At 48.0% G+C, this 72089-nt stretch overlaps 1 protein-coding gene across 4 annotated transcripts; it reads left to right on the forward strand.

Annotated features, from left to right (window-relative positions):
• The first annotated feature begins 1005 nt into the window (after nt 1-1005).
• Nucleotides 1006-49704, forward strand: LOC144149948 (uncharacterized). Of its 4 annotated transcripts, XM_077681722.1 has the most exons (6): nt 1043-1192; nt 8113-8179; nt 31218-31315; nt 38219-38428; nt 45891-45989; nt 48490-49704. In XM_077681722.1, exons 3-6 carry the CDS (start codon nt 31220-31222, stop codon nt 48913-48915), a joined length of 831 nt encoding a protein of 276 aa, XP_077537848.1. In that variant the 5' UTR covers nt 1043-1192; nt 8113-8179; nt 31218-31219; the 3' UTR covers nt 48916-49704. The 4 variants fall into 4 exon arrangements, with proteins under 4 accessions (XP_077537834.1, XP_077537848.1, XP_077537840.1 ...); XM_077681708.1 differs by lacking the exon at nt 8113-8179 and having other exon boundaries at nt 1006-1192; XM_077681714.1 differs by lacking the exon at nt 1043-1192 and having other exon boundaries at nt 7772-8179.
• The last annotated feature ends 22385 nt before the right edge of the window (nt 49705-72089 follow it).

Consider the following 72089-nt stretch of genomic DNA (forward strand, 5'->3'; position numbering starts at 1 on the left):
CCCAATATTTCATTTGTTTATGGCAGATGATCTATAGCCAAATTGTTTCAAGTTTATCGTGAAATTGACATGTTTGTTATCCTGATGTGGCAATGTTTCGAATGACCCAAACCTACATTGTCTTCATGATCCTTTTAAAAGAGGCAAAAATCTTTTGCACCAATAGTACTGTCTCTAAATTGATGCGGTGCGGTTGTTTCTTTTGACGTTCTATACAACGCTGCGATAAAAATGTTCGGCTGAGTCGTGTCATTAAAAAGTTATCTTTATAATGATTATTTTATTAGCCAACCAGGATGTAAAAATAGGAGACACTTCAAGCTAACCAAAATGATTATTACTTTCCTTATCGCTGGAGAGTTCAGCATTCCTACTTTTATTCTTTGGTCTGAGAAACATGGTATACCCCGTATAGATTACACCGGGTTGTTGCTCTCTTCTTCAGCCCAAGGTTTTGCTTGGGCTGCTGCTTACTTTGTTTTCAAACAATGTTTCAACTTAAAAACCAGCTCTGGAAACCTTTTAAGCTCTGGACACCAAAGTTACACCTCGGATTTGAAACGCGCCGCATAGTACAGGGCTACGAAGTAGTTTGAACCGCCTGACAATCTTTCACTTGTGCCTTAATGTCGAACACGTGTTTTTTTTTTTTTTTTTTAAGTTTTCCGTCTTCGTATGAAAAGCTTCCGCCGCGGCTCAGTAACGCAACGCAATATCCAACCACGGCCGGACACACATCGAAAATACCAGATGGCGTGTGCACGCTGTATGTTAACAAGTCTTTGGAGAGCTCGCCACTAATAACCCGCCAGAGCAGTTACCTTTGCGATGCGCTACGCCGCACGCAACACTCGCTCTCCTCGCTGACATCATGTAGTTTGATAATGATTCCACGGGAAGCGTGACATCATTGGCCCGTTTATCGTGACGCGCTGATAGGGGGCCGCGGTTCTCCATTCAGAGACCTCGACCGCGCACAATCACCGCATTTTAGGTGACGAAGCCGCGGTACAGTCACTCGGCGGACAACTCGGCGAACGCTTGCGTGGGCTGCATACATACTCGAGGGCGGGGCCGGCCACGAGAGCTCACAACGCCAAGACGCTGGCACGCGACGCTGCCGCTGGGTCGTCTGCTTCACGGCCGTCTTCCGCCATGTCTTCGGGATCGTCCGAATGGGTGCGCGATAAACGTGAGTCTCGGGCCCGCTTCATCGCGTGTTCGGTACGTCTCTGTGAGAGTGGATATTGATATAGGCATCAGCTATGTCTACTCGGAAATTGGAATACGCGTACAAGACAGCGCCTCCTCCTTCAGCTTCTCTCTCTCTCTCTCTCTTAGGTGAGAGGAAACGGCAGCTGCCATTCAGTCTCAAGGGACTCGTTCTCTCACTTTCTTCGTAGTGGGAACTCATTGACTTTAGTTCAGTTCAATTGCATTGTAGTAACATGTTTCCATTGGAGCATGAATACAGCAGTGGGTCCCAAGGCTGATGCCCTAGGCGGGGACTTCCAATGGTGAGATACCGATTCCGATGGTAAGAAACTACGAGAAAAAATGTAAAAATGCAAAAAAATTATGCGGGTACCATAACCAGAAAAACATAGCAGTAGCAGCAACGCGTTTCTTTATCATCAGAAACCCTACTGCTACTGCTGCTGTTGCTGGTCCTACTGCTCCTACTACTACTACTACTACTACTACTACTACTACTACTACTACTACTACTGCTACTACTACTACTACTACTACTACTACTACTACTACTACTACTACTACTACGACTACTACTACTACTACTACTACTACTACTACTACTACTACTACTATTACTACTACTACTACTGCTACTACTACTACTACTATTACTACTACTATTACTACTACTACTGCTACTTACGCTGTTGATACAAGTCATTTTCTTTTCTTCCTGCCATATTAAAAACATCCTCTAAAAAATAGAGATTCTGGATGACATTTGGGCAGCATTGTTAAGGAAACAATGGGCACGGTTTGCTAAGTCCCGTAGTAAATCATTAAAAAGTGGTTGTAAAGTACACGTGAGAAAATATATTAACCAAGCTGAAGGTGCTACCGTTTCCTTCAACTCAGGTATGGTGCTTGCTAAATCGAAATACACGTTATCGCGTCCACTTACTGGTAGATAATCCTTGTGTAACTAAAAAAAAATGCGCTTGCTCGCACTTGCATTGTGCAGTAGGATGGAGAGTTGGGCGAGTTGGTAAAGCGACATTCAGTTTCCGTTTCAGTTCCGTTTTATTTGCATTTCCTTCGGATCACTGCGCAGTAGACCAAGTCATTTTGTCTTTTCATTACCCAGTCAGCTTACATCATTAGCTTATGAATCACATGACTATATATCAGCAGTAGCAGCCTGGTTGTGTCCATTGCAGGACGAAGGCCTTTCCCACAGCTTTCTAGCGACGTCTATCGAGTGCTAGCTGAGTCCAGCCTTTTTCCCCAAATTTTCGTTATTCATCCCTCCATCGAGTCCTTGGCCGGCCATATCGCGTTTACGCTCTATTAGCAGCAAGTATACGTTAAACAGATGGCCCACCTGTTCTCCCCCATCTGCATGACATGAACCGCCAATGCCCGTTTCTTTGCTTAATTTGATATTATGACCCATCCAATACCAGATAGCTCATGTAAAAGAACCGATAAACTAACTTTGCTCGAAAGAGTTCGAGCATTGAACGTACCACTGAATAATTCCCAGTGCCCATACCCAGAGATTCTTAGCACCTTTTGCAGAATTGCTTGCCTTCCTGCAGCCGCCTTGGGTAGGGCAATACAGCTTCTGTGGACTGAAGGTGTGGTTGTAAATTCATTTGGGAGGTTTGTGCAAATTTGCTAAGCCAAATCCTTGCCTGGTGAGGAAATGCTGTTTGTGTCCAAGGAAGCCTCACCTGGTATGGTTGCACCTCTCTGGTACAGCCTCCCGTGGTATCCAGCAATGTTGTGACCGCACCAGGCCTGGTGATGTTATGAAGGGCGGTGGCATCGTTCAAGTCTGCTGAGAATGTGTGGCACCCTCCATTGATATATACGCACAGTTTGTGACATCTAGAAATCATTGCGTTCTTCAACTTGAGGAAATATATATATATATATATATATATATATATATATATATGTGTGTGTGTGTGTGTGTGTGCGTGTGTATCAGCGCACTTTACGTTTGTTAACTGCCACGGAACCCTCGTTCGAACAGTTATTCCCCATTTCTGAATGTACTTTGTATGACCTTCAGAAGGTCATTTTTGGGTGAATTGGCGCTTTTCACGGCAGTGAGGCTACCACACGTGGGTACTATGAGAATTACAAGTTGGCGGAGGTGGATAGCCTGATTGATTGATTGATTGATTGATTGATTGATTGATTGATTGATTGATTGATTGATTGATTGATTGATTGATTGATTGATTGATTGATTGATTGATTGATTGATTGTGGGGTTTAACGCGACACAGTGGATGGCTGCGGATTAATTTTGACCACCGGAGGATCTTTAACGTGCGCTGAAATCTCGACCCAGGGGCGTTGTCGCTGTACGCCTCCATCAGAAAAGCAGCCACCGCGGCCGGGATCGAACTCGCGTCCTTAGGCACAACAGCACAACGCCTTGGGCCACCGTGGCGGCGGGTCAGGATGGTCTCATCAAGTCGACGTCAACCTAAAATAAACATCAACCTCACGCTATCAGCTGAGGTTGAGGTGAGGTCAGAAACTATGACCTGCTGAACGAGGTGAGGACGGAACTGATGACCTCAGCTGATGGCATTGATGTTGACAGTGGAGCTGGCGTTAAGAGGTATGAGATAAGCGCGCTTCCTCTACTGTATAGACAAAACTGTATAGACACTTGTGGAAGTATTAGTGCGCACCGGGCGAATAAAGCACATACTTGAAATGCTCTCCTTGAATCTGTGTCACAAGGCGAAATTCACACGCTGGAGCAGCACGGACAATTGGGCTTGTTGGTAGATGTTCCTCTCGGTGTTCAAAGCGCTCATAGCACAGGGACGACGAAAGAAAGGGAGACGACAGGCGAAAAGGAGCGCCATGCCGTCTCCCTTTCTTCTTTCGCCCTTGTGTTGTGAGCGCCTTGAATACCAAGATGATCACCCGCTGGAGTTTTTAACTAACGGCTTGCTACAAACTACAGGTGTTTTATGGCCGAACGCTGCGTACGTACTTATACTCTGCGGGAATCCGACAGACATACGCATCTGCTTTTCACTTAGCAATCACCTTGCCAGGTTAGACAATGCTGACGACGGCCATTTTGAATCCCAGGGGGAGGCCGAAATGTGCAAATAATAAAATACTAACGAAATAAGCTGTGAACCTTGCTCAATAGCCGATCTGTTTATTAAAGCCATGAAAATAAGCGAGAGATTATTGGCAAGTTTGCCTATGGAAGATCGCCTGTCAGCTGCATTTCGCCACACAGAAAAATAGGGCTGCACGAAAACATCCGTATACTTCCAATTCAGTTCTCAACAATTCTATAAAACCTATTCATTGGTGAAAGAAACGACTCTTGAGTCACATACGTTTGCCACATGGATGAGTTCCAATTCAGTTATCAGCCATTCTATGAAACCTATTCATTCTTGAAAACAACCACACCAGCTGAGTCACATGGCTAAAAATTATGCCCCTGAATTGTTGTATTACGGTGGTAATACACATAGCAGCTTATTGGCAGCTGTCCCCGCGGGCTACAACACAGCGCCGTAATACCTATACGAGTAAAGAGGGGGTGGGGGGTAGCTATTTCCCTCTGTGTGCGCTGGTTCTTCACTCGAGCGTCCCAATAAAAGGTCGCTCCGAACATCGGCCTCTCGAGTAACTCCCGGTCTCTCACTATCCTCGTTTTAGCGGCGCGATTAGCGCCTGGATTAACTAGACTAAAAATGATTTTTTAGAAGCATTACACCCTCTTCTCTGCGATTACTCCACCAGTATTTATTAATTTCTGGGTCATCTCCCCAGGTTTTCAGTTTACTTTCACTGCATTACCTGTAAACCCGGTTGGTTTCAGGAAGGCGGACATTTATTTCCCTCGCATGGATTTAAACGGATATTATCACCGTGCAACTAATGTGTCGAATCGTTTCTGTTTTCTTCAGTACAGACAACACATGTCTCATCATTTTCGTCACATGTTCTTACAAAGCTAATTGTTCTCAAACAACCTTCTCTAGCTTCAAAAATTCAGCTACTACCTTAAAGTGATCGTAGTGGTTTTTCTTCGTGATATCGCACTTATCTGCCCTGGTAGATTTCTAACGACACTTTATATTCGAGTTTTTCCCCTAGAGTTGTCCATTGCTGTCCAACTAGGATATTTCATTTTCCTTTGTCTTCTCCACAGTTCACAAATGGTGAATTAAAAGTTGTGGGAATCGTGGAGAACCGCGACCCGCGATCCCGAGCCGGCGCGCGCTTCGGGAGAGACGCTTGTGCGCTGAAACCGGTCCGGCGCTGCGCTGGTTCGTCGGCGTCCCCCGAGAGATGGCACCACCGATTTGTGCGGGCATAGGCGGGATAGGCGCGCGGTGGCGGGCAACGTTACTAACCTATCTAGTAACGTTGGTGGCGGGTGTATCCCACAAAGTGAAAGTTAAAAAAGCCGTCGTTACGAGCTGCGAACAGCCGCAATAAAATATCTGCTCAAAGCCAGCCCGCAATACAGACGGACGTTTATTGTGTACGTACCTATCGTTTCTTCCTATAGACAAGACTGCCCACTCGCACTGCGTTGTTGAACTCGTAATCGAAAACGACGCGCATGAGGCCTGCTGCTTAGTCACACGAGAGCTTCTCTTTGTGGCATGCTGGGGGAAATGTTTTAGGGGCGAAGCCCCTTAGGGGTCGGGCTGTCGGCGTCTCATGTCGTCGTCGAAACCGTCGTCTCATGTAGTGACGGTTTGCGCCGGGACACCGGGACACCGGGACACTCCGGGACACCGAAACACCGGGACACTCGTTTGCGCCTCGCGCAAGAACGCTTCGTGCTTCAAAGACACGAGACTTTTGCAGCAAAGCTGTATACCCCTACGCCCCAACGGTTTCACCTCAGTTGGCAAAAACGCCAAGGCGCCAAGAATTCACTTATACGCTGCATGCTTCGCCCCTCCCCAGATTACACGTTAGTCGGGATGGCCCGGGATTTTTTTTTTTTTTTTTTTTGGCAGCGTCCTTCTATCGCGGAGCGTGTTGTGCAGGTGGCGCGCATGCAAATGCCAGCTTATTGTAGATCTCTTCCGGAATACATTTAACTGACAGACGCTACGGGCACATTATGGAGCCGCTACATGCGCTGCTGGTGATGTGCCCTGACTTCCCCGAACGAGGCGTCCACATATGGAGCTCGATCGTAACTTTCTGTTCAGTTAATGGTTAGAATGACTTGCATTAGTGACATAGTTCCCAAGGCATTCGGCTGCTTCGCATCGTGCAGGCTACAGCAGCTTTTTTTCTGAAGGAGGCTAGAAATGAGAATACCTGTGCTCAGGATGTTAGGTCTATGTAACTTTTAGGTGAGCGTGGTTGGACAGCGAAGCCTAACCAGTACACGACCTCAAACACGATTGACTAGGGCAGTCAGAACCGGTGCAAGAAATGAAACACGATTGCTTGTAATCTGCGCTTTATTACACTTCTGAGTTAATTAGTTTAATGAAACTGAGTAGGTCTACAGCTTTATCCTAGCAGCAATACGTGGGGCTGTCTCTTTCACGGGTGCCTTATGATGATGTTTATATAGAATAGATTAGAAGTGGCGACCTCATTAAAACTACGACTGACAGCCATCCGTGATACCTGCTAAGATAAAACTTCCCACCGTTATGTAGTCGTTTGAGCAGCTCGATGACACATAATTTGTTTGGGTATAGTTATGATACAACATTAGCTACGGACGTTTCCTGAAACCATGCTCCTCCCGTTGAAGCCCATACATTGGCAGCAGGCGGGATTTGGCAATTGTTTCCAACTCCACGTTGAACTGCTTAACTAAGACAAGCAAGTAAAGCTCGTTGTAATAAAACGGTTGTCTTAGCGGCCAATTGTGATGTAATTTGTTTCGGGATTGTTCCGATAAAAGACGAATTACCGGCGCTTTCTGTAACGATATTCCTCCCGTAGAAGCCCTTGTGTTGGCAGAGGGGAATTCCAAACTGTTTAAAAGTCCACTATAAACTACGTAATTATGACAAGTAAATGAAACTCGTCGTAATGGTAAAGTCGTCTTAGCGGCCAATTGTGATATAATTTGTTTCTGTATCGTTCTGAAAAAAGAAAACTGCATTGCGGGTGTTTTCTGTAACGACATTTCTCCCGCAGAAGCCCGGGCGGGAACTCCGAATTGTTCACAACTCCACCCTAAACTACGTAACTAGGACAAGTAAATGAAGCTCGGCGTATTGATCGAGTCGTCTTATCGGCCCATTTCACCGCAACGTTTCCCAAGACGTCTTCGCCAGATTGGGACCTATACTGAAAATTTGCGAGAAAGTTGGCTTTGCCGCAAAGCGTTTTCTGTCGGCGTACCGGGTCGATCAGACGGGGGGCAGCGCGTACAGCTTCGCGTAAGGAGGATCATTGTTATACGTTCGACCGCAAGTGGCGTGTGATGGATGGGTAAGCTTTCTGACGGCAGCGAGCGTCATAATCGGTGCTCGCGTCGCACGGGGGTCGAGCTGGAACGCGCCTATAGCGGCGCTCTTCTCTGGCAGCGGCCCGATGCGTCACCGGCTCGACTCGCGCACGGCGGCTGTGACGCCGCAAGGTAGCGGAGTTCGCGCCGGGCGCGTTGGCAGGTCCACGCGGACGGCAAGAAAGCGCCGTTCGCCTTTCTTTATTGGCGTGGCGTCGTCCAGACCCTTGTTTCTCAGGCAACGCTCGCCGTCGAAGCTGTTGGCTGGATGACAGAGGAAACGGCCCTATCTCAAGCACCCTTCGTGCACGCGGGTCTTATTTCGATATTTATTTCCTCGACCGGCATCCTGTACCCGCGTGCGTCTTCCGGCGTGTGTGCGAACGGCGCCTGACCCGCACTGTGCACGACGGCCTGCCCAGGGGACGGAGTCGCTGCCTCCTGCCGCTCAAGTTTGACAGTCCTCGGGTCAATAATTCCCGTTAACTGGTGAGTCCCTCCAGAGCCTTACACACACGCGCGAGCACACAGCTTATCGACTAATGCCTAACGTAAAGGATATACTTTGGCTCGTGCTAGTTCTTTTATTTTTTTTTAATAATGAAAGACTGCCACGGGTGTATGTAGTCGTCATATACCAACACCGTCGGCACATTACCTTTGTAGTATTTTTTTTTCTCGGCTGTGTGACAGCCTTCCTTTGGCTTGTTGCCATACAAATGCTCGGACGTGATTCACGCAAACCTGTCGGTAGTGTCACTTTCTATGATTCAGCCTATAGCTGTGAAACACGATAGCCATTTCATACACGCACGTACAACTCCGAGAGATCATGTAACACAAAGGTACACCCTCCCCTCCTTGCGTAAACACGCAATCCCGCTGAAATTCGTCTCCGCTAGGAGTCGGTGGGAACGTATGCACCGGTAGCGTGGTTTTCTCGTTATACGACTCTACTTACGAGCCACTTCCTTGCTATTCCTTTAAAGTGCTCCCACTTGCTGTTCTTCGACAGCACCATGGCTCTTCCGGGCCTATCGTTATTTACCAGTGCTTTTCCAGTGCTCTCCGGTCCATGTAATTTCCTCACGTGACTCTTTCATCGCATGTAGGGTCCTCGATGAAAAAATGCGCAAGCCCATTTCATACCTGCGCTCAAGTGTTGTTTCTGAGCGTGGCTGCCTGGCATTGCTTCTTATTTCCCCCTATTGATATGAACGCATTTCCTACTATTGAAGAGGAAAAAAAAAACGCTTCGCAGAGGGTATTCTTAGTAGTAACTAAGAATTCCCTCTGCGAAGCGTTTTTTTTTTTTTTTGATGTCACCTGCAGATTCACTTACCCATAAGGGCGACCCTCAAATTGTCTCATTGCTACCGCCCACTTGTATTCCCATCCCTTCCCAAAGCACCGCCCTCACAAGCTCTCTAAGCCAGCTGTAAATAAATAGAGTGCACGTGCATCGTCTAACGCTCTTCCTGCATTTGGTAACTTAGTCCAGGGGCTTTAAATTAATACTGAATGGCCCACCCAGCGCGCCTTGATCAGGGGCTGCTTCGACGCGTTAAATACCAGATTTCGTTTCTATTATAGAAGGCTTGTTATACGAGAGTTGTTCGAAAGGCATGTTTCAAAAAGACAATAAATGCAGGTTGAACGTGTTTTTCCCCCCTATTACTGAAGAAAATATTGTTTTATTTCTCAACATGACATCCGTTGAGGTCTGCCCACTCGGCCTACCCTGCCTCTAATTTTGTCATCTCGCCACGAAATTGGGAATAGTCCCGTGCAGCAAAATACGCATTGGCAGCGACGATGGTGTCTTCACTGGACGAAGATTTTCGCCCGCAGCGCCATATTTTCGAGTTTACAAAGAAAGCTAAACCAAAGGGGGCCGAATCGAGAGAAGATTTGGGTAAGCATTTAGTTGAAAGCCAAATTTATGCAGTTAGCTGAAAGCTAAATTTATGCAGTTGTGCCGTTGCGATGGTCGACTTGTGGGACGGAGCACTGTCTTAGTGGAAGAACACTTTCGTGCGTGCCAGACTGGCCTGTGTTTTAAATATTTTTTTACTTTTTTTTTCAAACGGGCGCTAAAGTGTTTTGCCGTCACCATCCTAGCCAACAAAATGGCTGTGCCCTTCTTGAAGCTCTTGCACCTGACGCTGCCCACTGCTTTGATTGCAGCTCCGAGTCGAGGGTGTAGTGGTGGATCCACGTGTTGTCCACCGTTTGTGCGCCCACATATAAATTCGTTTATCCGAAAAAAAAATGCCTCCAGTAATACAGACCAGGAGAACTTCACCCACCTCGGCTTTGACCTGCGCAGCGGTCCACTTTTTAAAACGAAATTGCTTTATCACTGCACGGAACCTGGCACCTCCCATTTCCGCTACAACTACTGACATGCTCGCTGGAAACGTACACCGGACGTGAACCTCGCATTTCAAGGTCATATTTGACCTGCCGTAGACTGAGGAGTGACACTTGCCAACCATAACGCCACCACACACAGTGTGGTGCCATCTCATAGGAATTGTCCAAACTTATCGAAATACTGGTATATGCCGACGTTTCCCGCAAGAACGGTCATATTGTAAAGCCCGCAGGGTGGGCTATTAGCAGCTGCGCGGGCAGAAGGTGGATTCAAAAGGTCCAACTCCCCCATTTCCGAAAATGTTCCTCGCCGCCGCTGAGTGAGCAATGGTGGAGAGGAAAGGGTGCACTCGGGAAGAATCCAGGAGACGAGCGATGATCTGGAGGCCCTGTACTCTGCCGCTTTCCTTCACTTCACTTATTCCGTGGCTCGCGGACGGAGGTAGCTAAAGATGAGAGCTGAGGAGTCTGCCGCCGAGACACTCGTGAATGCTTTCAGAGCTGCTTAGCAAAGGAAATGGAGAAACATTCGAAAAAAAAATTTCCCCCTTTTCTGTCTTCTTAAGCATTCCGAAATGCCCATGTGTATGCAAAAGAGAAGAACCACTTCCCCGATGCCCTTATTGGCGTTCGTGACTGTTGGCCTTCGTTACTTTTCACGCACGCACGCACAACTTCGTTTTCATTTCAGTATGCACTGTACGCACCCGCACGCACTGTTAGGAGAGCAGCAAGTATTCTCCTGACGCTGCCGGGCCGAAGACGCCAAAATCCTAGCTGTTCTTACTATTGAAGAGGAGCATTTATCCCGCCTCTCCACCAATCCCCAAACCTGCTTCTAATACTGCACTATAAAACTAGCGAAGAGGAATCTGGGCGTTGTATAGATTGCGGCTATACCGCTCGTTTGGAGTGTTGCTAGTGGCGCAAGTATAGGACGCACGCTGGAAATGAAACGCGTGCACAGCTTCAATTTTTATTGCATTTTAGTTTTGGGCGATGCGTCACCGCGGCAGAGGTCTAGTGGTGAAGGAGGGACTTAGTCATGTACAGAACTGCGTACATAACAGAGATAATTTTGTCTGCTATAGCCAGGCATTTCACATTCTGGAATAAATGTACCACTGCTCAAAAAAAAAAAAAAAAACACCCAAGACGAGCACAACAACAGACGCTGTGCAACAACTTGAGTGCGAATAGCGCTCATAGACGATATATACCATACCGATATCCATACTTACGTGCTCAAGCCTCGGCTGCAACGAAGCTAGATGCAGTAAATTTAGTTCGGTGCTTAACACACCGACGCTACGCCCGAGAGCTATAAAATGAATTTTTATTATCTTTTAAAATGGGACCCGAAATCTCATGTACGCAAACGTGGATGTCGGTTTTAGAAACCTTAAAGCTGAAAAAACGTATTGTTTTTCTTCGTTTCATGTTTGCACCATACTTTCTAATGTTGTTAATGTATTATTAATACATTAGGTGATTTAAAAGAGCCGCGAAGCACAATAGAGGTCATAGGATCAACTGCAATTTATAAAGTGGTTTTACGTCCGTTACAGTTTCAGCACACTGGCTGCAAATAAGCATGCAAGGTAGGGGGAAGAACAACGACAAAAAAGGCCTTCATTGGTCCGTCGAACTTTCTCCAGCCGCCACGATGAATGTCGTAAATTCGCACGAAACAAAGGTGCCAACGCTCTTCAAGACTGGATGGTTTTCCAGTGTCGGCGTTATAAATTTCAAGTTGCCCTACTTCGGCTTCGTTGCAGCAAAAAATTTGTTGTGCCTGTCCTTTGGCGAGGGCAAGCTCGCGGGCTGCCAAAGTGTACTATTGTGTCGTGGGCTCAGATAGTGTAGTAAACAGAACATTCACCACAGGCTGCGCAATATAGTAGCCACGAATAAAAAATGCGTCGTCGTGGATGCAGAAATTAATAATACATGGGGCATTACAGCGCCGAAGTCAGTCAGGCGTATAAAAAGCATGTTGTATGCGACATAGTCAACCACCCAGGGCTCTTGAATGTGAACAGATAGTCGCCTACACGCCCGCCTCTTTTTTCTTTTTTTTCTTTTTTGCAATCGTGCTTATACCAGAAAAGCACTCGCAGCGGTCAAGACCGGCTGGAATCTCGCGCTCAGAAACAGAGTGACTTGGCAGTTTTAGGCTCATGCACCCACCCGCGCACGTCTTGGTGGGAACACTGGTTAATGCGGTCAAGCTGATACGCTCCGTGGAATCTCGTGTTTCGCACTTCCTGGAGCTGGGGCTGCAGAGTCGGACAAGCTAACCTTCGCACTACATTTTGAAGCACTTCGTCTGCTTCCAAAGCCTCACCCCTCTCGCTAGGTCTTTGTGTTTTGAGCGAGTCAAAGAAAAGAGCAAGAAGAGTGCGTATACGAACAAGAGGAAAGACATCGAGAAGGAATTAGCCTACTAACACGGTGGTTTCCCAACAGCGGACACGAAATACGAAAAGGGGAAGCTTATTCACCTCGCGTATTTTTACGCTCGGCGCTTCTTTCAATGCCAGCCGAGCAGCTGCAGCACGCAACATGCCGGTCACGATTCTCAGCGCGGGCAGCGCGAAACGACCGAGAACATCGCGGCTTTCGGACAATAAAGAATGCGTCTCTCCATCCGAGCTCAGGATACAAAGAATCAAGAAAAACGCCGGACGCGCCGCTTGCGCAGAGACCGTTAGCGCGATAATGAAAACCAGCAAAAGCTTCCTCCGTTAAGTTTTACCTACTCTGCCAAAAAAGAAAGAAAGAGAATAAAAAAAGCGCACAAAAGACAAGCAAATCGCTTCCTGCCTATTCGACCCTATCACGAAACACAAAAGACGGTGCCCGAACTAGCACATGAGCGAAATTCCGAAGCACGCGCATGAATGAGCAAAGTAAAGCGCCTCGCGCTCTGTCTGATATCCCGAAGATCCAGGAAGCACTTCCATAACCTCGACCGGGCCCTTCCGTTCTTCTGCAGCGAGGTAATTTACCTCTCGCAAACGATTAGAAAGAAAACACGTGCAACAAAGGCACCGCTTCGCGCTCTGTTGACTCTCCGCTAAGCGCACACCGTTAGTTCACGGGCACATCTCATCGGGGCGCTGACGTTCGCTCGGCAGAAACCTGCTCGGGAGGTCTGCAGTCGAGGGTTCTCCGAGAGTCCGCTCTCGTCGTCTGCTTATCCGTGTCGTCTGCACAAGTGACGCGTGCTCGGCTTGTTTTGTTCGGCGCTCGAAGCCAGTCTCGGTTTACGAGCCATTGTTCGAGCTGTCGTACGTCGCGCCGGCGGATGTCGATTAATCCAGCGCTCAAGAAATTCCGAATATGGTTTGTCGGTAAGTCGTGCATAATTTCCCATCTCGCTCGCTATCAGTGTGCATGGGACAGAACGTTGCCGTCGCTTATAGAAGGCGTGCTCAGAAGTCACTGTTAAAAGAAACCTTTTCAAAGCTCTTCTGACAGTGACTTCGGGCTTACGTTGCAATTTGCGCGACGTTGAGTGTCCATAGATAAGACTTGGCCATTCAGGTCGCTCCCTTAATTGCGGCTGTTCGCGGTGCTCGACGTTCCGCAATTCTCTGTGCGCATCGCAATGAAAAAGGAGTCAAAGTGTGATCGCTCAATGTGTTCGTAGCTGTGGCGTGACAGCGCCCCGCCTGTTTACTTAGTAGGTCGATCGTCCTTCAGGCCGTGGTTGCTTCTACACACCGGTGCTCTGTCAGTTGTGAGGGAACTGCCGTGAGTGCTGTCAACACAGACGCCAACATTAAAAATATTTTGGATTTATTCATTTGGAAAGAGCCATAAATACGATTTCCGGCGGAAAATCTACGGTGCTGTAAATATAGCGCCCAAACTATGTCTTCCATACCGTGGGAAAAAACAAACAAAAAATATTCAACCGAATCGCATGTGTCTAAGCAACGACACAAAAAAAGTGCGCGGCCATCTTGCTTTCTGTTGCGACCTTCACCTACATGTTCGGTTTAATTATAGACCTGCAAATTCTGCCGCCTCCTAGCTCACCGTGTTCGTTGTTTTCCCTTAGCCGTAACGAGAATGTGATCGAGCGGATGTACCGCATGCCACAAACGCAAACGCAGGCAGGAAGTGGCGGCGACGGCGTGATGCATGTGCCTTCGCTGAGGCTTACCTTCGCGATATACTTTCGCTCCCGCTGCTTTTCAGTGCTAAACTAATGCGTCAAGTACTGAGAGCGTCCAATGTACTTGAGCGACGTAACCCCTCTCCCCGCACCCCCCTCCCCACTAGATTTTAGTTTAAAAAGTAAATAAAAATAAATCGGGATTATGGTCTATTTAACTACGCGCAAAGCTACGGAAGCTACAAGGCGTGAAGCGGCACGCACACCCAAGAATGCGCAAAAGATTCTCTACGCGTGCCATTTGCTTCGTCCTGATTGGAGAGTAAGCAAGGCCGTATGGAAGGAAAGAAGGCCTGAACAGTTCATTCATTCCGAACAACAAATATCATGCGGCACCGTTCACGCTGGTCATCGCATCTGATAGTTGCTTTTATCTTGGAGGGCGACCGACGGGTGCTCGCTATCTCACTAAATAGCGCTACGTTTGTCATTCTGCATTTCGGGCTTTTTATCGATTTGGTGTTGGCAGCAGCCGTTGACACAGTTTCCGTGGAATACCATTGTTAACGGTGCATCTGCTGCCCGCATCCGCTTGAGCCGCCGCACCCGTTCCCGCTATCGGCGGACTTGCGTAGCTTTCCCAACGCTCTGCGGAATTAATTAAATGGTAGATAGATTTCTTCCGGACAGAAATCAATCCTTCACAATTGCTTAAGAAACGTTTTCATTCGCTCTACCGGATACACATATATACGCGATGAGAAGGATTCTACGTAAAGTAATGCCATTAATAGTGGATATATATAGCAGCATATTGTAGGCTTGTCGCTACGTCATTTAGAGCGCGAGGGATAAGGCGAAACTTCCCACAACTGAGGCCGGGTTCAGACTGTTGCCGCAACTGCCGTAATAACTTTAAAGAATGACGTCATTTCACGTCTCAGCCAACCGAACTGCGTGACACGCCGTTTTCTTACGTCCATAGATCACGATTATGGCTTTTGATTGTACGGTTTCACGCGCCGACGCAACGCAGGCGATGAGGCGCGCCGCAGTGGAGGGCTCCGGATTAATTTTGACCACCTGGGAATCTTTAACGCGCGCCGAAATCTCGTACACACGGGCGTTTTGGCTATTCGCCTCCATTAGAAAAGCGGCCGCCGCGGCCGGGAATCGAACCCGCGACCTCGTGCTCAGCAGCCCAACGCCTTAGCCACTGAGCCACCGCGACGGGTGATAATGGCTTTTGCGTCGGTAGTCTGAAAATAGCCTAAGACACGGTTAAAGCTTGCACCAATCCTTTATTTAACGTTGTATACAACGGCGACGTACGCTTGCCGTTGGACCTGTTTGAGTAACAGACTCTCGAGGCTTCTTTTAGACGTGGAATGTTTTTCGGAACCCCAGCTTCAGATTTATTTCCGGGCGTGGCCGACGTCACCGCCCGGACGTCACAGCAAGACGTTATCGTCAGTATAAAGGAGGTTGAATCTATAGGCCCAGTGTCTCCGAAATGGGAATCGTAGTTACGCGGCCACCATGACTCATTCGCTCCCACAGAAATAAAACTTTTAAGCGTTTCGTGCACAAGTTTTACGAACTGTCAAGCAGACGGAAGAATAAATCATTAATCGCGGTTTGTAGAATTTGCTTCAACTGGATCTGACAACGGTAAAAATGCAGCCCCTTTGCTAGGCAGATAGTGAGGTTTTCTGGTTTCAAGGAGAGAGAGAAATGCCCCGAGGCTCCTGTAACCCCGTCCGACACATCTGATGAGGCAGATTGGCCAAGGTTGGCGTAATGATCATTTCAGGAAAGGGGGCGGATTCACCCAATAAAATGGAAAAAAAAGAAAGCGGAGTAAGATCATGGTAACGTGTGGAAAAGAAAAGTAAACGGAATAAAAAACAAAATCTACTCAAACTTAAAAATAACAACATAGGCATTCAGCGGATGCATGCTCTATATTACGTTGTAATTGTTTTTTTTTTACTTTGATTTTTTTCTTCGGGGGCGCAGGAAAATAGCAGATCACTGTGGAGCGAGGAGACGTCGAAGCCGCGTAAGAAATCGGTGCATCACTTGGGAGCGAAAAATAATAAGCGGTAGTATTTATTCGACGATAGGTAGAGGCAGTGGCCTCGTTAGCTCCCCCTCCCCACCCCTTACATACTTGAACAATCTCTCAATTTATACGCACGTCACCTTCTCCCGACAAGGTCAACTGCCTCATTTTTTTTAAAGTCATGCATTGCTTTAGCACCTTCTGTCATCCGGTATACCTGATGACAGGTAGTGCCATAGCATTGGTTGGAGGCGTCCAACTGCCCGCCCACAATCTAGGGCACGCCCCACTACCGTTTGTCCTGGCCCATCGGTCAAGCCCTTTTGCTACTCAGCGCGAGGACGCTCGTTCGATTCCCGGTCGTGGAGGCTGTAATTTTGTTTGAAGTAAACACCAAAGTGGATGTGTGTACGAGTTTTCAGCGAATACGTTGAATAAACCGGTATGGTATAAACAACTTTCAGCTCACTCCTCGTATATTGCACTCCTGGTTGGTCAGGTGATTGTTTTCGCTAAACCCCAGTTTTAACACGCATTCCTTTTTAGTCTTGTTAGCCGTGTGACGATTGTTATCCGCATATATCGCTGAGTTGTGTGGATATGCTGTTCGAGTGTTCGAGAAAAGAGGGCACTCAGAAGTCGTTCGGGGCCCCCAAGAAGTTGGGGGAACCCAAACGAAGGCGATCGCGCGCGGCGAGTTAGAGGGGCGCCCCCGACAGCCCGCAACCGGCTTGCGTTGCTCGGGTCGGCTCTGGTGATGGGAACTTTATTAATGGCGGATACTTGATCGCCGCTATCTGTGCAACTGCGAATGACAATCCGTAACACAACTTTTCCCCACACTGTCATCCCGTTTCTCGCATGTGGAAGTTTATTTCAGCTATAACTGCCGTTTGAGCGATCGGTGACCAAGACATCTGCGTCATCTGCGTAGCCTGTTTCGATGCTTTCGCGCAGGTAGCGCCATCTCTCGGCCGCTCTGCGCACCTCGCGCCGCGGCGATCGGTCGGATCGCCGAACGTCCGCGGCCGGTCGGCGTAGGCTTAGCATCGCGGCAGATATCTGATCCCGCTTTTAAAATAAGCCCTGACCCGCTATTCTAAAACTCCCACGGGAGAAAGAATGCGGTTGTTCGCAGCTTCCACCATATTTCGGAGAGAGCGTACCGTGGGCCGCGAAAGTTTTTTCCAATCTGCTTCGACGCTGTGAGGGCCGTTTTCAGAGAAGCCCGCTTTTAGATGCGACTGCATCTCATTCACTCGCCTTGTCCCTGCATCCGGCGTCGGCGTTGTTGTCGGCGTCCGCCCCTCCCCCATTCTCCTCGCCGCGGGAGCTGCGCTCTCCGCCGCTCCCCCCCTCTCCTCTCCGATAGCGAACACTCTCTCGCCAGGGGCATTGGATTGGATTCGAATGGATTGGCTTGGATTGGATTGAATTTGGATTGGATTAAAGTGGATTGTGCTGGATTGTGTTGCGTCATAGCCGCGGCAGACGCACTGGCGCCGGCGCGTCCCCTCACCGTTATGCGCGCTATAAAACGCGGTGCCTGCGCCGCTCCGCTCCATCGTTCCAGCGCCGTTCCTCCGCTGTCCAACGCTGCAACGTGAACACCCTATGCGTCGCATCTACACAGGGGTTCCCGCGAGGGGAGGTGGTAGTTTTTTTCACTTGACCGCGGCAGCGAAGGGCCGCAGAGGAAGAATTCTCCGAAATTATATGTCTTTCGGTCAACGTTCGTTTGCAAGCTTTGCCGACGCGCAGTATCCAAAGTTGCAACCTGAATTTGAGCGTTAATCAGTAGCTTCCTTTAATTGTACTTTTCCCGTATTGTTGGTATAATAAGTACCTAACCTTATTGAACAAATACGCTCATATAACCGGCCGATCAACCTCATCATCGTTATCCAATCTCTGTTGTAGATGTGGCTAGGTAAATCATGAGTATATGAATTTCGCGTCATAAGTCATATTGAAACCAGCAGAATAGGATTTAATGGTTGCTCGAATTATACCTTTATAGGCTAACACTTTTCGATTAGCGGCTGGAGACTTGGAGCCTTATGTTACTATGTAGTTAGCTAAAGAAGCCTTTGTGGATGCAGGCTTGTAAGTTCTGCGCCAAACGCTTTCTTAATGCCGGCAAAATGTTGCGTAAATATCACACGTCTAAAGGTTTATAGTTATATATTGTACTGCACCCAGCCGCAGAAGCTTTTATGGCTGCCTCTCTTTAGCTTTAAAGCAAATTCTCTCCAATAGCTGGCAGAAGACAGCCGTATGGTTCCAAGTTTGTAGACGTACTAAACAACGGCCTATAGCCAGCCAAATGAGCTTTTATGGCTTTCTCTCTATAGCTTTAGGACGAACTCTATTCAATAGCTTGAAAAAGACAGCTGAATGGTCTTGAGTCTGTAGAGTTAGAGCTAAACAACAGCCCATAGCCAGCCAGAAGAGCTTTTTTGGCTGTCTCTCTTTAGCTTGATGACATGTTTTTTCCAATAGCTGGCAAAAGACAGCTGAATGGTTTCAAGTCTGTAGACTTAAAGCTAAACAATGGTCTATAGCCAGCCAAAAGAGCTTTGCCGCGGCTGGTCTATAGAACTAAAGCCATACATATTTCTTTAGCTGGCTACAGTAACCTGAATAGCTGTGACTCTATAGACTAAACACACTAGGATGTTCTATAATCGTCTAAAGAGAATTGTATGGTTTACAGTCTTTGGTGCAGGATCTATAAAAACTTCAATAGCTGGCTATAGCCTAATTTCTGCCTTTTTTATGGGTGACCATAGAGACCCATAGGCGGCCATAGCTCGCCATACATTTTTCAATAGACGCCCATAAGGCATTTTTGTATGGGTGTATTTTGTCTGCATGACCCATTTTATGGCTATGCTGCAGAAAAAAAAATCAAATTGACTCTCCTCTTTAGAGAGCCCCGCAGACCCTTCTATAGATAGCGTGAATTCTGTGATGGAAATATGCTCTTCAAAAAGAGCCTTTGAGACTTTTCGCTCAGGGCTTGTTCTGTCCAGGGGCGGTATTATCGTAACTGTCCCTTTTGAAAACGTCCATTTTGAGTCCCTTTCATCGTGACGTACTTCCGTTTAGGCAGTGGGCGTTGGCAGTAGATTTGTTGCGCTTGCGTTACGTCACTTCCGGTTGTTCGCTTTTAGCCAATCAGGGCTCGCCAAAAGGGACACTTTGGAAAGGGATGCAAAAGGGACAAAACTCGAGAATACCGCCCCAGCTATATTTGTAAGATAGAAAGCCCTCCGGAAGATGTGTGTATCTTGTAGATTCTCAACGCTCGTAGGCTTGATAACGATTTGGTTCTATCTATTAAACGGGGCCGGCGCTGATTTCTTTTGTGTGTGCGTGTGTGACTGACTCATCACGACAGTGGGTGGATGACAGCACTCGCAAGTTTATAAAATTTTGCACTCTTAGAAGCTATGCGACGTCCCTGGCGTATGTGACTGTGCGAACAACCTTTCTTTGTTTGTTTGTTTCACTGAGTGCACACATGGTAGTTTAATTTCAGGCAAATCAGCTTTCAAGACCTTATTAGCCTAACTTCACCCCCTTCCCGAGGATTCGCTGTTTCCCAGCGGGAACCTCGGGGAGGTTAAGGCCCCCGGGGAGCAGTTCTGCAGGACTCCCCTTGGCTCTACACCCTTGCCCCGGGTGATTGCGTTACAAGGGCTCATCACTTCCCTCAGCCGCCGACCAGAACACACATTGGGCCCCTTCCCCGCATCCGGTTACAGGGGTTCGCGACACTCACCGGCTCCATGGAAACCATATGTGCGTCTGTACAGCGTGGGTGTAGTAGTCAGTTGGGGCGCCAGTTCTGCGGAACCCCCTTAACCCCGCACCCTAGCCCCTTATTAATTGGGTTAGAAGTGCTCATCACTTCCCTCAGCCGCCGACCAGAACACACATTGGGCCCCTTCCCCGCATCCGGTTACAGGGGTTCGCGACACTCACCGGCTCCATGGAAACCATATGTGCGTCTGTACAGCGTGGGTGTAGTAGTCAGTTGGGGAGCCAGTTCTGCGGAACCCCCTTAACCCCGCACCCTAGCCCCTTATTAATTGGGTTAGAAGTGCTCATCACTTCCCTCAGCTGTCGATCAGCTCACATTTTGGGCCCCTTCCTGGCTCCGGTTACAGAGGTTCGCAACACCCCCGGCGCCATGATTCCATAAAACGAACTGTACGACATGGGTGCCGTGGTTACTCCGCAACGTTAACACCCCGGCCTCCTCCCACGCTGGATAACAGGAGCGCGTTACTGCTCCCAGCCGTTGGGCGATTACCATTTTCCATGCTCCGCGCGGGAAACAACAGAGTTATAGTTAGCACTAGAGCCAGCACTAACACTAGAGCCAGCACTAGAGCAAGATGCCACAGGCATGGAGGCCCTACAAGGTCACTATATAACACAAAGTTACGTCGTCACCTGCAGAACTAACCTCGTTATGTTGTCTATATTGCAAGTCCAAACGCCGTCAAGGAATTTTTAACACGTTCAGCTATAAACAGTAAAAAAATAGTCATTCGTGGCACTAAATAAAGCCTGTTTGCTGGCTTCAGTAACCGTAAACAAAACAAAAAAGACAAGCTTAGAAGGGTACGGATGCATTTGCGCAAGTAAAAAAAGTTGGTGCGGACTTCTAGGTACAATTCTGCATTTCATTTTCATGAAAAGCTTCTCAATGCCTTCTTTGTTTCTAGCATATAGTTTTTAGGGGCGAAGCACCTTAGGGGCTCAGGCTGTCGGCGTCTCCTATGGTCGTCTCGTGTAGTCAAGGTACTAAGACACCGGAACACTCGTTTTCCAACGCCTCGCGCTAGAACGCTTCGTGCTCCAAAGACACGAGACTCTTACAGCAAAGCTGTATACCTCTACCTGAACTCGGCCTGATCTAGGAGCCTCATCAACAGCAGGAGCATTATAGGACGAGGGAGAATTAGAACCCACGAAATACATTATGCATGTTGTCTGTTATTAGCTACGCGATTGGTGATTGTATATAATAGATGTACATACGTATATAGGTGAAACAAAATCGTCTTCAGTTTCTCATTGCCTATTAGCAGCGATTTTGCGGAGGAAAAAAATCGGCGCACACTGCATGCTTCGCCCCTCCCCAGGTTTTAAAGTGGCGATGGCCCGGGATTTTTAAAATTCCAACTGCTTTCTTTTGTTCATTAATTGCTACGTGCTTGTTATTTCGAGCACTTGCTCTGTTGTTTCTATTTAAGCTTAATTATTAACCTTATAGCGGCTACTTATTAGACTGGACAATGCCACCTCAACATCTTTATTTCTGAATGTGTTACTTCCATAGTAACAGCACAGTGCAAAGGAAAGACTTAAACCCATGGCGTCTACAAGGAGCGCTGAGAAGCTCGAAAAGTGAAGGAAAATAAGAGTAATCGTGTCAAAATTCCGCCTCCTTTTCCCTCGTCCACAGTAGGGCTCATATCTCAACGATTATGTATACATTCGTGCGGTAAGTTGCGTGGTAGCGCTGAAAGATAAGGTCTACTGAGAGCCGCTGAAATATCTCTCAGATTTTTTTAGTTAGCTTGCTAGCCGCGGCCCCCTCAAGCTCAAATTCTGTTATTTAATAGTGGTGGACAGAGGATACGGACGAGGCCTCTGACTCGATCAGCCTGTCATCACGTAGCCACTGCCGCTAATTATTTCTTGCACTGGCAAGGGATGCCCCGGCTAATTGCTTACGCGGCTATAACGCTTGCTCTCGCCAAGAACGATCAGCCATATTGCACTGCCACCAACAAGGAACAAAAACGAAAAAAAGAAAAGAATCTAAAAGTTAAGTGCTGTCATGGACAGCCTGAACTGAAACGACGAAACGGTGACCGAGAGATTAGAAAGAAAGAGGGAACAAGGGCAAAATAAATGGCCTCCCATTCTACCGTAGTGGTATTTACGGGACGACTTTTATTTAGTTCTTGCTCTCCTTTATTTTCTTTCCCAATTACTAAATGAAATGCACCTCGGCCGCCGTCTCGTTGTTTCAACTTGGGCTGACCATGACTGTACAGTACGGTCTCTCCGTCTCGAAGTTTTTGTTTTTTAAACTCAGAATATATTTTTTGAGTTTTTTGTAGTCTTGATTACACTTTTTCCTATACTTGTTATGTTCTGCCTCTCTGTTTTCTGCGCCGGTACACCCCCCCTTTCCCGAGGGAGTGAGAGTGAAATCGTGCGTACGTCACTGAGTCAACGCAGTCTGCGACGATTTCGATGCGATGATTACGGAACACACTTCGTGCGCGATTGACGATTTCTTTTATTCATCTGCGGGGAAAACAGTCTTGTGGCCAGTATGAGAAGTTCATTTCTAGCTTAGCTAGCACAGTACAGTGTGGTGTGGCGCATTGCATTTTCTCTTTTTCCACCCAATACAGATAAACTATGGATCTTGACTTCCTTTAAATAGGCAAATAATCAATTACGTGAGTTATGCTGCCCAGAAACGAAAGGATAAATAAATGACAGTGATAGAAGTGCCACCACTGACGCGCCCTTTCTTGTAGCCACACAGCTACAGCAACTGTTGCACGCGCGTGAAGACTCATGTGATTGCATGGGGAGAGTATGTGTAGTTAAACTACATCACGACCAACTATACTTCTACATTCCCGTGGTGTAGAACTTGCTCGCCAGTGTGGGGATGATTTTTTGTGTAAGCTAACTATCCAGACGGACAGGATAGCATAGAAGCGAGAACAGAATGTAAGGCGTACAATTCCCAACATTTATTATCGGTCTCTTAATCTCCTCGACTTGAAAAAGTCGCTCTAGTGCCGGGGAAACCGCCCTGCGGGGAAAAACGTGCAGCGGGGAAAATGATCTGATACGCGCGTGGCTGGCGTTGTGCCGGCAAGCCCTGCCAGATTTATTTTCGCTTTCCGTGGTGCCACCAGGTAAAGCCGTATGTACAGCACCCCGTCACCATTTACTAGGAAGCGTTTGCCTCTTCATGGGCTGGGTTTTTTGGAAAAAAAAAAAAAAAAAAACATGAAATAAAGCCGAGGGGGAACCGCCCTCGCTGTATTGGCTATATATCGGGGGACAGCCATCCTAGGAGCACACGAGGTACTGTGACACTCGAATAGTGTACTTCTGGGTAATAGAAAAGAAAAAAAAAAAAAAAAGGTCGTTGTATCAAATGCCTTAAAGTCTCCTCGGCTGCTCAGAACATTACTTGCGGCGATCTCGAGTCGTTCTGTCTCCTTCTCTGGGCGTGTATGTGAAAAGAGCGAAGCCGAGCAAAGCAAGACATTTCTTTTTTTCCTTTTTATCGAGTAAAATATGCACACGCCTCAAAGCCAGGAAGTCACAAGGGCACACCGGTGTGCCTGTGTGATTAGACGCCGGCCTTTTACTCTCGTGTACGGACTGTCTGCTGAACGGTATACTCAGCCTGCAAAAGTGCCATCTGCGACGCTCTCGCTGCTTAACTTGGTGACATTTTATGCCCTCGCCAAGAATACCAATAGCCATTTGGTACACGCCTATTTCACGGTGTCGGCGGCGAATGTCTCGGACACATTTCGCCTACCATTTCATTATTAACAAGCCTGTTATAAGTAGGTAGTTGAGGAGTTGCGCTTTTGCTGTGCGCCTTTTGAAGTCCCCGAACAAAAAATAAAAAGAGAAGTGCACGTGTGGCGGAAATTTAGAAAAAAAAAATACGAGGAGAGAATCGAGGTGTAGTCTGAAAATAACCTTATGTACGATAGCAGGCGCAGGAATTACGTGGGGCCTCAAGTCGTTGCGAATGGGTCGTCCGATTACTAACCGGATGGTGTTGTCAGGTTACCGAGGGAGTTGGTGCGCTACCAGAAAAACAATTCATTATTTTACGAGACGCCTGCAACAAAAAAATAAAAGCACCATTCCCGGTAATTCAGTGAAGAAGCGTAATGCAGCCCACTGATTTTAAAAAATCGCAAAAGGACTGTCGGCATTGTTCAGCAGTCCCGAAGTAGTACGAAATGCCATAGCAGTTGACTGCCCGGTATAGTATACAAATTCCCCGTTGCGGAGGTGGAAAGGCGTCTTCCGTAACGATGGGGAAAAGGTACGCTGTCGTTCTCCTCCATCATGGCTAATGTGCGCGGTCATCTCAATCCAATTGCATTCAAAGGAAAAGGCTAAAGAGGGAACACCTTCTTGGGACGCGGTCTCGGACTAAGTAGCCGTTGTGTGCCGTTCCGCCACGCCAAGCGGTACTCCGCGCGGTCGCACCCTCGAGCCTGCGCCGAGGGTCACGCGAGGGACCTTGCAGCGTGGCAGCCGACGCGCGCTGGCGCACGTGCGCGGACACGCGGGCGAACAAAGACGGTGGCGGCAGCGCTCTCCGGCCGGCCCATCATCCCGCGCAGCGTTGCGGAAATCGCGCAAAGCCGCTGGACGCGCGGAGAATCCGCGGCGGGGCATTTAAGCCGGAGCGTGATGTCTCCGCAAGGTACCAGGGTCGTTGACTCTGGGAACTCTGGCCCCGCTCGGGGATGCGCAAGCGGGGTCGCCGCGTAACGCCAGTCCACGCGGGGGGGACGCGGAAGTTTCGCAGCCGCGCTCAGTCGCCCTTGGAGTGTCGGACACAATGGATGCGCCCATTCGCCCATCCACGGCTCGTATTTGTTCCACTTAGCCGCGCGGCCGATCGGTTCTGCGTGATTAGTCGCGGCCCCTGCGGAGCGAGAGAAACACTGTCAGCGCCGACCGCGCGCGCACGGCCATTCCTGCGAGGGTCCTGCCTCCGGTGTGTGAGCAAACTCCCGCCGCCTCCTTTGCTCTCGCAAGCACCCGGGTCCGATGCGCACGCCGGTCGACTGTTAAGCAGCTTTCACGCGCAGTGACCCCCGGCGTCTATCGGAAATGTGCGCGCTTCTGATTCTTTTTGTCATGCTTTGCTGATTGGTTCGCGTCTACCTTACCAACGTCAGAGGTGGTCTCGCGAAGCAGTAGGTCCGTCAGTTTGGTCGGAGGCTCAGAAGAATCGACGTTTGGGCAAGCTGGTAGTGATTGAACATCTTGAGGGGCACTGCAGAAGGCAGATACACTAGGGAATAAAGTGGACAGGGCCATCCGGTCTACTGCGCTTCTGGACCGACCTTCAAGATGCTCCGGTCATAGCCGAGCAGTTACGCCGGAAGTGGCGAACAAGGAAAGCGGCGCCTTCCCGGGATTTCAAAATCGTGGCTCCCTTCCGTTTAACAGTCACTCCGGACGATAGAGCCCTCCCATACAACGATAGAAAATCCTTAGTTGTAGCACGCAAAGTGCAACGCCGGCTGAGCCATAGACTGCATGGCGGCTGGGTTTGCTGAAGTTAGGCAGAGGCTGAACTGGGCTTGTTGTTAACACGAGGCTGCGGTACGGTATACACGGTACAGCATACGAGAATTTTCTTGTTTTTTATTTGTTTGTACGATACTGCAGACCTTAAGGTCCAACAGGTGGGTAAAATCAATCAGTAAACCAGCTTAGGCTATGTTCAGACTACCGACGCAAAAGCCATATCGTGGTCTACGGACGCAAAAAAAAAAAAAAAAAAAAAAAAAACGGCGTGTCACGCAGTTCGGTTGGCTGAGACGTGAAATGACGTCATTCTGCGAAGTTATTACGACAGTTGCGGCAACAGTCTGAACAATCAACCGGGAATCATACAATAGCTGGAAAAACATTCCATTGGGGGAAAGTTGTATAGAAATATTTATTCGGCCAATACAGAACCTCAATGTTCCGATGGTAAATGTTTTGTGTTGGTCAATGTTCTGACTTTTATTTAGCGCATGTGAACGCATTTTTAGCGAGAAAAGCGCGATTAATTGAAGGGGCCGTTTCTCAGGCACATGCATCCTCCACACTGATTTACTGACATCGGTCGTGACGACACACTGGCAAGTCCGCAAAACTATATTTAGCGGATTCGCAGCTGATTTAGCCTGTACAATCTCTGCGTAAACAAACAAGCGTGAATACTAACCATGAGGTGGGGGAAAACCGTAATTTTGGTGGCTGAGGGCGCACGAAAACACATTGAAAACAGCGCTACGCTATTGCGCCCATCGGAACGCCGCCCGCGAACGCCGCATGATGTTTTTTTTTCTCTATTCCATTACAGATACTCTAAGGTTCTGCACTTCCGTTCAATGCAGCGACAAAAAAAAAAAAAAGACTTGGACTAATACGCCTCTGTTTACCATTAAGAGCGCATTGTGAAGTCAATCCAAGACCTTTGTGTCGGGTTCCCCTATAGAGCTGATGCAGAGGTCATGTACACATGGACAAGCATGCATGCACCGTGCGCCGTAAATTACCTTCACGCTCGCCTTCAGGCTGTCGGATCGATCCGTGTCTCTAGAAGTTATCAGCGCTTAGATATCCCATGCCGTGGGTGCCAGATTGCTTAGTGTCCACGCAGCTGTGAATCGCCGTATAGTTCTACAGAGATGACCGATAAGCTTCTTCTAGCGCACATTCTTTAACGGGATATGTTTGTATGAAAAGCATGTGGCTTTCTGTGACAGGTGGCCGGAGCGAACAAATCCCCGCTCGCAGCGAATACATCAGTGTGTCGAGACTCACCGTACAATTAGTAACGACGCTATCGCAAGCAGCCAATAGATACGGCTGTATCTGTGACATTGGCGCACTCCTGAGAAGCCAACCTTGAAACTTGGGGTAGTTTTCGTTATCAAGTTTTCAAATGTTTCATTTTAGTACTCGCGATACCCGCATTTTCGGCGACATTCCTAAGTCTCCTTCAAAGGTTTAGAGACGTGCATTCGAAGCCTGGTGTCACACAAAGGGATGTCACAAAACATCTGCTTTTGTCGCGTGTATATAGCACACATACACAAGCATGGACAGAGTAATTGGAGAAATTGTGGGGAAAACATCACAATGAAGGACAGCGTTCGGCTCATCGCGACACACGTCAGTCATCACGACTTTGAGAATCGGTGGTCATCTCTACTAGTGTCACTTTACGCCGCGTTCAGCTCTGCGGGATACAACGCATTGTACTTTAAATAATTTTATGCGAGTTCTTTATATGATGTGGTCGAAGTGACTCGCTAATAATATTGGGAGTACATTGTGTTCGCCTCCATCGCTTTCCGATTGCCTTTGGCCTTCATCAGAATGCCCGCGGCATTTTCCCGACCTCATGCGTACACCCGCTGCGGCTGAATATCACTTATACGAGACACTTTCAATTCAAGCTTGATGACGTGCGCGAGAACTTAGACCACCTGATTTGTGAATGCGCGTGGTTTTCTGTGCCTAAAATGTCAAGGCATCCCGGACTAGGGACGCCTTCCACGGGGCGACGCCCACACATCAGCCTCTGCTGGAGAAATAAAATATTCTCTCTCTCTCTCTCTCTCTCTCTCTCTCTCTGGGCCAGCCGCCCTCTGTAAGATTGGAACTGGGCGACGTATTGGGCCCCTGGTCGTGTCCCAAACGAGCGCAGAGAGCGGCTAAAGCTTTTCTGATTTTCCTAAAAAGTACAGGACTAGACCAGTGGCTGTGCAAGCATGCGGATCATCGTCATCACCGCCATCCTGTATCATTATCATTAGTCTTTGAAAAACCATTTGACGTGTATGTATGTATGTATGTACCTTTATATATATATATATATATATATATATAGCGAATCAGAAATGGGAAATGAGGGGCTCGGTGAAAATAAGACAGAAAATAAGGTTTGGCAGTCAAGAAAACCTCGGAAAGCAAAGGGGAGGGTGTGGTGGGTCATAGAAACAGGTGAATAATTTTTTGAGTCATAAAGAAAGTGGTGAAAAATGCCCGCCGGGTGGGGTCCGAACCCACGACCTCCAGAATACCGGTCTGGTGCGATAACCACTACGCTACCGGCGGGGCTATTCCCCCACCACCTTCTCGGGTATTTATGTTGAGGTATTTTTGTTTCCTGCACTTGGGGGTGGTAGCCAGCGCCACTCGGACTACTCGGGGTGAAGGGGACCTTCTTTTTAACCCCCGGGCCGTGACTCGAGTGTCTACGACATGTCGAGAGTGGTCGACCAGCGTTGAACCCTCTTGAGCTACCCTTGGCACCAAGACTGCCAGAACAGAGGCCCTCGCTAAGCATGTAGCGAATAAGAAATGGGAAATGAGGGGCTCGGTGAAAATAAGACAGAAAATAAGGTTCTTTATGACTCAAAAAATTATTCACCTGTTTCTATGACCCACCACACTCTCGATCCCATTTGCTTTCCTAGGTTTTCTTGACTGCCAAACCTTATTTTTTGTCTTATATATTCGGATATGCCAATTGCTAACCCCGACCTCCGACCACGTCTTACGTGGCGGCCGCTGAAAAAAAAGACGTTCTACGTCTCCCGCGGTGGTCGAGGGGCGGTGCTAGTTGGCCGGCCTCAGAGCACTTGTAAATATAAACCCCCCCTGTAAAGTCGAGAGAGGAGCCGCTGCGGGGTAGCGTAATTGGTTAACGCACCGCACGCGTTATGCGGAGATGTGGGTTCGACTCCCGCTCCCGGAAAAATGGCGGATTTTTTTTCGACTTATATTTTCGCTTATTTATCACTGTATCAAAGAAACATGACAAACACACGTTATTCGGCACAATTAAATATTTTCGGAAACAGCCGAATAGCACTGGCAATGACGACTGCAACCTTGATACATACATATATATATATATATATATATATATATATATATATATATATATATATATATATATATATATATATATATATATATATATATATATATATATATATATATATATATATATATATATATTTACCGTATTTACTCGCGTAATGATCGTTTTTCCAACAATATGATGCAAATTTAGAGTTGCGAGGTAAATTTTTCGCGAAAAAAGCTTCAGCGCAGAAAACGCAAGTAAGTTGGAGGTCAGAATTTTTACGCTAGGTTTCATGAATATAATAAATGTAATCAATAAAAACATAATAAAAACTCCACGGACCACAGCAACCCGCGTTGCAAAGTGACTCAAAATGTAGTGTTTTCATGAATTACGGAACGCGCTGGAACGAGTCTGCTGCGAGGTGAGAACAGGTCGACCAACAAGTGGCTGCTGCTGTCACAGTGCGGGGCACAGCTGCCCACGCAGCAAGCTGATCGCGTTTATATATATATATATATATATATATATATATATATATATATATATATATATATATATATATATATATATATATATATATAGATATGGGTTCGGTCCCCACTCTGGGCGCGTGTTTTTCTTTCTTCTGTATATTTAAAAAAAATGTTTATTTAATTAACCGTAGTTAAAAAGAAAAGAGCCTAACCACACCCCTATGCCTCCTTTGGCATTGTAGACTGCCGACCTATCTTTCTGTATATATATATATATATATATATATTAGTAGACGGGGCGACGGAAGTCGAAGACAAGACGAGCGGAATGTTGTGTTCTCTCTTCTTTGTCCATTGCATCGTTTATATTCCGCGCGCATTATACGAATGAACTAATTGTGAGCAGCGCTTGTCTTTTGTGTTTCCTTTGTTCCAGTCTTTTTCGCGCTGTTAAGATGACACCATACGAACTATAGCCCAGCTTACCACTGTTTTAGAGTCAGAATTGATGATTGCGTATGAGGTTTAGCACGTCCACGCTGTAGGTGCGCCATGGTGGACGGCTCCGGATTAATTTTGACCACCTGGGGATATTTAACGTACTACGTCGAAATCTCGACCACACGGGCGTTTTTGCTTTTCGCCTCCATCAGAAAAGCGGCCGTCGCTGCCGGAAATCGAACCCGCGTCCTCGTGCTCAGCAGCACAACGCATTAGCCACTGAGCCACTGCGGCGGGTTTCCGGAGGGAAGAGTTATTTAAATACAAGTACAATGATTATGATGACCGGCCGTGGCGGCCGCTTTTCTGATGGAAGCGAAAAGCAAAAACGCCCGAGTGTACGAGATGTTTCGGCGCATGTTAAAGAACCCCAGGTGGTCGAAATTAATCCGGAGCCCTCTACTACGGCGCGCCTCATCGTCTGCGTTGCGTCGGCGCGTTAAACCCCACAATCAATCAATCAATCAATCAATCAATCAATCAATCAATCAATCAATCAATCAATCAATCAATCAATCAATCAATCAATCAATCAATCAATCAATCAGTGATTATGCTGCCCATGGTGGTGATGGGGGTGATTGTTTATTAACGTTATTAATAATGCTACTGTGTCCTTTTTATCGCCTACCATGTCAAAGAAAGTTCTGACGCCCCTGGAGTCAGGTTGCAAACTGTACACACGGCAACAAGTGAACGATGCCTCAAATAATTAGGTGAAACTACAGGATTCGTGTCATGGTCGAATTTACCTTGAGTATAACCCGTAACACCCAATTACCGATTGCTTTCTCCGGGGAAGAATACTTTTTTCCATGAAGAAAGCTCGCGAAATGTGCACAACTTGCGGTCTACGAGTAACTGAACACACGGCGATTAGAACCCGCAGATATTGTTTCAGTATGTGTGTGCGTGAGTCTATCTTAATTCAGGTGTGGCGCTATAATCATTTGCAGTTAGACGGAAGCTCGCTCACCTCGTTTCACTCGAGTCAAATATCCCGGACGCCATGCAATCGCACCGCGCTCGTCGAGGTGTGGAGAGCGCGCGCGTCCTATCCCCGCCAACTCTCGGCGTTCCCTCGGTTGGTCAGTGTTAGGGAAGCTCTGTATTGAACAGTCTAGAACGTGGCACCAATCTATTACCCAACAAAAAAACTCGATCTATTACCCAACGAAATACTAAAAAACGAAGCAGAGAGTAGTTAGTGGTCCATACCGTCACCAATATTGGCTCAAATATTTCTGGTTTAACTGATTCCGCAGCATATTTTCTGTCGCTAATTTCAGACATGGGAAAGCAGTCCGAAGAAGACGGCGCAGCGAAGCCTCAAGCTGATGTCGGCTATGCCAAGTCCAGGAATGGTGTCTTCCAAATAATCGAAATGGTACGAGATGGCGATTTTTGTTATGAAACTTTTTTTTTCGTTTGTTTGTTCACGCATGCTGCGCTGCAGTTTACTCGGAGTCAGCGCTGGCATAGGGGGGTTAACAATGCACCGTCCAGCGGGGCTGAGTGAGTGCGCACTCGATGGACCGGAATTTGAGTGCGCTATTTCAGGATGGCTCAGCAATAAGGAGAGGAAGTGAATGCGCCGCGCATCTTTTAAAGGGGTAAATACTGAACGCTTAAGCCTTAAAGGAGCCATGAAGAGAAAACACAAGTTCGGTTCATTCAAAAGATTGCGAGGTCGCGGGTTCGATTCCCGGCCGCGGCGGCCGCTTTTCTGATGGAGGCGAAAAGCAAAAACGCCCGTGTGTACGAGATTTCGGCGCACGTTAAAGATCCCCAGGTGGTCAAAATTAATCCGGAGCCCTCCACTACGGCGCGCCTCATCGCCTGCGTTGCGTCGGCGCGTTAAACCCTACAATCAATCAATCAAATCATTCAAAAGATTGTCTCGTTAGAATCATACTGACACTACTTTTAACGTAAACTTCGCTCAAATAAGCTACATAATTAGGAAAAACGGGAATGGTCATGCGACCCACCAGCTCATTTCCCGCAACAGAACCTATGTCGTCACATGGGCTAAGCTCTGCGATTGGCGGAGGCTGGCAGAAGCAGACGCAAATTAGGTAGAACTTACAAACTAGACGAACGAGCGATTTGCGCTTAAATTTAGGGCACATTCTTTACAAAGCAATCAGAATGATGGGACAAACAGTGGAAGTTACGAAAGCACATGTAAACATAGAAGTACTGATGCGTTCTGCTGTTCGTACTGCGCACAGCATGCTTTGGTTTCGCTGCACAGCACTACGGGGCTTGGGGTTGTCTCAGACGACACTGGCCGATTGACGCAAGCAACGGTGTCTTACGTGACCCCATTTGTCGAGCGAGCACTGTTTCAGGGAACGAATATTTTCTCCCAGAACAAAAACAAGCCAGGTTTAAATGCGGGCAAAAACAAACCAAACGCTTGCCACGGTATGGTGGCGCCATCTAGGTTACGGAACGTAAAGAAACGCGGGAACAAACCAACACCGCTGTACAGGGTGGAGACAACCTTTCAACGGTCCCGTGCCGCCGCAATTGGGCCAACGGGCTCAACGCGTTATTCTTTTTGTTTCCCACGAGACCTAGCAACGCGAAACAGACAATATGATTCAAACTTTTTCAGTAAACCGCGTTGCGGCGATAATTTTAGCGCGGTTTTGACACAATGACTTGCTTCGGCGGCGAGCGAGCAACTGAAAATGGCGGCGCCAACGTACACGTGTCCCTACCCTGTACGGCGGATGCGTGAATGAAGGTACTCTAGGCTGCAGAGCGGTCGGTTTCAGTGATGTCACTTGGGACCACGAAAACGCACGATTGAGCGGGAAAATCAAAATTTTAACCTAAATTGTTTAATTTCTCAGTGAATAAAGCACCGTTTGTATCCGGACAAGCGCTGGGGGCACTATAAAACACGAAATCTTTCGAATAAAACCAACTTGCATTTTCTCTTCATGGCTCCTTTAAGAAACATAATTAAAAAGCGAAAAATGAGTGGTTTGGAGCATAGCAGGGGCTAAAATTACCCTTCCCGTGGCGTAAAAGACCCGTCGCGGTGACTCAGTGGCTAAGGCGTTGTGCTGCCCAGCCCAAGGATGCGGGTTTGATTCCCGGCCGTGGTGGACGCTTTTCAGGCGGAGGCGAAAAGCGAAAACGCCCGTGTGTCGAGATTTCAGCACATGTTCTCAGGTGGTCGATATTATTCCGGAGCCCTCCACTACGGCGCGCCTCATAGCCCAGTGAGCTTCGGCGCGTTAAACCCCACCACCTAATCCACTGCGTGAAAGCAGTTTACGTCGGAAAAACCAACTACCGGACCAACCTTATGCATAGGCAGTTGTCAGAGACAGAGTTGATCGCGCGTGAACCAATCGCCAGCGCCCTCAAGGCCATAAACGTATTCGGGATGCGAGGCTGATGTAATGCCACCTGTGAAGTGATCATAATGCGAGGTTGATAAGTCGGATCCTTTGGGACGTGGAAGAAAGGCCCGCGATTCAGGAGAGAGACCGAGCCGACGCCGATTGCTCCGATGGACCGGGGTACATGTCGACGAGCGAAGCCTTTCTGGGGGTGAAACAAGGCGTCCGGGAAACCCGGATCCTCCATCAGTGTAGCTCCCCGATAGACGCTGGCGTAAACAGCAGGCTCATGGAACCTATTTATCAGACTTGGCGATTAGGCGGAGAGGCCAGGCAACTTGGACAGTTGGGCGACAGGTGTACAAAAAACATCTCCCTACCACAAACTGACGCAGAGCGTGCATACAGGGGCTAGAGGTTAATAGCGTCGCTGTAAGCGAAAAACTATACCCAGTCACTGTAATTGGAGCACTGCAGTGTTTAATTTATTCCGACCTTCTCGATGTTTTAGGGAACCCGTTGGGTTGTAATGGCATTGGGTCGATCGTTGCCTCGAAAATCGTTTTAAGCATCCAGCCCACTGGCAAGCGGGCACGCTGTTTAACAGGAACTCTGCTAGGCGGGTCACGCTTAGAAGCGGCCCTGCAGCCGACAAACGGGACCTCTGGCGCGGGGATACTCGTGAAAACAATAACTCTTCGCATTTACGGCTGTCTCCGTAGAACTTGATGTTTGCACAACGGGCCCCCAGTCCTAAGAAGCACACCACCCGCGTTTCTTGCTTGTGATCGATCGGGTGTACAGGATAAAAACGTTACTCATTAAAAACTGCCCCGAAGTTTCCGACACCAAGGCGTACATGCTACGAGGAGTTAAATGAAACGCGCCCTGCCCCAATCGTGTGTTGCATGCAATGCACAGTGGTTAAAAATACACCTCTTTTGTTTCGCATGGGCTGGTGCACTGGTGTCATAGTTGCAGGAAATTTTGATGGAGCAGTGCTCTGGGGGTGCGTATACGCGCCCCATGACGCAACCATCTTTTGGCGTCCAACTTGACGGCAATCTCGTACACCTTGATCAGCAGTGTGACGAAATGCCCCGAAAATCGGATGATGAACCCGATTAGAAATCGGTGGCGTAATTTCTAAGCTGCGTCAAGGGGGCGTATTGCTGGGCTAATTGGTGTTCACCATAGTTTCAGCTGCGGCCGAAAGAAATTCAGGGATGGAAGCACAGTTGTACTGCCGGTACTTCATTTTCGTGCGCAGTTACAACCATGCTGCCTGGAAGTGGAGGCTGGAAGGCGCTGGAAGTGAACTTGCAATTGCAGTCTGTGCAGTCTGTGCATGAGCTGAGAAGATCCACTTAAGCGTTGTTTCGAAAGCTGGTCGCGGCTATAGCCAGTGTGCCAGTGGGCTTCTCGATGAACTGTCAGCGGTGGTGGAACACAATTTACTGGCCTTTAGAAGGGGGGGTGGGGGTGGAAGAGGAGGCCCGGACTCCGGCTCAGGGGTATCCGAGTGCCATGGACGCGGCCTCTGCTCTGCCGACCAATAGGAGCTGGTCCTCGAGGGAGGGCTGTCCAGGATAAGCCTCCAAGGCCTAGGAGCATGACCGGATGGATGGAAAGGGGATGCTGGTGTTAGTGGTGGCTTGTTGGGGTGCTTGTTCTGAAAGCAAGGGAGGATGAGTGCCGATCCGAGGAACCGGAAGAGGGGTGGCCGGGAGGCCCGGGCTGTGACAGCAAAGCCAGATCACGTGCTCCACGGTTCCGTCGCCTCCGCAGAACTTGCATAGATGGATGGTGAACTTCGTCGGATAAAACTGGTGGAGTCTGACTGGACACATGAAAGTGTTTGTCTGTAGTCGCCTTAGCATTGCCTGCTGTGGCTTGGTGAGGTTGGGGTGGGGATCTGGTAGCCATAGCCACATTGACCGAAAATGCTTAATGATTTCGGCGAAGAACATCAGGCTATCGGGTATGTAATCCACGGCTTCATCTTGATTTAAATTGGTGTTTCCGGAACAAGGCGGAGGAGGGCGAATTTGAGGGGCTCGACGCTTGTGGGTCAGGTGGGTTAGAGCTTTGGCCGCCGCGTGAGCTCGCTCATTGCCCCTGTTGTCTGTGTGTGCCGGGGCCCAAAGCAGGTGGAATGTAGTACTTGTGTGGCGGTGCCTTGATGAGGGGACGAGCAGAATCTCCTGGGCTTTCTTTGAGACGACCTCGGAGGTGAAGTTTCTGCATGCTTCTGCCGAGTCAGAGACTACGTAGATGATGGGGGACATCGTTGGTGCCTGGGCAATGGCCAAGGCGATTGCCACTTCTTCGGCTTCTAGGACTGAGGCCGGTGGCAGGATAGTCATAGCGGTGGCGGTGTTTCCATTACCATCGACCACGACTGCAACCAGAGTTCTTTGATTGAAGCTGGCGCCCCGGATGGGAAGGGCTGCAGCATCCGTGTAGAGAACTGCTTGTGGCGGAATGCACACTTTTTCCAGCGGAGCTGGAAAAAGCGGTCGCGTCTGCTTGCAGGTCTTATGTACTGATGGACCTGTCGGTATACAGGCGTATAGGTTGCTCTGATAAACGTCGTGGAGGAGCTCCAAGGCCAAAAAGCGCAGCATGAGGACCCGCTGCCTTGTACCTTATGATGACGTTCTGGCGTATAGCGGAACTCTTTTTGTGTATGCAAAATCAAGTCCTCATGACTTCTAAAAGCTGCGACAAAAATGGGAGCGTGGTTTTGCCCACTCCTAACGATGAGTGTATAGGCCTGCCTTAGTCTCTCTAAGGCGGACGAGCTGGCCTATAAATCTGTACGACGCTTGTACACGTATGAAAAAAGACGGAGAATCCTCCTAGACCTTGTATGGGGACGCTAGTTGAGCGAGTGGGGAAAGCTGCTCGCAAGCCTTGGCCATGGGCGTGCTCGTAATGTATGCCTGATGCTGACATGGTGTCAGCCGTACAATGCTTTCCTGGTGACGCGAGCCGAGTGCTGCCGAAGCGTGCACGCACTGTAAAATTTCTTCATGTGTGCTGCGCCAGGTACTCTAAAGGCTCCGCCTTGGCCCACACATTCTAATTAGGGAGTCTGTGGCCCTCTTCCACGCAAGGTCAGATATACACGTGATAACCAAAAAACAATGCCTTCGTCGAATCATTTGGCCATAGAATCGTAAGTATGGTGCTCTCGGGGACGTCACTTTCCAGTGAAGAGAACAAACGACGGTTTCACCTGAACTAATTTTATGGTAATAAGACTTTGTGGCTGACTAGAGTTGGTTCACGATCTCTGAAAAAACTATTACTGAACGACTAAATCTTCTCTCGACCTGTTAGCCTCCGGCGTCTGTCCTCGTTTAGTCGCTCAGCAATTGTAAAAACAATTGCTGAGCGATGACAGGAGACGCCGATAGCCCGAGCCCCTTCGGGGCTCGGGCTATCGGCGTCTCCTGTCATCGTCGTCGTCTCATGTAGTCGGGACACTCGTTTTCCAGCGCGCCGCGCCAGAAAGTAATGCGTACTAAAAGAAAAGTCTATAATGGATAAAAGCAGTTCAAAATAAACAAACATGATTTAAAGATTTGTTTTGTAGAACGCTTCTTGTACGCTTCAGCAATCGTCAAGCACAAGCAGAAGCTGTTTGTAGACGGGTTATAATTTGAGTTACACTCAAGTACCAACCGCCTTTCGACGCTAGGCCTGATCGGGTAGGGTGGTCGGTCGAAGTAAGAAATGGCATACTTACCTGGCGCCGGGACCTCGTTGATCACCGAGGACGAGCTCCCAGGTCGAGGCGCGGGCATTGCATTGCGCTCACGTTGACTCCTGCCACGACCCAACACTGGGGTAGATGGGGCATGTAAATTGCTTAAATCCGGTTCAACGCAAGAGATGGCGCCACCGCCTCAGCAAGCGCGCGACTGTTCCACTTACCGGCGCTTCTCCGGCGCCTAATCAGCGCGCGCCATGTGGCAAGAAAGAGACTGTCAATACACTTATACACTGCATGCTTCGCCCTTCCCAGGTTTCACGTTAGTGGAGATGACCCGACATTTTTTAGTGACTTTATAGGTCTATGCTTTTCACGAAATGACTTCTTGCACCCGCAGCCACCAGTGTTTTCCGCTGTATATAGGCGCATTATTTTCATTTTCGGCATGGCACTGTCTCTTTTTTGCGTAATAGATCGCCCTATAAGTTCTTGCGTTTTCAGGTGGCGTGGCTGAAAGTTCTTTCAGCCTACAGGAAACGCAGATTCAATCTTCCATTGCTGTTTCTGACAAAATGAAGCTTGTTTGAGGTGGTACATAACCGCCAGAACATGACGACAGAATAGCGCTGGGCTTTCTAACCAGATTTCAAATTAGTTGTAAGTCCAGCGCTGTATTTCCGTCGTTTTGTTTTCGTTCCAGATTTTCCTGAAATGTTAGTTAATGCTGGGGTACTTCTGGGGGAGGAATTTCAAAGGTACTGATAGATGAGTGTTATGCCTCTGCTACACGAAAACTTTCGATTCACAGTTGAACGCTCACTTACAAGTGCGCCCTGTGTATTTAAATCGGGTACTCCATAGAGAGTTGGTTAAACTGCCTTCGGAAGGCCGCTGAAACGGCCGTGTAGCACGGGTATTAGACAGGTGAAGGGGGTGAATAGTTGCAAAGGGAGCCTGGTTATCGGCACAACTTTAGAACACGTCCAGTTTTATTGTCTTCAAATCTGGAAAAAGAAAGGGCAAAAACTGCGAAATGTTACTGGCCCAAGGAAGCAGTTTGAGTATAGAACCCGAAGTCACATGCAAGGACTGCAAGGACTGTAGAAAGCGCCAGTTTTCACGCAAATGCAAAAATTTCATGTGTGAGCGGTGCCGGGATTCTCGGCAGACGTTCGCTCTGCCCGCTTCACCTCGCAAATGTTCGCAGGTGGTGGGCCTAGTAGCCTTCATCTGCATCGAGTCGGTGGCCGAGTGTCGAGGCATGTTCAACTGCGCGCCGCCCGGATACGTGCACTCGTACCGCTTCTTCGCCTTCGTCAGCTTCTCCAGCATCGTCGTCACGGGCGCCATCTTTGCGGCTCGCATGCTCGGAGTCTCCGGCCGGGTGCCCATACCTGCCAAGTACCACCCCTTCGCGGTGAGTAGCCCACGGGGTACTGCTTGCTAAAACAGCTCCTTCTTCGTCATCTTGTAGTTGAGAGCCTATATCAACCGCATGTTTCCACGTGCTGTGGTAGTTTGACGGGCTAGTTCGCAATAAGCTGGCTGCCGGAGCCGGCCATCACGTTTCAGCAATAACTATCCCCTCCATTACACTGTATACTCTACAATACTATCGAGTTCATCAACACGTTCCTGCAACCCGTTTACGCCAGCAGCGATCCAAGTCCCGTCCGTATGCCCGCCTAAAAAACTGCATGTATACTTCGTTACGGTGTAAGAGCCAATGGCTACCGACTGAGGTAATGAGCCAATATGAACGTGCAACTTCAGCAGCCTTTTCATTTACATTGAGAGAGAACCAAGAAGCAGGTATCTTACAATTTGGTTCATTAACACATACGCCTACCCTCGCACAGATCGTCACTGCGAGAGAAAAGAACGCGAAGTGGGTTTGTGCGCATTTTCCCAGGCTGTGGATGAGTTGGCAGACTACTCTGAGCGGAATGTTATACTCCGTTACAACTCAAGAACGGCACCACCTCATGTAGTGTATCACTCCGCCGAAGCGCCGGACCCGTGACGTCAGTGCGCGCGCGTTTTGAAAGGGGTTTGCTATGAATGCGTGATATCGCCTGCCTTGTCTCACGCAGTTTGTTTGTCGTCAATGGAATCGTTTATAAGCATATTAAGTCCAAAAAATCACGGGAACGGCTCACGCCATGTTCAAAATATTCCCAGTAACGCCCTACTTACGCCGCGTGGAGAAATATCCGGCTACGGTGATAAGGCACAGCGGCAACTTCCGGTGCCGTTCTTAAGTTGTCACCGAGTATAGTGATCATATCCGGCTAGGCAGAAGAACAGAGTTATTACGCAGGGGTTATCTTGCGTTCTCAATTAAGTGCATGTACGTGTGCGTGTGCGTGTGCATGCACACACACAAATATATATATATATATATATATATATATATATATATATATATATATATATATATATATATATATATATATATATATATATATATTTATATATATATATATATATATATATATATATATATATATATATATATATATATATATATATATATATATATATATTTATATATATATATATATTTATATATAATATGGAACCAGAGGAATTGTGGTGGCACACATCACAAGTCGTGAAGCATGCTCCTTACTTGATTAATTATAGAGGGTGCTTCAGTGAACACTTTCAAAAATTCCTGAAGGTAGGCTTTTCAAGAAAAATAGGAATTCTCTTAAGAAACAAGCTATCAGGTTCGGCGGACCTCAGCAGTTATGAGAAACATGCGAATATCATAATTAATTAACTAAAATTGTCTAATGAACTCTTTAATTGGCGAAGTTTGGCGGTTATTGCCAATGGGGAGTTTGTAGCCACGGAGACGACGATAACCGATCAGTTTTTAAAGCAAAGAAAAAGACACTCTGTAGAGCCCTGCAGCCCGCAAAAATCAAGTATTTTTCCCGCATGAAAACGAAACGCAGTGCCCATGGTGCGCCGGAAGTCTAGTGCAAACGCAACATCCGCTGATGACGTGTTGCAGTGACTGTGTCGCCCAATTCAAGAAGGCTCTGGTGATTCCCCACGCTAGGGAATCAGCTGATGTCAACGCCATCGCCTCCTGTATTTTTTCAATGATCAACGCTGAACTTATACCACGGCTAGCGCTACCTTTTCTTTCGTTGGCAGGCGCAAGAAAGAGGCTAGCCATCGCCCACTACACAGTCGCCCGTTTCGGGAGCAATAGTGGGCGTTGGCGACAGTTTTACTTTTCTTTTTTTTTTTATTGCCTCGACCACATCTGACGTGCAAGATGTAACGTCACCATCCGTTCATTTTTTTTCGTTAGGATTATCTGCTGTTCGTTTATAATCGCTGCGTGTTAGAAAGCGCATCAGACGAAGGAAATGTTTGTTTGCTGGGCGAGGATTTCGCGGCTGTGGCTGCATGCTGTTATACGTAGTTCTTGCAGCTTTTCCCTTTAAAATGCTTCTTTACGCGGTGTGCGTACGACATAGCCAAGACCGTACCACTGGTGACACCTCGTCCATTTGAGGATCAAGGTTTCAACGCCGCAGCGTTATTATTGTGAAAATGGCCGCGCCAGCTCAACTCCAGTACTCCGTTGACGAGAAACATTGTACTGGCTTATGTGAGCGCGCAAAAGAACCCGCCGCTGGCATCGATGCTGTATGTTGCCCAACATCCTGGCCGTCGTGTGCCAGCTTGCCCCACTTTCGTATCGATATTTAATCGGGTTAGGACCACTGGATCAGTCCATGCTTAGAAAAGGAAGCAGCCAGTCAGTGCAACCGATGTTTTTGACATCGATGTGCTGGCATACGTCACTGTCAGGCCTTAAGCAAGCGTCAGGGAAATTACCAGCGCGTATGGAGCGAGCCCAGCTTCAGTTTGGAGGTCACTTTCAAGACACAGCTATCAGCCATATCATGTGTGTCTTCACCAAGAGCTGAGACCAAGCGAATTTCAAAAACGGCTTGATTTTTGCAACTGATGCCTTATGCAATGCGACGAAGATCCGGAATTTCTCAACGGTGTGCTTTAGACTGACGAGGCCCAATTTTGTAGGAATTCGAATGTCAATTTGCACAACGCACATTATTGGTGTGATCAGAACCCCCACTGGCTTCGTGAGCATAAGCACCAGGTAAGGTGGTCAGCAAACGTACGGTGTGGCATTTATAACGCCCGTATTGTTGGTCCTTACTTCATCGACGGAAACCTTACCGGAAAGAAGTACACAGAGTGCGCCTTTAAGGCCGTCGTCTCCGAGTTCGCCTCAGAGTCGCCACTGGCTGCCTGAAAAAAAAATGGGGTTCCAGCATGACGAAGCCCCACCGCATTTTTCTTCACTGGCTCGAAAATTCATCGACGAGTCCTTTCCAAACCAGTGGATTCGGCGTGGTGGAATCACACAATGGCCGCCTAGGTCAACCGATTTGTCACCCTTGGACTTCTTCGTCTAGGGATATGTTAAAAATGAGGTTTTCAAGATTGAGCCGGCCAACCTAGACGATGTGAAGCAACGTGTGAGGATCTCCCTCGACAACATTCCCAGACAGATGCTTTTATACACTATGAACTCCATGAAAGAGCGCCTTCGTCGGTGCATTGCAATGGACGGAAAACAATTCGAGCACATCATGTAAAATATTCTGTGTTGCCGTCCAAAATATTACTTTTGTGGAGTGCCGAAATAGGCCTACTACCAAATGAAACATTGAAATAAGCCATTTTTGTTCATTGATACTTGTTACATGACTCAAAAAAGCTAAACATTGTATGAAGTCAAGATTTCCTAATCCTATGCCAGCACTTAATTCTTACAACAAATGGAAAGGGAGCTGGTACAAAACAACGTCGCGCTACTGTTCCAACAAGTTGTCAGCTACGATTTTAGCTGTCAAGCCTATACCACGTAAAAATAACTCGAGTGCGGCATTCCACTATACCGGCGCCGCAAAACAAACCCTCCACACTGTCACAAAAGCGTGCCTTTATTCTTTGAACAAAGGTAGTGTATTGTAAATGGAAATTAAAGGCTTGTTGCGGAGGTAAGTTCACTGGCGGAGCGCATGCAGGTTGTCTCCTAACAGCATTTCAAAATCGGCAGCTACGTAGTTGGCGATGACTAGCCTCTGCCTTCCGCCCAGTGAGTATCAAAAGATACCGCTGGATGCACTGCTGCCTATGCCACGCGTCGAGGCTTCCTAGCTAGGGAAAATTGCACTTACATTTCGAATTGCCCGCCATATTCATTGAAACACGTCACCAGCGGACGCTGCGTTCGCTCAAGACTTCCAGCGCTCCTCGAGCGCCGAGTTTCGTTTTTGAGCGAAAAACAACGGAAGGTTTCCTCGTGCTGCAGGGCTTTAAACGCCGACTTTTTCATTGTTTTAAAACTTCTATGAAATCGTCTTCTCCGGGGCTACAAAATCACCATTGACAATAACCATCAAACTCCGCTAATTAAGAAGTTCACTAGTAGAGTTTAATTACCCACCTAACCAATGTGCACGCCCTTCTACTGCCTGGCGTCCGCCGCAGCTAGCAATCTCCTTGTGAAGAGGTTTCTTTTTTTCTCGAAGAGCCTATTTTTAAGAATTTTTGAAAGTGTTCGCTGAAACACCCTGTATAAAACTCGTTTACTAACGTTTTAATGATTGCGGCTAGGGTGTCATTGCAATCGATGCTTGGAGCTACTAGTCAAGAGGCTTCATATCACTTTGCAACAAATAAAAATACCAACACATGAAACCTCCGGCGCGATAAAATCTTGAGCTTTTTGCTACAGTAAATCCAAACTAGGCGTACGGAGTGCAGGAGACCGGGTACGGAGGAAATTTCATCGATGCCGTACGTGCTCTGAAGCCAGCCTGCCTGATCCGCCATTCGAACCGTCGTGCGTCATCTTGCTTCCAGTTTCGCTAGCGGCACGGGATTGCCTTTGCACCGGCAACCGACACCGCCAAAGAGGCAATAAAAGGAAGTAGTGGCGGCATCTGTTCCTTCCAACATAATTGATAAACTATAGCTCAGTCTCGCTGCGCGGGGCTGAATGCCTAACCAAATGAAAAGAATGCCGGGCCTGAGTCAGTCATATTACAGCGTAAAGGCATCATTTTGATCTTTTTATCACCGCGTATTTAACGTAGTACCTCATCCACAATCAGCGGTGACCTACCTGCAGAGGCTGGAAAACATTGAAGGCTTGGCATTCTGCTGCAACACAAGGGGCCTTGTCTTTGTATACGTCACGTACCACTAGTTACACTGAAAAATAAAAATTCCCTTTGCAGTACTCATGACAACAGCAATGGCGGAACGCGTCGTTGTTGTTTGCCTGTACCGCGACCCTTCGACTTCATGTCGAGTGGCCGTGCCTATGGAAAGCTCAGTGCACTCGCAGGCAGCAGAAGGATGAGCGGAGACAGAGATCGGGTTATCATGTACGAGGCAACCCCCTGTGGAATGATAAGATGTTATCTTCTTTACTCAGTTTCATACATAGCGTGCAACGCTGCCAAGGCTGGAGAGCGTAACAGGGTGCTTCCTGAGACGAGAAAAACAGGGCGCAAGGCTGCTCAAAGCAATAAAATTGCAAATACTGTGCACTCATTTGTTATAATCAGAATTTAGTAAGTGTAATCTCAGCAGATTAAGTTTACATACGTTCACTGCTGCAATATTCGGTAGTATTTTGCTTTCAGTTTTGCTACAGGGAGAACTCGTAGATGGCGCCACGTGTCCTAGCTGAGTGCAGAGACACGCGTGCCTGAACTTTGAGCAGACGATGCGTCCGGTTTCGCCCCTGCTGTCTTTCTGTCTTTCTCTTCAGCCATGTAGGCAGTATTAGCTTGACTGCGCTTATATTATTTTCTTACTCTCATAATTGTTTTTGAATAATTACTTAAATATCTTGGGCTGCGTTTTGAGCCTTTGTCCTACGAACGTGTCTTATCCCCCTGGTGCACGCATCGTATTCCACGGAGCCACGACGTGAGGCGGAGTGATACAATATGTTCGTTTCTCGCCGCGGACTACTTCTGTAGCTTCCACTGCGTTGCACGTTATGTGTGAAACGGAGTATCAGCGGCACAATAAGCTCCACGTGCTATAAGGTGCGGTTCCCACACATTTAATGCCACCTTGGATGCGTCGGTCCATCCATATATGCAAGCGCCTTATCACGACGTAAGGCGGGGAAACAGGCCAGAGTACGCGATCCAACAAAGAGCCCCTATTCTTGGCGTCAGCTACGCCGTTCTCTTTAGTGCTGCACACAGCTTGCGCATTTTTTTCTTCACATACTTCCATGATTTTCCCGTTCCGCACAATTAAGCCGCGGAAATCGCATTCTATATCACTTTGTTGGCTTTTTACATGAGATTCAGGCGCAAGTGATAAGAAAATTTGTGTTTTCCGGTTTGTTTTCCTCTCATAAACTATAACACAAGAACGAATAGTAGCCAACGTACTGCTGACGGTGAATTACAGCGACATCCATGTCATCAGTTTCAGCTTCGGCTGATAAGATCCCAGGAGCGTGAGACGCCAGCCATGATAGAGGTTTCAAAAGTACCCAACAGAAATTGTCGCGGTCATTTATATAGCCCTCTTCCTCCTCTCTCAGCTCAAGGTTCTCCTCTCTCAGTGCGGCCGCAAACAGCGGGGCTGAAACTGCCCTGAGGTGAACGTTAAGGGACGAAAGTGGGAAAAAGCCACCAGAAACCCGGCACAATGTTTATTACTTTGTGTTATTATTTTTGCTATGCACTGGCTTGTGTGTTTCGTTCCGGACTAATGTAATATCACCAAGAGGTAAAAGAAAGAACATTTTTTGAGTTTGACGTGCTGGAAGTTTCAACGTCACTTATTTCCCTCCATACATTGCCGCCGGCCTTCTTGACGCCACATAGCGACGCAGCCGCATGCAGTTCCAGGCTTACCGAAACTGCGGCGGTAGTATCGATTTAAAATAGGTTCCAAGCAAGGTTACGTCTATAATGCCACGGAGGCATCTTGTCATCTTCCCGAGGCGAATCATACCATTTCTGATGAACTGAACATTGTCGTCACTATTCATATGCAGGTACTGTAGCAGGGTGCGTGTCGAAGATAACAGCGTAGCAGGCGACGCTTATACTAGAGCGCGCTTTTTGGGCGTATCTCCCGTTCACTTGGCAGGTTGATACTATCAAGAAGCACTTACATGACGATGGGTCCGTGCTTCCGAGATGCTAAATTTTTGAGAGGTTGCTAGTGTTTTCCACAATGTCCAGCCTTTGTTTCCACAGTGCGAATCAGTGGGCCGCAGATGACAGAAGGCACGAAAAGTGACGTTACATGTTATTTATGAACTCGCTGCACCCAAATTGGCTTATCGTGGCGGTAGGGTTGTACATGAGGTGCAGGTGCTAAACACGGATGTTTGCAATGGGCTAAGCCTGGTCGAGGTATGTAACGGGAGGGCAGCTTCTACAACCCTCCGAAAATGTGGAGGATGGTTTAAAATGGTGAAAACAAAGACGCACGTGTTAGCCTGGATGCGCCTCCCCCTTAATTGCCACCTGTCAAATAAGTCGGTATCCGGTTATGGTGTTTCACAAGAATGCTTTCTTTACACTTTTCCTGGTCGCTGCTGAGCGGTAGGAGGACGCGCCATTATACTCAGGCTAAAAACTCAGGCTGAGCTTGATACTCAATGCCATGGGCCCTGTCACTCTACTCAGCAGCACCAGGCAAAAAAAAAAAAAAGCTCTAAAGCACGAAATTGTTTTCGGTAGGAGGTGGCGTGGTTCTCTGTGTGTATGAGTAATCGAATGTGCCCATGTGTGCAAACCAAAATTCCATTTTTTTGGCCTGTTCCCTTCACGCAGGAATGCCTGTACCTGACTACAACGATTGCGTTGTACTTTTTTGCTGATGCCTTCATTATCGCCCACCATGGAAACCGTCTAGGCTTCCAGTGTGCTGCTGTAAGTATATACCCAAATAATCGAACGTTATCGAGCGTAAAAAGTGGAATGAAAGATAACGTGGTTTGTGACCGGTATCGGTAGCAGGCAGTGAATTCCTGCTCGCGCTTAGACGAACCGGGAGAAAGCGACGATGTTGCAGCGGGAGCGGGACATACCCGAAATTACAGTAATCCCTCGTTATAACGAACTCGCTTTACTTGAAATACCGCTTTATTCAAAATTTATTCTGGTCCCAACCCAAACGCATGCATTTTAGACCGCATTACTCGAAGCGCACGAACAGCTGGACCCGCTTAGAGCGAAGTGGCGAGCGGAGGCGGCGCCGAGCGGCGGCGACCCAGCGGCGAGGCAGATGGTCAATATGGTGGGTTAAAAAGCTGGTGCTTTCATGGCGATTTCCTCGAGCCGGTCACGCTCTATTCGCCATCCGACTTCAGAAAAACGGTCCAAAAGCATGGTAGGGTGATTGAATTTTGTTCCTAGACATTGGTTAATACCGTGGAAGCGATGGTGCGCGACCACTGACACTCGATGCGCAGAATTAGCAGTGTCGTCGACAGCAGGGCGAGGAAAATATCTTCTTTTGCAGACTTCATAGCTGCACACCTCGGGAAAAAATTGCCCAGTGATCATTCAATGCCCCTAGTGCAAAACCGGTCAGTTTTCATGATTGCGTTGTGTACCCACAATGAGCGGTTAGTCGTTTTTTGAACTCAACAAACACAACCTCTGACTCCAGCCATGGCATTGGCGGCGCTTTCCAGCGCAAAACTCTCGTAGCGTTCCGTGACTCCCGCACCTGCCCCCTATAAAACTGGCCACTGCCTTGCCCTCCTCATGCGCTTAGCAGGCTGCGAGGCGTTCGGATGCCAGTCACTGCTTGGGCCAATTGGAGCAGGGGTTGCTCGCACCCGGCAAAAACATGAAACAGCAAAGCTCACTGCCTTTTTTGCACCTGAGTAAAGTTTTGCTTCAGTGAATACATTGTGTTTTTATTCTTCGTACTTGTGGCGCAATTGAATCTCAACTACTTTAGCTTTTCTCGAGTGGTCGCTTATATCGAAATGCCGCTTATAACGAAAATTTTCGCCGTCCCGCTGACTTCGTTATAACGAGGTATTACTGTATATAGATCTGGTATAAGCCCCCAAACTAATGCTACCTGAACACTGTAAGGCGTTGCTCAAAAACTTATACACTCGGTGTGGTAAGGACGTGTTCACAACAATAATTTATTGTTCGGCAAGGCATACAAATTCCGAAATTTTCAATAACGCGGCAGTGTCGACCGATGGCAGTCGTGCTTCGATTGCCTTTACCTAATGGCACGTGATGCTACACCAACCGGTGATCTGTGCTTCTATCTCACGCGAGATTTTCTTTAAATGGGTGCTAAAGGCTGAGTAAGTCTTTATTTTAATTGAAAAAACACCCTCCGTACTTTTCTCGGCTTCAGCTAGAAAGTCAACGAAGCCCCGTTTGTTGAGAAATACATAACTACCGCTCACATCTATCTCACCTCTTTCCCGTCAACTTTTTCGTGTCGCTCAAGAGCGCGTCACGAAGACCGCGGACCAAGCCGCTGCGCTATATTCACTTTTACTCGATCGTTGCCATTTTGATGAGTGTCTGTGTTTACTGGCTTTCACTTCTGCCACCAAGATTGGAAGCTTATTCAATAAGAAAGCGTCTTTTTGGCGCCATCTTGGATGACGGCGCCCAGGCAAAGTCGGCTATTAAGCCCCACCCCTCTATGTCACCCCTAGCGAAGCTTTCATGGCAGGTACTCCCGCTTGGGAACAGCTGTGTAGAAAATACACGCGCAATGGACCAATAAAGTCTACGGCCGTCTTGTCTTTAGGCCAAGTATCCCAGATAGAGCCACTGGCTATATCGCACAGGCTCGCGTTGACCCGCATGTATATTTTGGCTGTGCTTGTACGAAAAGTGAAATACTAAAAAAAAAAACTGAAACCAAACCTACCTACCGCTTGTGCTCAGCCACCAATCGGCCTACGACGCGGGAGCGAAACGGACAGCCCCATGTTTGTCTCCCACAGTAAAACTGTAGTCATTCGAAGTATCATTCAGCTAAGTAGCTGTAAAGTATACTCAATCGCAAATTACACAGGTGTTTTGTTTAATGCACTCCGTGCACAGCGCCAAGCTTTGCTGGTCAAGCTTCTTGACAAAGTGGACAGGCACTGATTTTTTCCAGCAGCCGATCGAGTTTAAGCAAACTAAGCGGAGAAAACACCAGTGGCTGTTGCAGCGTCCGCAATAGCGCATATTGTTGAAGTGGTCTGGTGCGTGCGTCAATTATACTGCGCGTGCCTGCAATTGGCAACGCTAAGGACGGGCGATGCAAAGCCGATTAGACGAACGGGATGATTGAACATACGAGTGTTCATGCGGTGTGTTACAGCTAGCTTTCCAACAGCACGAGCTCCATCATGCGCGAACATTTTCCGTCTACTGATGAAACGCGCGCCTGCAGGTGATGGGCGTTGCTGCGCTAGCCACCTACTGCGCCCAGCTGGCGCTCTTCATGGCTGAGGCGCCGCTGGGCCGGCTGTTTTCCCACGGCGCCAGCACGGGGCCTGCGGGAGACCCGAAGAGCGGGGAAGACACCGCGTCGCGGCTATCCTGGGAGCCACCGGCGGGCGTGGACAACGCCGACAGCGCCCCAGACCTGGGCCCCGTCGTGCTGCGGCCGCGCCGCTCCTCGCTCGACTCCGGCGGCGCGGGCGGCACACGCCGGCCCAGCCCCCCGTCCTCATCGGCTAAGCCTTCTTCGCTCAGCTCGTCATCACTCAGCTCGTCGGAGGGCGCCGAGACAGCCAGCGTTCACAGCGCGAGCTTCGTCACCGTTAACCTGGATGACGTGACGAATTCGCCCAACAGCAGCGCCCTGCCGTCGTGACTTGGGCGGACTCCGCTGCCTCCTCCACAGGGTGCCTTACTGGAAAGCTGTGATATGCCTGGCCGACCCGAGCAGCTGAAAGGGCGCGTGTTATACTCGTGCAGCGTACAATTCATTCCACTAGCACGTTGCGCACCAGCTGGCTCGCGGAGCCTTTATATACTCCGTATTCTCGCAGGAAGAGAATTTCGAACAAGTCTGAGGCGACCGTTGTTCATTCCGAGGGGGACAGTCGTGCAAATACTGGAGAACAAACATCAGTATTGATTCATCGGAGCGTTTTTTATGGCGCCTCAACTCAGCGTACCCCAAACTAATTAAAATGAATCAGCGCTTTAGTTACTTGACGCGCGGATTTGAAAAAAAAAAGAGCAGTTAATTTCAACACGTTAAATTACTCCAACGCAGAGGGCGCCTACTGCTGTAATGATACGCTAGCAGTGCCTGTTTTTCCTTGATTTCGAGAGAGCAGTCGTAAGTGCATTAGTAATAGGACTCGCCAACGCCAGGCTATGCCATGGATGGGAGCAGAAGCCAACTGCGCTATACGCATGGTCCCCGAAGTTAACTCAAGTATAAAACACAATATATGGATTTTGAACGATTGTAAAGTTCATTTTAAGAGCTGCATCGGCCGCCATCACAGAACACAAGAAACAAAAAGCGCGGGTGAAGCGCCCTGGTTTGGGGACATCCTTGTTTTGTGCGCAATTGATTGTCTGTCCGGTTGCATCACTTTTACCCGTCTGTACGTCCTTTCCAAGAGGAAATAAAAATACACGAAAAGTTGCCCAGTGGTGAAGTTTTCTTGAGCGTACTTGTAGTGACCCAGTAAATGAGCAGCTAGACATGAACAACCAGAACGTGAATGAACAACTAGCGACCGTCCGCAACGAAACACGTGGTATTAGAGTTATAGCAGAGCGGAGAACCAGTAACGGTACTGTATCCGGTAGGGGACCTGCGCTACTGCGCGTGCGCAGAGACGAAAAATCTTGTGCGCATGAGCAGGTTTATTGGGTACCATGCCGGGAATGGTTCTCCACTTTGCTATAACTCTCGTGTGTACCGGGACCCTACTGGCCAAGTGCTTAGTTCCGCTCACGTGTCGCCCCGTCTCGCCGTGCCCGCGCGCGCATACGCAGTCGGGTCCTGGTACACGGTACGCACGGTAAGCTAAAACGAGAGTTATAACTGGTCCCGGCACGGTGGCCGGTACACCTGCGCATGCGCACAAACAGTTTCTACGCCTCTGCGCACGTGCAGTAGCGCAGGTACCCTACACGGTACCATACCGGGACCGGTTCTCACCTCTGCTATAACTCTCTAATATCTACTATGTGCTATAGTGGTATTATGTAATTATTATTGACAATGCCTTATGACCGCGCAGGACCGCTGAGACTTATGATACGATTACTTATGACTACACAGTGAGTACTTAAAGGTCATTAAGACTAATTATGTCAATTAAGGTAATTTAAAGCTACCAATTATTACGAGATCTACCTGTGACTAAAGACTGCTAAGGGCCTGAATGACTACCAGTGGTTGGTTTACTTGACACCGAATAATAACTAAGGCGACTTACGGCTAAGTAAGACTAAAACAAACCAAGTCTAACGCAAGAGAAGTAAAAGTATACCGATGGATAAATAAAGGTAATTAAGTCTAATTAAAATATTTGCTAATATATCAGCCTAATTAAGATATATAAGCCGCCACCTACCTACCTTGACATTCACGATACTAGTTGGTTGCTCCAGATAAATTAACACTAGGTTTTAGTGGTCCAACTGGATGAGTGCAACACACTCAGGACACATGGCATTCTCGGCGCATTCAATAGTCGCTGGCGCTCGCTTGTGGGCTGCTTCCGGCCCGCCAGAAGCGAGCGGCAGCTACGGGCGGGCTTGGCGGCAGTGTATTACGTAGTGTGGGCGACAGCCGGTCGCTGTCACCCAAACTACTAGTCCACTGTAAACTATCGAGTTACTTCATTATGATAAAACAGCGCAAACTAAACTGGACGAGAGAGAAGTACACGATACGAGCGGTAGCGTTCGTAGCGCCCGTGTTGTGTACTTCTATCTCGTCCCGTTTAGTTTGCACTGTTTTATCATAATGAATGTATACCAACTAGCCCAGTTACCTTGCTGCACTTTATCGAGTTACGCTCGTCGCGTCGGTCACGAAAGTCGCACCTTGTGGTTACCGATTAATGTCTGGCGGTGGTAGCACCATTTTATGAATATGAAGCATTGTAAAACAAAATAACCCTGCGTGGGTGTGCAAGTTGTATGTCTTTCCTCGACTGCCTTCTCATGTTTTGAAGTCTGATGAAAATGCTGCCGTGTTCGGCGTGGCCAGCGGTCCGTTATAGTTGGGGCGCGCAGCCTTGAATGCCTGTTCCGCGTTGACAGCCGTTGCCTGTTCGGTGTGGGCAAACTTGCGGCTATGTAAAAATGCATGTTGAAGTTGCCATATGGCGCACGAAACGGACAAAACATCGCATACGTGTGGCAATTAACTTATTCTGCCCGTGAGGCGCGCTCGTGCACAAATCCCGAAATGATAGTACTTAGCCCGGACAGTGCGATGTCTATAGAGGCTCAAATCAAGTGATCTTTTGCTAGCATGTGCTTTTTGCGGACCTGGGACGCAAAACATGTTGACGCGAACATTCATTTTACATTTTGCGTTATGCATCACAGAATTGGTTTGGCAGCATGGGTGACATGACAACTTTTGGTCGTCGTTGCGTCTTTATTTCTTTATTTTTTTCTTCTCGATTTGAGTAGTTTTGTGCGACATTTCTTACATCACATTGAAAACATTCCTGGCTTAATGGCTTAACTGCGATAACCACAGTAAAACACGTTGTTGAACAATTGCTGCATACTTGTTCTGAAGCTTGGAGCGCGAGAAACACGACGACACAGGAGAAGCAGGACGGGACAGAGGAGATTAGCGCTTGGTTTCGATTCCCGGCCGCGGCGGCCGCTTTTCTGACGGTGGCGAAAAGCGAAAACGCCCGTGTTGTTGAGATTTCGGCGCACGTTAAAAATCCCCAGATCGTAAAAATTGATCCGGAGCCCTCCGCTAGCGCCTCATTGCTTTTGCAGCGTCGGACCGTTACTTTCTCCACAAGCAATAAATAAATAAAATAAATAAATGAATAAATAAATAAAGTTAGCCATTGTCCCGTCATGCTTCTTCCGTTACAACAAGTATGCGATAACCACGCATGTCACCGATAGGTACCTTTGACAGGATTTATTTAGGAAGGTTGAGGTGACGAACTTGACTTTGTGGCAGCCCTTCAGTTGCGGCGCTGCGCCGGAGTCGGTCTACGCGGGACATGTAACGGAAAATCCGCTGCTACGTGAACAGGACTCGCGCAGCGAAATGCTTGTCCTGGGACTTCACAGCGAATTGTGTCCGCGAGGGTGGTTTTTCCAAGGTACGCGACGCTCGCAGACGCTCGTATCATAAAGTGTCAGCAGCTATTTTTTTGGCCTTGGCAGCAACACGTCCACGGAAAGTACAGCGAACAGGAAAAAGTTGCCGGTCGGTGGGACCTCGCCCTGTACGTATATACCTATACGCAGGGACAATTTCTACACTGCGCCGCAGTACCTCTCTTTCCGCCGTAAAAATGAAATTTCCCTCGGTCATGCTCTCTGTCAACAGTTCTACGGGTGACACGTCAATGCGACGGTGCACACCATGCGCTTGAGCGACCGCAAGTACAAACGTGGTCACATGATCGGGTTTCAGAAGCCGAGATAATGGTCGGGAACTGAACAGTGATTTTCATAGGGCTGGGCACCTAAATTAAAAACTTTAGCAGGATTAATCGGCAAGCCAACCAAATGATCCATTAACAAGTCAATGCGCAATCGCAAAAATATATAGCGTCGTTCCACGAATTGAACCCGTATTTTGCGCTCTCGTACTTTTTCTCATTTTCGCGCTCACTGTTTGTGTGGTCAGTAGTTTATCCTTTGTGTAATAGTTTATTAGTGTTTGCATAATTTTTATCTTAGTTTCCAACCAACCTAAAGACAGCGTACATTATCGCATTTTGGCTGAATTTTGGTCCACACACACACACACACACACACATATATATATATATATATATATATATATATATATATATATATATATATATATATATATATGGTTTGGAAATGAGGGGCTCGTTAGGAAATACAGAAAGAAATGCCGGCAGTCTACAACGCCAAAGAAGGCATACGGGAACAGTTAGACGATTTATTACCGTTAGTGACGTTACAATATTTTTTATTTTATTATTAATTACGTGAGAAAGAAAGAAAGAAAAACACGCGCCCAGAGTGGGGACCGAACCCACGCCTTTCGATTAGATCTCGAATGCCTTACCAATTCGGCTATCTGGGCGACTGTGTTCTCCTTCGCTTTCTGGGGTATTTATATTTACTACAACTGTATCTGACGCTTGAGGGTGGTAGCCAGCGCCACTCAGACTACACAGGGAGAAGGGGACCTTCTTTTTAACCCCCGGGGCGTGACGCGAAGGTCTACAGCCTGTCATAAGCGGGTAACTGGCGGGAAACCCTCTTATGCTACCTTGGCATCAAGGCTGCCAGAACCGAGGCCCTCGTTAAGCTTTCGCAAGATAATATGGTTTGGAAATGAGGGGCTCGTTAGGAAATACAGAAAGAAATGCCGGCAGTCTACAACGCCAAAGAAGGCATACGGGAACAGTTAGACGATTTATTACCGTTAGTGACATTACATTATTTTTTATTTTATTAATCATTACGTGAGAAAGAAAGAAAGAAAAACACGCGCCCAGAGTGGGGACCGAACCCACGCCTTTCGATTAGAAAAGAAGGTCCCCTTCTCCCCGTGTAGTCTGAGTGGCGCTGGCTACCACCCTCAAGCGTCAGATACAGTTGTAGTAAATATAAATACCCCAGAAAGCGAAGGAGAACACAGTCGCCCAGATAGCCGAATTGGTAAGGCATTCGAGATCTAATCGAAAGGCGTGGGTTCGGTCCCCACTCTGGGCGCGTGTTTTTCTTTCTTTCTTTCTCACGTAATTAATAATCAAATAAAAAATAATGTAACGTCACTAACGGTAATAAATCGTCTAACTGTTCCCGTATGCCGTCTTTGGCGTTGTAGACTGCCGGCATTTCTTTCTGTATTTCCTAACGAGCCCCTCATTTCCAAACCATATTATCTTGCGAAAGCTTAACGAGGGCCTCGGTTCTGGCAGCCTTGATGCCAAGGTAGCATAAGAGGGTTTCCCGCCAGTTACCCGCTTATGACAGGCTGTAGACCTTCGCGTCACGCCCCGGGGGTTAAAAAGAAGGTCCCCTTCTCCCCGTGTAGTCTGAGTGGCGCTGGCTACCACCCTCAAGCGTCAGATACAGTTGTAGTAAATATAAATACCCCAGAAAGCGAAGGAGAACACAGTCGCCCAGATAGCCGAATTGGTAAGGCATTCGAGATCTAATCGAAAGGCGTGGGTTCGGTCCCCACTCTGGGCGCGTGTTTTTCTTTCTTTCTTTCTCACGTAATTAATAATAAAATAAAAAATAATGTAACGTCACTAACGGTAATAAATCGTCTAACTGTTCCCGTATGCCTTCTTTGGCGTTGTAGACTGCCGGCATTTCTTTCTGTATATATATGTATATATATATATATATATATATATATATATATATATATATATATATATATATACTGTATTCTTGCGTAAATATTAAAAAAATCACGCCATATCCACGGAATGAATGATAATAAGTGAGGCGAAGCTCGAGAGGGGGAGATCATCGGTAACCGTAACTCTCCCGTGAAAGTTCGCCCATTACATCATTAAGAAAGACGTAAGACCGTACATTGTACAAATCAACTTTTATTTTCGGAGTCAATGCTCTCAGGCCCAGACCTGGTGAAAGACCCCGCGCCATCGAGGACTACCCCGCACCTCCACCACAATTTGTCACGTAGGATGGGACACAACGGTAAAGAAAGAACTTTTATTTAGGGCGAACTTGTGCCCGAACAAGACGAGAGGAAACGAGCAAAGGTCCTTGCGTCTCGTTCGATCTCCGAGAACGACTGCCTGCGTTCGTGGCGTGATCTCTTGCGTGATCTCCCCCTCGCAGTGCACGTGCGCTCGCGCCTCCGTTGGCGAACACAGACAAGCTCGCACTCCCGGTGCCGAGTTTGCGCTGCCGGTTGCAGCCGGTTCTTGCGCGTGCAACGCGGCCCACTTTGCGACATCTCCGAAAGCATGCGGCGGTCACGTACCACGAGACACAAGGGATGTACAGACCCATGGCTTTAGGATATTCGCCCCTAAAAAATGCTATGGGGGAATTTCCGACAGTGCTAGGCAGTGTGGCCGTATCAGCCGCACCTACGCAGAGTCCTTCTTAGCTTTTTTACGTGGCAAAGTTACTCTCTTAACAGAGTACTTTATGGTTCTTATTCTTTTGCTTTTGTTCCCCTTTTATCTCGTTTTTCCGACGCCGTTTTATTCCACACATTGTATTTTTAAGAAAGGTTTCACTGTAGTACATTAAAGAAGTGCGGGAGAGCCAACTTTGTCAAGCCCGAGTCAAGGGCCGTCAGAAGTAACCAAAAAGGAGCGAGGCAGACAGATACAAATAAACTCAGAGGAAAGTGAAATAGAAAGTGCCGTAAGAAATGTATTGGTTAGAGAAATGGGATATCAGAAAGGAAAATCTCTGATAATTTCAAGGGCGGTACTTTGGTTTTTTAGCCTAGAGCCGGTTGCTTGAGAACAAAGAGCTTTAATTTAATTTTGGGGGAATATACATAAAACGACCGGGCTTGCGTAGTCTGCGGAAATGAGACAGAAGCGGATCGGCATATTGTGTTGCAATGGGAATGTATCCATCCAAATCCATATGATGGGAATATTCGCCTTCTCAAAGCTCTAAGGTTTAAAGGTGGCGGAGAGGCAGTGAATACAACGCTGGCGAGGGGACTAAAAGAAGATTCGAATGTATGGTAGATAAGAGAAAGGGGAGGGGGAATGCTTAAGGGCAACTACCCTCTGTAACGGACAAAATATAATTCGCGCCTGCCACTAATAGCAACGCTAAAACTGCATAGATACATTAAATAATTTGGTGAGAGGAGACACGTCATCACACCCCTGCAAAGTGCTGCCATAGTGCTCAATCAATCAATCAATCAATCAATCAATCAATCAATCAATCAATCAATCAATCAATCAATCAATCAATCAATCAATCAGTCAGTCAATCAATCAATCAATCAATCACCAAGTTATTGAACAGTAAAATTGATTGCTATACACCGAGTTGCTGTAATGCCAGCTTCGCACAAATACATCGTCTAGAGGACATGTTTCCTGGGCAATAGTATAAGCAGTCTTGTCAAAATATGGAGGAGGGAATTGTAGTGCACCTACACCTTCATATACTTCATCAGGCATCAGCCCTCATCACATGGAGGTCACCAGAGAGCAGCTTCGGATAATCCCCCTTTCCAGCCTTCCGTGACCTTGAACGGCGACGCCAATACGCCCTTTTTCTAAGACATGTAAGCGTGGCACCATCTATCTAAGCCATTAATCATGTAGACGTCAGCAGTGGTGTATGTACGTTGCGGCAGCCTTCAATCGTACTTAAGAGACATCCTAATATTATTGTCACTGAGGCTGCTATCGATGGCCGCACGACGGAAGCCGACATTGAGCTTCCCGCCATCACTAGTGCTATTCACTGTCATCACAATACCAATATTCGTCTTCACAGACCCTCAAGAAACTTGTCGGCAGCCAATCCAGAACAACCTTCGGCAAGAGACAGCTCATTTTTTCAGAGCTTACGGCAAACAAAATTACGAAATCATTTGCGTTCGTGCACTTGTTTAAATGGACCACGAAGACAAAATTCAACTTTGCTTAATTTGAAGCAACTAAACTTCAGAACCTCACTCAGCTACATTCCAGCCGCAAAAGGTGTTTTAGAACCGAAAAGACGCAAGAAGTACTAAAAAACGTTCAAATTTTGCGCTACAGTGTCATGTTATGGGCAGGAGTAACGTCATAAGGGCCAGCCCTAAAAACAATTTTCGGAGTGCTAACTGCCCGTTAGCATTCAAGTGATGCGTAAAACAGGGCCGAGGCCACACTACAATGCTCCAGTCGTCTTAGCGTTTATCTAGTTCGGCGGCCGCCAATCGCACAAACGAGACTCTGTGACGTCATAGAAAAGTTACCGGAAAGTGGCTAGGGAGTAGCCACTGCTTCACAGGTTTTCTTTAATACCTCCATTATTTGTTCGAAGTTCGCGTTAAAATTGGTATCATTGTAATGGGGAGAAAGCAGTGTTTCTTATGAACCAAACTTGTATTTTGTCTTCATGATCCCTGAAAATGCTTGACAACGGGAGGGGTAAACACGCCCGCCCATGCAGCTTGTCTCTTTTATGCCGGTTTCAATTATTTCTCTTGAATATTTTTGTACATGTAATTAGCTGAGCAAGGACTAGCTACGATAAGCGAATATAAGTGTTTTTTTTTTAATTAGGGTTGTTTTCTCTGTGTTAGGTAGTTTTTGCGTGTTAATATTTCGTTTACGATGCTTTTCACCTGCTTTAGGTGTGTGTCGGCTGTCAAACGTGCCCCAAGGAGACGCGGTCCCCTATAGTTTTGTGAATATACCACCGTATACATGCGCTTCGTGTTATGGTGGTAAGGTTGTGCTTTTCTGGACCCACGATTCTCAGACATAACTGAGAATCGTGGGGAAAGCGTTGCGCAATTCAGGATTGCGGTTACGTCTTGTTCTGTGGATATATGTAACACTGCATAAGGGACTCGCTCGAAATGAGAAAACCCGGGGGTTAGCGTTGGCCAATACACCCGAGGAGGTATGGGCTGCTCTGTGGATATGTTCCCGTGTTATGCAATACCCCTCTGGGGTACGTAATGCTATGTGGGCCCTTGCCACTGTTTCTGCATTTGCTCTCGCACGAAAAATAAATATCCCGGGGGTAAGCGTTGCCAATGCATCACTGCGGGTATGTGTCGTGGCGGCTAAACACTAAGGAGCGCTAACGTGGAGCCCAACGGAGCGGCAAGCAACGTAAGACTCGTAAGTTACAGGCACGTGTTAACCTTGTTAAACCTCGAAATGTAACGTTGGGCATGATGCCAAGAAAATCCTGAATAAAACGAACGATTGCCCATATCACGTGAAGTGAAGCAGAAAGGTACGCCAATAGAGGCGGAATAGCTCACTGTTCAGCCATCTACGAAGATGATGATGTGTGCGGTGTGGCGCGTTGTCTTTTTTTTTTTTTTTTTTGCAAGCTTGCGGACACGGTTGTGCTTTTGAGGGGTTTAGGTAAACATCTTCGCTCTAAAAACACCCGCTCGTCTAGATTTCGGCGGGTGTTAAAGATCCCCAGGTGCTTTGCATTAGGCATTTTTAGCGGAGAGTACACTACCAACAGGAGAACGCCCCAGAGATGCGGGTAGCGACTGCGCATGCGCAGCATCCAGCAACAACTTCTGGGACCCGAAAATGAACAGCTAAATTCCTCAAAGGGCTACATTCTAATAATAAAATTACTTTATGCGAGAAAGGCTCGTAGATTTTACCGAAGCAGATCACACAATTCCAGCGTCGTCCGAAGCACCACCGGTTTCTGCGATGAGCGCATGCATTCCTACCCGAAAGTGTACTTTGGCTTCGAGTGCTCTGATCCCACTCTTGCAACCCACTGCACTGCACTTCACTGCATGCACTGTTCCCAGCATGCATCTCTAAAGGGTAATCGCGGTTTCTTCTCGCGAAAATGGTTGTACCGTCGACTTGTGCGACACGTGTGCTGCTGCGCCAGGCAGCCTTTATTTTATCTGAGCGCGTTATCTTCCTCGCAAGTGTCTCAAGTGGGATCGCAGCACCATCGCGTTGTCCGAAACGTATCGCCATCTCGTACACAGAGTGCACTGCCGCGGTCAGCGGCTGTCTCTCTTTGCACGTGAGTTCTAGTCCTCGCAGGTGTTCTAAAAATGTGGTTGCTTTTTCGTCGCGATTCCGACACCGGATTCCGACACCGGAAAGCGCGCAGCGAAAGCTAACACGCCGGTGCAACAGTGAGCGCAACTAAACGATGCGTCACGCCTGCAATACTTGAACACGTGCAACGAAATCAAACAGGGGTACGGCACAGTGCACGCAACGCATAGGTTCGCCGTGCGGGTCGCAAGACACCAGGAAGTCGTCATTACAATACCTGAACGCGTGAACAAAAGCTAACTGGTAAACTCAACAGTGCACGCAGCTCGCATGGCGGGCGCCGGGCGACGCGAGGCAGGGGCAATTACAAAAGTCGAACGCGCGCAAAAAGACGAAAACCGGTGAGCGCAACAGTGAAAATAAAGCACAGGACCGTACATTATGTCGGGCAGCGCGAGAAAGCCACAGTCTCAATTCAGAGACGCCTGCGAGGGCCCGAGCGCGCGCAGCGAAAGCGCACCGGCAAGCGCAGCAGTGCACGTAAGGCTCATGCCGACGGTGCGTTTTGAACGACGCTATTGGCGGTGAGATCTTTGAGTGGCGCCCCCTGGCTCTGACGTCGGCTTAAGGATTCGCGCCGCTGTTTTCTCTATGCCGCTGTCGTCTGCTACACTCCGCCTGTCAGGGGCAACAGTGCCTGGGCCAGAAATCGCCCGCTTCGTTGCTGTAGTGCGTTAAAAAGCGTATTTCTAGCGACTCAGTTATTTTGCCAGCTTCTGACGCATCTGAATAATTTGAAGCTGTATCCCCCACAAGTTTGCAACACACGAAGAGATAGAGAACAACTTTCTTAAGAGTATCGGTCAGAAGATCGTCTGTAACTCGTCCTTTCTTGCTTATTCGCGAGGATCAGCGATTGGAGCTTCTCGATAAGTATTCAAAATGCGTAGACTTCCCTGCAGTATTTTTGAGATGCTCCTATGAAGACTCATCAGTCTAATACTACGTACCAAGCAGCGGCCTCTACACGTTCATCGCACAGCAGGAACTAAAGCGGCTTTCTTCTGTTTCTTTCGTTGTTGTCTTGTATCGGATTAATGTTTCTTGCTTTTTTTTCTGCCCAACGCATTAATTTTTCTGCGCCGGCACCAACTTCTTATTAGGAGGTTTCGGGATGTTTGGGAGCCTCACAAAGGTCGTGTGGATATTTCCTTCATTTTGTATGGCATACATTCCCTTCTTCATAAATTGGCTTTCATTACGGCGGCGTGAAAGAAGGTGCATATCCGCAGCGTGCTTTGTTTGTTCACATGCAAATACAGTGAGAAGGTTTGTGCTACGCCACCGCGATCGCGCCCTAAACAACGTGGTCCACAGTACTCGAAGGCGGCTTTTGTGCTCAGAATTTCTATCGTAATTATATCGTTATCATAACGAACTGACTCTCAACCGGAAGACAATGACATGATTACGGTGTTGAAGGCATGATATACTCGCTAACTAACGTAATTAATAGTATACCTGCATATATTACAAGACTAGAAACCGAAGAAGAATTCCAAGTAGCTCTTTATTGCTTTTCAACCCTTCCAGGCGCGAAGAACAAATCCTATTCTACTCGGGATGGCGTTCTATGATTTGAAGAAAATTACTTTTACTCTCTTGTCCTGGACTAAGGACCCGGCCCACTAACCAGATCGATTTAATTGCTAAACAAAGTTTTCCCCTCCTCCTCTTACTCCTCCTCCTCCTCTTGAGTACAGTTTTCCTATAACGCATATCCGAATATCAGGAAGATATGGCTGTGCAAAATGTTCCGAAATATCCCTCCAGGTCTTAACAAACATATATGTGTTACTATAAATTTAACGAAGACATGACTCGTTTTGCTCATTAAACCTCCCCATTGGTTAGATGCCTGGTATAGAATCAGCGCGCGCGTATATACACACTGGGTTATTTGGAACTCAACCTACAGTTTTTGCAGTCTATAGTGCATGTCAGCAAACTTTCATGCCTTGACAACGTAAAGTGATGTGACAAAACGCGTTCGAGCGTTCGGCAAGGTTGCAAAAACTGTTTTACCTTACATATGATTACCGGGAATCGTGATACCTTCTGCCAAAGCCGACAGCCATGAAGGCCTACAATTTGTTTTGGTCTTCCATTTTCGCTGTTGTCGGTTATTAGCAGCTGACTGTTCCTTTTGTTCGAATGCTTACAAGAGAAGCTGGCGCCTAGCTCCGACTCTTCGCGCTCCGCACAGGACCGGCTTCGCAAGGAATGGGGTGGCGCCGGCATTGTTTCTCCTCGTAGCGGTATCCAAAACTATACTTTAATTGACACCATGAGCCAGTGTATGCGATTTTAAGCCTATTATAATGATAAAAAGTTACCCACACGCCAATTCTGGTGCGGACAAGCATCAGACGTTGACCGAGCGCAAAGAAACAGCAGGGAGAGCGATCCTGAGTGAAGCAGACGACAAATGCGAGAATCCCTAAGCTGACGTCACGGAGGCGCGCTTCGCAGCGCCGCCTGTGTTCGCGCTCACCGCCATAGTGAGACGCGATCCCAACTACTAGACACGTAGTGGTATTGTACAATGCGGAGCAAGACCGAACTGGTGATTGCAGCAGTGCATTTAAAGCAGCCGCCGCAGCAGTCAGAGAGTCAAAATATTTTGTTGTAAACAGAAGGTTGAGTACATGGTTAGGACAAACACAGGTGGTCCCAAAGTCACAGACTGCGCGGGACCTCGTATAAAAATAGGTATACGTGATTTCACAAAGTGCAGCAAATAGGAGATTCGAGTAACAGGGTGTTTTAGATGTGACGCTGAGAGCATCTCTTGTCGGCGGCCCTGTCCTTCCTGCGTGCGTCCGTCGGCGTCGTCGGCGTCGTCGTCCGCACTCTCCTCCGCTCACCCCCTATCCTCTCCGATAGCGAACGCTCTCTCGCGAGGGGCATTAGATTGGATTGGCTTGGCTTGGATTGGATTTGGATTGGATTAAAGTGGATTGTGCATGCGTCATAGCCGCGGCAGACGCACTGGCGCCGGCGCGTGTCCAGGTGAGAGCGAACACTCTCTCTCAACATCTACGGGTGCGCGGCCCAGCGCGCTCTCACTCCGCCGGTGGGCGGCGCTGCGCGCGGTGCTGCGCATGTGCAGTACTCTCTCTCTCCGCGGTCTCCTCTCCTGCGGGCGCGCTGCGCATATAACCGGTGTGCCGCTCTCCGGCGGCCTTTCGGTCGACGGTTGCTCTCAGCTTGCGCTTGAACCCCCTCAGCGTCGCATCACACCAGGGTTCCCGCGAGGGGAGGTGGGCGTAATTTTTTAGCATATCTAGACAATTGCGTTTTATTATCAAGATCGTAGATGTTCCGTTCCATAAAATGCGGGTGAATATAATATAAATATATTTATAAATATAAATAAATATAAATAAATATAAACATAACTATACATAAACACTATCAATATAATAAAAACACTCAAGTACAAATATTTACAAAAATAAACAACGAAACAACATGTATTAATTACTACTGTATGCACAACAGAGAAAGAGTACAAACACTTTACTTCAAAGTTAAAAGGAGTAGAAAGCGGAGTGCATAATCTGAATAAGTTTCTTTACTCTCAGTGCTGTTGGTATTTCTATCAATAAAATAAATATTACCGAACGTTTTGAAAGCAATTTTGAAAGAATGGAGCAGCGCCGAGAGGCCTGCGAGTAGCGGAACGTGCACAGCCCAGGCACGCAGCCTGATGCATAACTTGCACAGATATGTTTATCGGGATGAAACAAAACAGAGAGAAAATATCAGAGTGCTGGGAAAAAGCTGTTAGGAAACGTAACCGTGATTATGATACTCTTTACTGGAGCGAAAGCTCTGCTAAGCCATGCCTCTGAAGGTCATTCATCGCACCGCAATGACCTTGAGCAGCGAGAGCGCAAGTGTGGCAGGTGCAACGTCACGCCACGTGATCCGCTGAGGAGAGGAGTCACAGTATAATGTGCTGTTGGGCTAGTTGGTGCATTATGTATCACGAAACTTGCGCTAAATAGACATACAGACAGACGAAGGAAGACGGACGATGCGCAACTCACAACTATATGCGCAACTCACAACTCGCAACTCACAACTCGCAGCTGCACTCACTCCGAACCTCGCCGCTGCTGTACCACGTGACTAAGCCAGGGTTTAGCGGCCGCTTCGCCAGTGCTTGGTAGCTCAGTCTCGTCATGGATAACGCGCCTATGCCGGAGTGCAAGTGTGGCAGGTGAAACTTAACTTTTATGAAACAGCGTGTGCACATACTTTGCAAAACCAAGCCAAACAGGCCTTTCGCTCGTAATAACTACGTGTACATGTGCTAAACCTGACCCATTTTTCAAAGAGTGTCATTGGCTTCCCAAGGGGGTGATGGTTGTGGGAGAGAAAGGGTTTACTGTGTGCAGTCAACGTCGGTAGAGCACGCAAATTCCCGTAATGAAAGACGCCTAGCTCTTCCACCTGTTTGTCGGCTTTGGGGGTGACCCAGTCGCAGTAAACCTTAGCGACTAAGCTAAAACTGCTTTGAAACCCCAGTAAAACTCTTAGTGGTTAGCGACAGCACTGGGCTTCCGGGGTTGTAGGGTGGGGGGGTTGGGGTGGTTGGGGAAGCTTGTCAAAACGAGCGGGTTTCATGCGTCTAAATGTCTCAACTTAGTAGCGCAGAGCCGCCACCAGCTTAGCCATATAGAAGGCCCTCACCATAGATGATAGTTAGTTGATTCGTGTGACTCGCCGAGTTCGTAGACAGCACTGGTCAGACCACTGACTAAACTTTATGATAATGAATACTCGTTGGGAGCACTTTTGAGTACGATTACTGATGATTATGAGTACACGTGAGCTCACATAAGTACGAATACATGCTCTTACGAGTGAGTACAGACGAGTATGAGTATACACACGAAAACAGTGTTACGCCAACAGAAGAAGAGGAAGACTGCAGTGGCGGACGCGTAGCGTCGTGCACTAGCATCTGCGACGACGACGAAGCTGGGGAAGGGGGGTGGGGCACCTTGTTCATTCTGTAAAAAAATTGGCCGCGTATCTGCTCCTTTCGTTGCAAATGTCGTCAAAAGACGATAGTCTTTGTAGACGTTTGCCAAAAAAATACCCCCCTTTGCTTTCCCGCTCACCTCTCATGCTGCTCCTGTACCGTCACGCTCATCCCAAGGTAAACACACTAAAGGTTTGCGCCAGGCGATTTGAATTTACCGCGTTCCACAGCTACGGGCCGGGTTCCTCGATGCCAGCGCTGCAGTATGGCGGAGACGCGCGTGAATGGAGGCGGCCGACTATACTCGGTGACAACTTAAGAACGGCACCGGAAGTTGCCGCTGTGCCTTATCACCGTAGCCAGATGTTTCTCCGCGCGGCGAAAGTAGGGCGTTACTGGGAATATTTTGAACATGGCGTGAGCCGTTCCCGTGATTTTTTAGACTTAATACGCTTATAAATGACTCCAGTGACGACAAAAAAACTGCGTGAGACAAGGCAGACGATATCACGCATTCATAGCAAACCCCTTTCAAAACGCGCGCGCACTGACGTCACGGGTCCGGCGCTTTGGCGGAGTGATACACTACATGAGGTGGTGCCGTTCTTGAGTTGTAACCGAGTTACAAGGTTTATAGAACCGCGTGACCGTTCTCCACGTGCGTTCCAAGCAGAACGTGGAACCTAGCTAGTGGAACCTTTCGTTGCTTTTGCCAAGTAATTTTTCATACGCCGCCAGGAGGCGGCGGTTTTCTGCAGTAGATGTAGAATATCATTTGTTATCGAAAAACCCCCTTGACGCATCCTGAGAGCTTCGACGATTGAACGAAGTGTTCAAGCGAGTGGGCGAGGGCGAGCGTGGTCGCTGTCTCACAGACTGCTCTTGCCTCGCCGCGAGATAGGCGTCGATTTCAGGTGGTCGTTCCCCGAAACGAGGAGGGCGACGAGCGGTGGGTGAAACTTTTGCAGTGCGCAGCCAGAAGTGGCGAAGACCGGAGATGCCGAGCGGAACGCGTTCCGCTCCCCGCTAGTAGACGACGCTCGCTTTCCTAGCGCAACTCGCAACCGCAGCGCCGCGGTGGCGAGAGTCGCGGCCGGCCGCCTTCTCTCCACGGCCGCGACGGGGAGATACGGAACTGAAACCAAAGCGTGGCAAACTGTTCGCATGGCGACGCAGTGAAACATCCCCCTCGCGAGGGGCACGATCAAATGCAGAGCATTTCCGGGGGCGCACGACGTTAAGTAGTTTGCGTTACGTTAATGTTGTTGCACTTGTGGCAACTGCTGACGAGAGAGCGCTCGTCAGCAGTAAAATTGGCAGCCTCGGCGCACGTTGAGTCCGAGAGAGGGGAGAGAGTGTCCTTGAAACGTGCCTGGGCGCGCTATCGAATGTTGATCGCGCCGATAGCGAAACATCTGAGCCGGGCATGTCGAGCTAGCGATGCGGACAACTACGGACGCCAAGAACGGGTGACATCGTGAGTTAAAGAAATGCTCTGCATTTAAAACCAAGCATCCATGAATTTGTTAATAAAAGAACCCTGTAAATATCCCTTGTGTACTAATTTCCTGTCTTATATTTGCGTAATGCCTTGTTCTTGTTCAACAAAGTTGACAAGCATGAACATATAAACCGGGCTAGTACATTTGGCTGTGAGTATATAAGACTATTGCGCAATATCTATTTTACTTTGGCCGGGTGGCTGAATCGAGTTACAGACAGACAGACGGGCAGACAGACATACAGACAGACCAAAATTTCTGGGTTTAAGTAGCCCGAGAAAACTATCGTCTTTAATAGATCGCTCATCATTCTGGATCATCGCTCGCCTCATCTATTCTGCCGCCACGTAACAATATGCACAAGTGACTGCAAGTGAGTTTGAATACAGGTGGTAACAATCGCAACTGAGTAGTTGGTGGCGCTTGAGCGCGAGTGATTTTGAGATGAATATGTTTTTGAGTAGAAGTTCTGGTGAGTGCAGTAACATTAATGAATGAAATAGTTAGTGACACTGAGTTCTTTTCTGTCTTGCGGACCAATTCACGTTATATGCATGTTCTGTGTGACCCTTGTATGTCACCCTCTCTGCCTGTCTGCACTACGTCTGACTGATTTAATTCTTAAGGCGTACAAGGAGGCATTTATGACTATAATTGCTGACGGTTGATTCCTTACAGCCAGCCTCGTGTGCCCAAGCGGAAGTCTTTTTCCGCTGGAACTCTGCGAACAAAATTTTTCTTCCAGCATTTGCATTACCGCGTCCCAGATACGTCTTGGTAGCACCGAAAGTGCCACAGGAAGATGTGCGAAGCGACATCCACCATTGCATATCCACATACTCACAATCGTATATAGAGACCGGGCCATAAATTGAAGTACCGCAAGGGTAAAAATGCGAACGAAAAAAAAATAGTGGTTCCCACAGACAGGTGGCAATCGAGGCAAAGCAAGGTTTTACACTTGTGCTTTTACACTGACATCATCACCTGCGTGTTTCTACTCCGGACGCAGATTTCCTCGTCCTGGAAAAGTTAGTGCGGAAGGGCCGAAACCATGTCGCCTACCTCGACCATCACGTTTACATTCGCGGTTTGCACAGCGAGACACTCCTGCCGGCCATCACGCTGTTTATACGCCACCAGCCCCAAACGCAGAGAACGTGACACACGCATGAACCCGCCGCCATTCGCCTTATAACTTCGCCAGTGCGATACGCGAAGGACAGCGTTATACCGTGTAGCTTCCCAGGGCGCTCCCCACCCCCCCTAGTCGCTTCCCCAACGCCGCGGCCGCTGTACGGGAAAGCCAGCGTTTTCTGGTGTAAGGTAAAACCCAGCGGCGCACTCTGTCAGAAATCAGAAGCACCAGCCACCAGCAGCAGCCCCTTGGAAAACCGAGAGGAGAGCACAATAAAGCTTCGCTTTAAAACCTTATTCATGGATTACATGTCTGGCTTCATCACAGTCGTTTTCAGCTTTGAGAATCCATCCAATGAGTAGGTAAATGAAATGACCGGTTCACTTGTGGAGCGTTCTAAGCGACTCGGAGCATAAAAAATTCTACCGCGAAAGTAGTCAGCCAGTTCCATCACGGATGTCAAAGGAACGTAGACGTGACAGCGTTTAGTGTTCGGGGCTTATATTCTTTTTTTATTTCGGCCTATTTGGAGATCATCATCATCGTGCCGCGGAGAGACTGAACGTGTGAGATCCGCCCCACCTTGAAGCCTCCTTAGAGAAACTTCCTCTTCCCGCGAAAGATTAGGGGGAGGAAGCACGGGAGATTTCATGACTAAAAGGCGGGAGCGTGGATCACAAGGAAGAGGGTTAAGGGGCGGATTCAGACACAGGTGGGGCAAGAGAGTGCGAAAGATTGTCCGCTAATTGATTAAAAAAACTGTGACCGTGCCCCTGTACCCAATGTACGCGTATCATTAGCTGCGCTGTCACGTGGAGGCTGTGAATGTGCTGGCAGATCAGAGAAGTCTTTTTCACTTCCTTTAGATGCTTCACAGCACTGTCTGTGTATATATGCGCCTCTTTTGATGTTAGGGAGTGCGCTTACAGCTTTGATTGCGTCATATACAGCCTGGAGCTCCAGTAGGAGCGGGTCTGGCCCGCAGGAATAACAGCGCGAGCCTGTCAGTTCCGAGTGAGTGGAACAGACGCAAGCGGTCCGTCCTCCGTGCGGCAGAAGGACTGCGTCTGTGCACAATGCGCAGTAACCTTCAGGGACCATGGCTAGCCACGGTGACGAAGCTTCGTTGTCTTATCGGTTGTTATTGCTGTAAAAAGCCAAAAAGCCAAGTCACGGGAGGCTCATTACAGGAGTGGGAATGGAGCGCTCCGACCATAGGTATATAAAAATACTTGAGCCTTCTTCTTACCGCTGATTGACAAGCTCCGTGATAGTACTGAGGTGGGCGTGCTCCTGTAAGATAGGAATCGTAGGTGAGGTAAGTGTGTGCCTTGATGGTGCGCGTGGCCTCTCTGTTGATAGCCCCAAGACTCACCGATTGTTTGCTGTGAGTCTGTGAAACTGCCTGGTAGAGTAGCCGCGGCTGTAGTACAGCGCGTACAAGTCGCCGAACCACCTCCGTGCGGGCTCCTCCACTCTGAGTGGCAATCCAGCGGATCAAGTGCACGGTCGTCGATGAGTCTTTCCGTGTCTTTCGGATCTCCAAGACCCCTGTGTAGCAGGTGTGGGGAGGGCCTATCCGTACTTCACATCCTCATTACATGCAAAGCACTCCAGACAACAAGACGCAAGCACTTCCCTCAACTCTACAGACAACACATTCCACTACACCCAGCACTCTTTCTAGCGGATGATCCCGTGATTCCTGTGCAACGCACTTTTAAGTTTCTCAGTGACATCAAGTTTTTACATCTCATTTCCTATCACGCGTAGTTTTTTAAAGCTTTATTTCATGCCACGCACCATCACAACCTGGCCCTTTACACCAGCCATCCTCACTGTCTTTTATTGATTTTACTTTTGTTCTTGCTTACTGATATCAGTGTCTAAGTTCTCACCTCTCATATTTAACCACTGTTTTGGCGCTCTTTGCCCTAGTTGGCCTTGCGCCATTAACATCCAACCATCATCATCATCATCGGAGCCAATGGATACCAGAACCCGTCTGGTGTATCTGAAGTCCGAGCACCCGCAGCTCTTCCTTGGCTGGTATTGCGGCTGAACCAATTTTAAGTTGAAAGTTAGCCTTGGAGGTTAACTTCCTACCCGCCTTATTAGCCACTTGTACATAGCAAGACCTCTCAGCTGAAATTTCCAGTCCGGCTGATTGCGCAAAAGCATGAAAAACGTCCACGGCTTGCTGCAGATGACGACACTGCAAATCAAGGTCTCGGTTTGTAGACCACAGCGTGACATCGTCCACGTATATGAGAAATCTCACACAAGGGATGTCTTGTAGCTTCCGCGCCAATGGTGCAAATGTGATGCTTAACAGTAGAGGCGCTAGCACGGAACCTTGGTTCGATTCGAACAGGCAACAGGCTTTCCGTCCACTCGTACTAAAACGTCCTTGAGCACATGAAGGAGTGTACCACGTTGGTTACATGAAATGGAACCCCCAAAGACTTCATGTTTCTAAGTATTGTTTTGTGGTCCATGTTGTCATAAGCCTTGGCAATGTCGGTAGCCACTACAGTTCGCACAAGGTGGCTGTGGGGTAAAACATGCAAAATATCGTCAACCAGAACAGACGGGGTGTTGTGGCGTCTGATCGGCAGGCTGCCCTCTTGTTTTTTTTCACGACCACCGCAGGCAAGGCCGGAACACCCCGTCTCGTTTCCCCGGCCGGAATTCTCTTCCTCCACTCCTCTTCTTCCTCTTTTCTGTGGCGCGTACCCCCACAATGGTGATTGGCCGTCTTCTCTAAGGCTGTCTTGTCTCGAAAACGAAATGTTGCCGGTACTTCATCACACAGGCCAACCTCGGTACCCAGATACTGTCTGAATTCGATCTGAGCAGGGTGGTATTTCCTATTGTGCTCCAGCCACCAGGATAATCAAGTGGCCACTATTCGTTCAAATATATTGCATATTGCAGGTGTCAATGGAATGGGTCGAAGTGCACCAATGCCTGTGGGAGGTTTTCCCGGCTTGGGGATAGGCACTACCACTGAGTGTTTCCACTCGGGTGGAATGACACCTTTAGCCCATCCATCATTCAACGAGTAGAGTGCTTCCAAGGTCTCCCCCTCCAAGTTCTCGAATAGCTCATTTGGGATGCCATACCCTCGAGAAGAGTGCGCTTTTGATTCTTCAGTGGCCGCGATCAGCTCGGCCATTGTCAATGGGTCGGTTATTCCTGAAACGTCCGATGTCAACACAGGGATGGGCGGCCGGAGGTTCACAGAAGTTTGGAAAGAAACTCACAGCCACTCTGTCAGCAAACTCCACTGGCCTGATGTTGAGAGCCATGCGAATGCTAGCTGATGGGTCAATCATGCTGCCACTTCGCTCCATGGCGTGGAAGGTTCACCGTAAGGCCTACCGGAGCCAATATTGATTTGATTGATTGTAGGGTTTAACGCGACGACGCAACGCAGGCGATGAGGCGCGCCGTAGTGGAGGGCTCCGGAATAATTTTGACCACCAGGGGATCCTTAACGTGCGCCGAAATCTCGTACACACGGGCGTTTTTGCTTTTCGCCTCCATCAGAAAAGCGGCCGCCGCGGCCGGGAATTGAACCCGCGGCCTCGTGCTCAGCAACGCAACGCCTTAGCCGCTGATCCACCGCGGCGGGTCCGGATACCAGCCAATACCAGCGCACCAGTTGTGCAACCGGCGACGTGAAAACAAGGTCGACGCTACGAGGAGGAGTCGGATACCTCAGCAACTCGACCACACACATAAAGAGAGCGCCGTCAAAAAATGCGGCACAAAAGCCGTTTCGTATTCGTAGTCCAGCACTATACGGTATGGTTTCATAAATTTTATACCACCCAAAGCTTTCACCGCCAAGTTACTGTTGAACGCTTCAGCAGTAAGCCGTAGGGAAGCGTATCCAACAGACCAAACAACGTTAACAGCATTGTGTATTGGAGGAAAGCAATTGAACGGTGTGATGGTGAGACTTGGCGACGCTTCCTCTTGCTCGCTATTTTTTTACGCTTGCAAGCTAAAAAAACTTGTTGCTTTCAATTTCCGACTACTCGACGTTAGTTCGATGAATGTCTTATTTATGTATTTACGTTATTGATTTCAGAGTAAGCCTAACCCCATCCTCCAAGGAGGATATTACATAGGGTGAACACCACATTGGTGAAACACATTGCAGTGCATAAATGTAAATAAAACACAAGAACGAAATGGGGCTAAAATAAATTACAGTGCCTCACGTAAAAAAAAACACGCAGAGCAGAGAAACCAAAATAATTTATCAGAACAGCATGTCAAAACTAACAACAACTCACAGGGAACCTCACTGGCGCGAGGAAAGAAAAAAAAAAGGAAAAAAAAGAAGATCATGCATGGAGGCATTGAAAAAGTGAGGCAGTGAAATGGTATGCGTGTTACTGTACAGAGCATCTGTAAATTGTGAAGCATTTGTTTCGGTGACAATGTGCGATCGCTGATCATTCTATTCTACTGCGGTGCGAGGTATAAATGATTGTGAAAATTCAAGGGAACGACACGTGATGCGTTTGACTTTGCACGGATTATCACGACGCAGAAAGACGGCTTACGGCTTACACATGAATTCGTTATAAAGGGACACGTAATAGTAAAGCTTATAAAATAGTGTTAAACGAGATACACAACGAGGATGGGATAGGGCTTCAGGCTCGGCGCGATTTTCAATTGCTGTTACGTCGGTGTGCCGGGAATAATCCCAAAAGATGAAGCGTACGGCACGGTTTTGCAGGGCTTGTAAGTATGCTTGGTGAGGATTCCATATGGCTGAAACGTACTATATTTTAGGACGTATTAGAGTTGTTGTGCTAATTTTGTTTTAGCAAGTTTTAGATGCATTAACACCGTGCGTTTACAGTGTTTATGTCAGATTGAAGAATGTCATGATCACAATGACGCAGTCATCAGTAAATGGTCCGCTATTAGATTTGACGTCGTCTGGTAGATCATTAATAGAGAGTTTTAGCTTACCGTCTACACCGTGTGTTCTGCGGTACCATGTGTTCCGGGACCGGACTGCGCATGCACGCGCGGGCACGGCGAGGTGAGCTACCCTTCAGCGGAGCGAATGCTCGGCCACGGCGAGGGCCGGCCACCCCTCAGCGGAAGCCACCCTACCGGAATGAATGCGCACATACCCAGTCGGGTACAAGTACACACGTTACATAGGGAATACACGGTACACACGGTACGCTAAAACTCTCCAATATTTACGCGGTGGCAGAAAAGGTGACACGAACCATGGTTGACGATGAAGCGATGTATTTACAACATGACACGATCTATCTAAAAGCGGCCAAAACGGAACCAGCGCTTGATCCTGTTGTTGTTCCTTTGAGTATGCCACGTATACCAAATTAGGGGATTGGCCAATCAACAGTGGACAGTGCAAAGAGGAAAAAGTTTCTTTAATTACGGGGCACTGAG

This window comes from Haemaphysalis longicornis, unplaced genomic scaffold, assembly GCF_048455015.1.
Source record: "Haemaphysalis longicornis isolate Haplotype H1 unplaced genomic scaffold, Haemaphysalis longicornis Haplotype H1 scaffold_1, whole genome shotgun sequence".
Taxonomy (NCBI): Eukaryota; Metazoa; Arthropoda; class Arachnida; order Ixodida; family Ixodidae; genus Haemaphysalis; species Haemaphysalis longicornis.

What these genes read in the sequence shown, in the direction of transcription:
- LOC144149948 (XM_077681699.1), top strand. Translation starts at nt 13,377, where the DNA reads ATGTCGATTAATCCAGCGCTCAAGAAATTCCGAATATGGTTTGTCG. An exon ending in ATTCCGAATATGGTTTGTCG is followed by an intron (nt 13,423 to 31,217) that starts GTAAGTCGTGCA and finishes CGCTAATTTCAG; the next exon opens with ACATGGGAAAGCAGTCCGAA. An exon ending in TAGGCTTCCAGTGTGCTGCT is followed by an intron (nt 45,990 to 48,489) that starts GTAAGTATATAC and finishes GCGCGCCTGCAG; the next exon opens with GTGATGGGCGTTGCTGCGCT.